Source organism: Euphorbia lathyris, chromosome 2 (genome assembly GCF_963576675.1).
Source record: "Euphorbia lathyris chromosome 2, ddEupLath1.1, whole genome shotgun sequence".
Taxonomy (NCBI): Eukaryota; Viridiplantae; Streptophyta; class Magnoliopsida; order Malpighiales; family Euphorbiaceae; genus Euphorbia; species Euphorbia lathyris.
This window is the reverse complement of record NC_088911.1, coordinates 106,573,098-106,645,186: the sequence shown is the minus strand read 5'-3', so window position 1 is coordinate 106,645,186 and position 72,089 is coordinate 106,573,098. Positions and strand designations below refer to the sequence as shown.

The window sequence follows — 72,089 nt, the reverse complement described above, 5'->3', positions numbered from 1 at the left end:
CCTTACCATTGGCCCCATCCTTATAAGCAAGGCTTTCCAGTGTCAAGGTTCCTTGGAGGCAGCTTATTTGGGAATTAGGCATAGAAATTCCCAGGCAAAGTTTTATCATTTGGCGTGCTTTTCAGATTATATTGGCTATCAAAGCATGACTTTTCAAATTGGTTCCGTAGCAGCTGGTGTGTTCTCTGTGATGCTGCAACTGAAGCTGTTCAGCACTTGTTTCTTTTTTAAGTTTATTGTTTCTAAAGATATCTGGAAGAGGATGTTGCAGAAATGCTTGATTGATAGAGAAGTTTTAAGTTGGTGTGGGATGTAAACTAGTTTTATTGGAAGGCTGCTGGTAAAGGGGTTTGCTTTTACAGATTCGGTTTATTGGATATGGAAAGTGAGGAATGTAAGATTTTGTAACGAGAGGCTGACCTTCAACAGGATTTTGCATATTGGCTTACTATATGAATTTCTGTTTAACAATGTGCAGAGTAGAGTAATATGTAGTAATTAGTTGAATTTGGTCCGAGAGTTTGACCTGTTTCTTTGGTGTGGTTGTTTAGCTTCTGGTGTCAATAAAATTTTCTTTCATTGGTAAAAAAACTTTTGCTATTGGAATTGTGTGCAATGCAAAGTGAATGTATGTACATTTATATGATATTGCCTTAGCTGTTTAACTGTGTGGATACCGTGATTTGTAGGTTAACACAGTTGTAGTTGGTCTTGGAGCTGGCTTACTTCCAATGTTTCTCCATGGATGCATGCAATTTTTGAATATTGAGGTAACTGTTGGCTTTAAAAGCATTTCTGCCATCCCCAAAGGGAAATTAGGGACAAGGTCTGTCATTCCTTGATCAGTTGAATGGGATTTGGTTTGATGAGTTATCCAATTCGTAGGTGGTGGAGTTAGATCCTGTGATGCTTGATCTTGCAAGGGACTATTTTGGTTTTACTGAAGATAAACGCCTGAAGGTAGTTATTGTTAATCTGCAGTCTTTACCATTTAATCTTATCAATTTTATTTCTGAGAGCTCTATCTTTTCTTATAAACAATTTGCACTTCTACGAAATGACAGTGTTGGAATCCAAAAGTTTAGGATTGGACAAATAGAATAACGCAAAATTTCAGAACGTGGTTATTTAGTTTTCCATTATAAATTCCATTTATGTTGAATCTGCTCTTGATCTTCATTAATCTGTCTTTATACGCTGATTGTAATTCTTAAAATTTTGTTATGCCGTATGTTTTTCTGATTGGTAATGTTCAAATTCTAGGTATCAATTGATAAGTATTGGATTCCCAGTTAATCCACTAACTTTGTTCTGGTGTGTAATCTTGATGGATTGCAGGAACATCCATGCCAAAATAGTATTCAGTTTAGATTAGTTAAATCAGCTTTCCCTATTCCTTATAGTTCTATATTTCCTATATTTAACTTTGATCGAGATATTTTTATCTTTGATAAGGATCATTTGAGTATCATCTAAATGGGCATAAAAAATATTGAAATGTTATATCATCAAAATGGACATCATCCGAATTTTGAAATCCTCGTCTTGTGTAATTTTTAAAATTTTTCATATGAAATCGCAGGTGCACATTGCTGATGGGATCAGGTTTATTAGAGAGGCAAAAAACATAGCACCTGGTGATAGAGTGCCTATTCTTAACGGTCATGAGGATGCTTCTGGCAGTTCAAATCCTTCAAACGAAAGTCTCATCATGTCTGATTCAGAACCCAGAGAGAGAGCTGGAATTGATGTACTTATTATTGACGTGGACTCCTCCGATTCTAGGTTCGTATATAAATGTTTTCCTTATGATGTGTCTAAATGCGGATACTAAGACCTAGATGTCATTGTCCTACTCTCTGTACAGCTCAGGAATGACCTGTCCAGCTGCGGATTTTGTGGACGAGTCGTTTCTTCTGACAGTAAAAGATTCTCTATCTGAGCAAGGTCTCTTCATTGTTAATTTGGTCTCCAGATCCTCAGATATTAAAGATATGGTTATTTCGAGGATGAAAGTGGTGAGAGCTAAGAATTTTTTATTTGTTTATGCAAATTCTTCCTGTTTTTATTTCAGCATTTTGCTATCTATTTTATTTTGGCTATATGATCCTTAAAAGGCCATGTCACTGAAAACATGCGATTTGTATAAATAATGCTCTGCGAATAGTATGATTACAAATGCATATTGTTACACTTGTTTTAGAAATTTGTAAGTTTCCAACTGAAATTGCTATGTTTATCTTTAGGTCTTTAGCCACCTCTTTAGTCTTCAGCTCGAGGAAGACGTGAATATGATTCTCTTTGGTCTACGGTCAGAAGTTTGCATAACGGAGGAGTCCTTCCCAGAAGCTACCCTCAGGCTGGAAAAACTGCTTAAATTAAAGCACCCAGAAGTGAGCAAAAACATTGTAGATACCACAAAGAAGATCAAATGTTTGAAATGAAAAGCCTGCAAGTTGAATTTCTATAAAGACAAGTGAAGGTTTTTACTTTTTGGGCAACAAGATCATGGGGAGAGAGGGGTTCGGGTAAATCATAGTCGCATTTTGTTTGATAATTCTGGACATTGATATAAGATTGATATGCTCTTGTTGCTTGAATTAAGGAATGAGTCAGATCTTCTGGAGCTTTAGTACTAAGTTTTACCTTGTCTTTTTTGTAGTTAGAAATACCACCATATCAAGATGTTATCCATTTGAACAAAAGTACTCTCTTAAATTGAATATTACCAATATTGGTTGGACAGATATAGGCTGAGATTCCAACAGCTTGTTTTGTTTTTCATTTATTATTATTATTTTTAAAATCACTAATCTTTTAGTTCTATTGATTCTTGTTGGAATATAGTAATGAAGAAGGTCGGATGCAGTTGTAGACACTGGCTGAAGATCTAAAAACGGTTTATACGTACGTTCCTTCATGTACTTGATCTAAAACTTCAACTTCATGTACTTGATCTAAAACTTTAACTGCCATTCGTGAACTTTCAAAAATTTCAAATAATCTTCTATTTTTTTGTCAAATTACCCTCTATCGGTTGAATCCTCACGTATTTCTCCGATATGAATGATTTAATATTTTAACTGGTCAATGAGAATGAGTGTCTCTTTTGTAGAAATTATTTGTTTATTTCTCTACATTTTCCTTGTTTAAGCTGTTTGGAAGTATCTGAATTGGTCTATGGCAAGGAAGTTTCGTTGGATGTTTAAACTGAAATTAGGAATCTCCGTAGGTCATCTTATTCATTAAATATCTTTGTTGGAGAAATTGTTTATTCTGTTCTGGTTTTGCATTTCTGAAAAACAAGTCTCAATTTTTCTCTCGACTGAAGAAGAATAATGGCTGTGAGTTTCTGTTTTACTTCTATTTTAATCCTTCCTTGGTTAATATAACTTATTTTTACCGAAAGAATTATGAGTCTTATCATTTCATACAAAGCTTTAGTTTGGGTTTATCTTATATAATACATGATTATTGGCGGGAATTTAGCTTAGTCTTGTGTCTTAATCTGTGTTCAGCGTCTGAATTTGGAAATTAAATACTAAATGATATTTTGGATATGGTAGATAATGGAAAGTTAGAAGATGAAAAAGGAATTTGGGAATTGAAGTTCCTTCAAATGGAACTTAATCAGTCAAGTTTTAATTACTTTTATCTACCTGTGGGATAATTTTCCTAAGACCATTGAGGTAATTGTTGCACACATGATAAAAGTCTTGGTTGAATTTTACTATTTCTAAAGGGCTTAATTTTAAATCTCAATTATTAATTTTATAATTTGTTTTGATTAAAAAGTTTTACAAAGAAGAAAAAAAAAACCTAACCAAGATCTTTTAAGGTAAAGATCTATAAAGTTATTATAAATTAGACCATCCAATCTAATTAGAGTATTTAACAACAAATGATTATACATAAATTCCCTCAGCTATATTTTTTAGTAGCGCAAATAGAAATGTTAAGTTGAGAGCAAATAACATCCCAATCGTGGGATAGGGGAGAGGCTGAAACTACCTTCTTAAGAGTGGTTTCGGGGATAAGAGTGCAAATAGCTTTTCAAAACATACTAATCGTGGGGCAGGAAGGGGCTAGAACCATCTTTCCGAGAGGGTAAATTATTAGAAACATCCGGTTTTTCATGTTAAATGGAGGACATTCCATACATATTTTGACACGTATAATATGGACCTACGCATATTATAAGAGGTCCTACTATTTTAATTATTACGTAGGGTCATAATACACGTGTCCAAATGTGAATTGAGAGTCTTTCGAGTGATATAGAAGACCCGATGCTTAATATAAAAACTCCTCTGAGAGGCGGTTTTCGCGGTTGAGGTATTCCAACATCTCCAAACCGCACCTATCTTCGTCGTCTTATCATTTTGTAACTAACAGTTGAGATGGTAACATGTCTCCAACTTTCCAATCCAATTTTTTTAATACGTAGTTACTTGAAAAAATATGTAAAATTGGTTAGGAGGGTTTTAGACAATGGCCCTGTTTGGGAATTAGCTGTTAGCTGATTACATTAGCTGATTTGATTAGCTGTTTGTTAGACCTGTTTGGTAAAAATTAGCTGATTGATAATAGCGGTTTGTACAAAAAGACAAATAAGGGCATTAATTTTGGCGCAGGATAAGAGAGAGTCTATTTATTGGGGTCAAAAAAGTCCATTAATTTTAATATCCCAAAACGCTAATTGAAAAAGCTCATAAAATGAGCTTTTTCAAAATTAGCGTTTTCATCCCAAAACGCTCTTCCAAACCTCTCTCCACCAAACACTCCAATCAGCGGTTTCAGTGGTCAAATCGCTAAAGTTGGTCAAAAACGCTCTTTTTATCCCAAAACGCTCTTTGCCAAACAGGGCCAATGTTGAGGCTTTGATACTATAAATATCAAATTTATTTATTTGTCCTACTATTATTATTATTATTATTATTATTATTATGTCAAATATTGTAAGTTTTGATGGCATTGTTTTGAACTAATTAAATAGCAGCAAGGGTCGGCTGCTGTGCCCAAGTTCGGCAACTGGGAAACCGGCGATAATGTCCCTTACACGGTCTGCTTTGAGAAGGCGAGGAAGGGCAGAAGTAGAACCAAAATCAACACTATCCAATCTCAACAAAACTCTGATACTGAAACAATTCAATCCTCTTCCTTCCAACAGGAGATTGATCTCACTACTCCTCTGCATAAGCATACCGATGATCTAACTCGCCAGAGAAACGCCGCCGATTTAATTAGGGCAAAGCAAGGGAGAAGGCTACCGGAGTCTCCAATTACAGTTGCTGCTGACTCCCCTCTCCACCGTGTGAGCTCCGGTGATAAAAATACAAGGGGAATGCGCCGCAATGGAACCTTCGATGTAAGTGTTGAACAGTCGCCTTTACATGTATCGAAAGTTGGAAGTAAAGGAATTGGAGTATCTCCTGTGTACTCGTTGGAAAGAAAAGGTTCGACCGGAGGTGTTCCGATGACTCCTGGAAGATCACGACTCAGATCAGCCAGTCGAGCCGCCGCCGGCGATGATTCTGTAATCTCTCAACTCATTTTGCATTTATTAAATTTTGTTATTTAGGAGTTGTAAATGGTGAATTGTTGTGATGGAGCAGGTGGATCAAAACGCCGCCGTTCCGAAATTCGGGGATTGGGATGAGAACAACCCGGGATCAGCAGATGGGTACACACTGATATTCAACAAAGTGAAAGAAGAGAGACATGGCGGCCCAACTAAAGCTTCTAATCTATCAAAGCAAAGTTCTCAATCCAATTCCCAAAAGCACTACAGAAATGAAAATTCCAAGGTTGGGTATATTACTTCCATAATAAAATATTACTATTTTCTGGGTACATTTCCATTTTACATACCAAAAACGCATTTTAATATTTTCATATCTACAAAAATCAAAAGTTTTATTATTCTGCCCCTTCTAGTGGGTTTTTCTCTGTGTTCTTGCATTTTCTTCTTGCTGCATTCTAACCTCCTGGTTCTGCACTTTGATTTCTCTGCCTCCTAATTCATAACTTTCTCCTGTGTTCAATCCCTCTAGCACCATTTGACTCCTCACTCCTTCCTAGCTATCATCACTTTCCCAAATCTTAATGGCCACCCCATCTAATTACCCCAGTTCAACGGATCATTGTATACCTTCTGAAACCTTCCCAACTCTAGAATTACACACCTCTTGTACCACTGCTCCCAACCTCGCTAAACATGTTCTTATTGGGAAGCTTTGCTCAGAAAAAAAACTCAGCTTTCATACTATCAAAACAGTTCTTACCCAAGTATGGAGGCACTACCCAAACCTGCAAATATCAAAAACGAACCACCCACTCCTTTTTTCCTTCCATTTTGAGGCTAGAGATCATATGCAAGAAGTTCTGGATGGGAGACCCTGGTGTATTCACAACCAGCTTCTAGTAATCAAAGAATGGCCCCCAGACCAAACTATTGATCAAATTGATTTCAATAAATCCCCCATTTGGATGCAAGTTCATGGGCTACCCCCCAACCAAATCAATCTCGAAAATGCCCAGAGCATTGGGAAACTTTTCAGTTCCGTAGAGGAATTCGATTTAGATGAAGGCTCTGCTAGTTCATGGTTGTGCTTCCTTCGCATGCGGGTTGTTATTGACCTTCTGAAACCTATTCCCCTGCCCTGCAAAAACAAAGAATTGGATCAGTTTTAAATATGAAAAGCTTGCGGATTTCTGCTACCAATGTGGAACCATTGGGCATTTGAATCGGTTTTGCAATCTTAAACCAATCACTCTAGACAGAGCTAACACCAGTCAGTCAAAGCAAAGGTATGGGCCATGGGTTGTAGCCTCCTCCATTAAGAAGTCAAAAATGCAAAGGGCTGCTTCCAGCAGTGTGGAGTGTCTGCAAGGCTTCACGGACCAACTCCGGCTCCGGCTAGATGAGATCGACGACGGCGGAAAGGGGAAGATCAGCTCTGATGGCGATACTCTCGAGAGCAGTGACACGTCAGCAGAGAGAAATCGCATGAATAACAAAGACTGTAGTAAATCACTATCAAATCCTGACAACAATCCCTTGGATTCTGAGGGAGTACAACCACCTCCAGTAGACATACTTCTCCACCAACCCATGATTTGGGAAAAAGCTATTGGGATTTTGCCCATTCCTTCTAGTACGGCTGTTGAAGAGTCTAGCAGAAAAGATGAAGATAGAGCTTTCACTAACCTAAGAGGTAATTCAATACATTCTCCTCTTTATATTGTCTATTCTAGGCCCATTAATAGCAAAACCTCTTTGCAAAGCCCAAACAAGAGTGTTAGCCCAGAATTTAACTCCCCTATAGCCAAATTAAATGAGTTAGCCCCACATAAATCCTTCTCCATCCAGGAAGTGAACCTTAATGAGTCTGATTGGGTAGTTGAACCATTTGAAGCCCAAAGTTTGGATGATTTAATTCTCTTGCACATAGACCTCCTTGGACCAAACAAAAAGAAACCGTATTCCTCATTACCTAGCCCAGTTGAGATGAGCACTACCCCAATTCCTTTTGAAAACTTAACGGCTATTTCTGAAGAGAGTGGGGACTCAAGTTATGCTGAGAATAGGAAATGGAAGAAACAAGCCAGGAAAAGTTGTACCATAAGGAGTTCGGTTATCATCAAAGAAATTCAACCTGAGGATGCATGTATCAATGAGTCGGAGAATAAAGGTAAGCGGAAGGAATCTATTTCATATGAGGCCAAGGAAAAGAAGAAGGCCAAGGTTGAACATCAATCAATTGCTTGTGTTAACGGTGGAGGGTGCCAGCCGAATATGGCCCCCCCCCCACTCAATGAAGCTGCTCTCTTGGAATTGTCAGGGTGTGGGGAACCCCCTGACTCTTTTCCACTTAAAAGGGATACTGAAGTCCCATTCCCCCGAGATTGTTTTTCTCTGTGAAACTAAGAACAAGGAGCAGCGGCTCCAAGCGTTTTTCCATAGGTTCAAACTAACTCCGCTCCTGATTATCAATCCTGATGGTCGTAGGGGCGGGCTGGCCTTAGCTTCCAATCCAAATGTGTCTGTGAAAATTATCAAGGCTACTAGTTTCTTCATTCATGCTTCAATTCCTGGAACAGTTATGAGGCCTTCTTGGGATTTTCTGGGTATTTATTTAAGCTCTGATCCTGCTTTGCGCCAATGCCAGTTGAGGGAGCTTCTTGCCTACTATCCTTGTGTCAACAGCTACAATGTCATTGGTGGTGATTTTAACCTTATTTCTACTGCTTCAGAGAAATGTGGAGGGGCCAACCTTCCATCCTCTGGATATGACATTCTTCTTTCATTTATGGATAGCCTCAATGTGATTGATCTGGGCTTCACTGGGTTTCCTTATACTTGGAGCAATCGGGGGAGGGGATTTATAACATCCAAGAACGCATTGACAGGTTCCTTGCTTCTTCTTCTTGGGTAACCGCCTTTGATAATGCTTGGGTTTCTCACTTGGATGAGCTTGGTTCTGATCACCGGCCTATTCTTCTGTCTACTCACTCTGAGGATCGCAAACCTAGAAGGCGGTTCTTTTTTGATCAGAGGTGGGTTGGAAATGCAGCAGTCTCTGAGCTCATTAACAATTGCTGGAACTTTCCTGTCATTGGCTCTCCTATGTTTCAAGCCTCCTCGAAGCTTAAAGCTTGTAGAAGTGAGCTATTCCATTGGGCCAGAGCTAATAATTCTAATTCAAAAAGACTATTGCCCTCTTAGTTGAGAAATTGGCAGCTCTAAACAACAATTCTCAATTCACTGGATCATTGGCCCTAAAAAAAGCTTTGGAGAAGGAGCTAGCTGTGGAAGTTAACAAAGAAGAAATGTACTGGTCTCAGAAAGCTCGACAGAACTGGCTCAAACTTGGAGATAAGAATACAAGTTTTTTTCATGCTGCTACTGCTCAAAGAAGGAAGCAGAACAAATTAGTGGGTCTTGAAGATGAGCATGGCAACTGGAAAACGGATCCCCCTAATATTAACATTATCTCCAATTATTTTACCAACATTTTCAGGTCTCAGGGCGGGAATAATTGGAGTCATCTTCTGGACGTCTGGCCTAACAAAGTTACATCAGTAATGAATGAGTCCCTAGTTCGGGAAGTCACTGCTTCTGAAATCAAAGAAGCCTTCTTCTCTATGCACCCTAATAAGGCCCCTGGAGGGGATGGTTTCACTGCACAATTCTTCCAGGAATATTGGTATTGCATTGGGGATCAAGTGACATTGGCTGCAACAAGTTTTTTCAGGACTGGGAAACTTCTCAAAAGCTTTAACCACACCATCATTACCCTAATCCCCAAAACTTCCATTACCCGTAATATGAAGCAACTCCGACCAATCAGTTTATGCTCTGTATTCTACAAAGCCATTGCCAAAATTCTCACTAAAAGGCTACAACCCATCCTTTCGCACCTCATCAGTGACAATCAAAGTGCTTTCATTCAAGGGAGACAAATTGCTGATAATATCACCATTGCCCATGAGGTGATGCATCATTTGAAAAATAAAAGGAATGGTGGTATGGAGGCGGCAATCAAGCTCGATATGAGCAAGGCCTATGATAGGCTTGAATGGGGATTTCTTCAGCATATTCTGGAAAAATTTGGGTTTTGCAATATTTGGATTAATTGGATTATGGAGTGTGTTTCTACAGTCTCTTATTCTTTCAACATTAATGGTGAAGTTCACGGTTATCTTAAACCGTCTAGAGGTCTATGACAAGGTGATCCCTTGTCTCCTTACCTCTTTATTCTTTGCACGGAGGGTCTCACAACCATGTTGAATAGGGCAGAATTTTTGGGCAGCTTCAAAGGTATTAAAATCAGTCGGCACTCACCCTCTATCTCGCATTTGTTATTCGCGGACGACGCTATACTCTTTTGCAGGGCTGTGCAAACTGATATTCAACAAATTAAAGCAACTCTTGATGCCTTTTGCAATGCTAGTGGCCAGCAAATTAATAAGGAGAAGTCCTCTCTCTTTTTTAGTAGAAACACTCCTCAACGCTTCAGGAATCAGCTGGCCACCTTTCTCCAAATCTCCAATGTTGGGGGTCAAGACAAGTACTTGGGGTTACCTTCTGCGCTTCCAAGATCTAAGTGCCAAGCCTTTGCGAATATCACATCAAAAACCTCTTGTAAGCTCGGTCATTGGAAAGGCAAGCTCCTCAGTGGGGCGGGGAAAGAGGTCATGATTAAAGCTGTGGCTTCTTCCATCCCAACATATGCCATGGCTGTTTTTCGATTCCCTGACCAAGTCTGTCATAAAATCAACCAGCTTACTGCTAGGTTTTGGTGGGGGGAAGCTGACAGCCAAAGGAAGATTCATTGGGTGTCTTGGAACAGCCTTACCTCAGTTAAAGAGTTGGGTGGTTTAGGCTTCAGGGATGCAAAAGCATTCAATTTGGCCTTACTAGCGAAGCAAGGTTGGAAGATCTTAACTAAGCCGCTCTCTCTTGTCCCGCATCCTCAAGGGTAAATACTTTCCTTTCACCGACTTCTTTAATGCTCAGCCTGGCCACAACCCTTCATGGGCCTGGCGAAGTATCCTTCAGGGCCGACATATTCTTCATCTGGGGGTTAGATGGCAAATGGGAAATGGAGAATCTATTTGGTGTCTTGAAGACCCTTGGCTTCCAATCAATCATCCATTTATTCCAAGGTTATTGCCAAACTTATTGCCATCTTCATTTCGGGTAGCTGATTTACTTTGTGCAAATCAAAGAACCTGGGATTTCAATAAGATAGACAATCTTTTCATTCCGGAGGATGCAACCTGCATCAAAGGTACTCCCCTTAGCATCACCGGGTCTAATGATAAAATGATTTGGCACTATTCGAAATCTGGCATTTATCTGGTAAAGTTTGGCTACCAAATTGCAAAAAAAATGGGTGATAATCTGCTGGCAGCGAGGCAATTTCTTCCTGCTCTTGGTCATTCTCTAATCTGGAAGCAAGTTTGGAGCCTTAACATTCAAAATAAGCTCAAGTTCTTCATCTGGCGCTTTCTCCGTGATGCTCTACCAGTCAGGAATAACATTGCTAGAAAATGCCCGATTGCCAGCGTCTCCTGCTGCTGGTGTTCGGATGTGGAATCAACAAACCACTTATTTTTACATTGCCATCTGGTTCGTGCTATTTGGCTTGCCTCTCCTCTTTCGGTTCGATCTCTATCATTTCCTACTTCCTCTCCTTTGGATGCTTGGACCTTCTTTGTGAATGTGGTAAGCCTTTCATGTACCAATGATGATCCATTAGTGTGGTTTTGTATCATCTTATGGCGTATTTGGAAAGCTAGAAATGATATGATCTTCAACCAATAGGCGTGGACCACGATGGAAATTGTCAATCAAGCTCTTTCCCAATTTGAGGAATGGAATGTGCTTGCATCTGATCCTCATGAAGGTTCTACTATAGATGGACGTGTTCCTTCTTGGTCCTTGCCACCTGAAGGTTGGATTAAGATTAATATTGATGGAGGCTTCATTGCTTCCTCTGCTATTGGCAGTGGTGGCCTGTTGGCGAGAAACTGTCTTGGGGAGGTTGTGGGCATTGCGGCCTTTTCCTACCCGTTTGCTTCCTCTCCCCTTGTCGTGGAAGCCTACGCAGTGCGAGATGCTATTCTATTTGCTTCGAGACATGGGTTGGATCTTATTGAAATTGAAAGTGATTGTCTGCAGCTGATCAACTGTCTCACTGGTGTGAATTGTCATATTCCTGCTTCATGCTCAGCGATTGTGCAAGACATCCTTCATCTCTGTCATGGTTTTTCTAAATGTGTTTTTTTGTTTGTTGTTAGAGATTGTAATTGGGCGGCTCATAGTTTAGCCTCAAAAGCCCTTAGTGATCCTCTTTTTGTTCTAGATTGGAACTTGCTCTATTGCTGGTTCATGGAGAACTTCTCCTTTAGGCTGTAACTTTTATTTGGTCATTTATATATTGCTATCGTTGGTGTTAAAAAAAATATCTACAAAATGAAATTCTTTTTTTCTTTCCCAGAAAAATATGGAGCCAGTGGCCTAAATTACACTTAGAAATATTAAAAGTATATTTTTGTGAAAAATTAAAAGAAAAAGAGGGTGCAAATTGTTATAGTTGCTGAAGTGTGTTTGACTTTGTGGCAGGGCGTTAGCTGCTTTTGTTGGGGGTGAAGCCCAGAAAGAAAAGAAAGTATACACCTTTTTTCTTGTATAATAATATTTTTCTGTTTTATTTGGGTGAATTAGAGATCAATTTAGTTTCAACGAATTTATTTTCTTGTATTGAATTAAAAGTACTTTGTTTCAAGATTTTTTTTTTTTTTTTGTATTAGTTCGTAAATTTATGATATAAAACTGAAGAGTTTCCTATTACGATTGGAGTGCATCAAGGTTCCGCACTAAGCCCATTTCTTTTTGCCATCGTTATGGATGAACTAACAAGTTCACTTTAAAATGGTATACCATGGTGCATGTTGTTTGCAGATGATATTGTGTTGGTTGATGAGACGAAAGAAGGAGTGGAGATGAAGTTGGAACTATGGAGGCAAACTCTAGAATCTAGAGGCTTTAAGTTGAGTCGAAGTAAGACAGAATATTTGGAGTGTAAGTTTAGCGGCCGTAGGAGTAGGGAGGCAGGGACAATCGCCCTAGATGAGAGAGTTGTTCAGGCCCCGGATTGCTTCCGGTATTTAGGATCTATTATCCAAACGGATGGAGAAGTAGATGGAGATGTTGCTCATAGGATTAAAGCTGGTTGGTCGAAGTGGAAGAGTGCTACGGGTTTCCTTTGTGATCCCGGCATGCCTAATAGATTGAAGGGAAAATTCTACCGGACGGCAATTAGACCAGCATTGTTATATGGTACAGAGTGTTGGGCAGTGAAACACTGCCACATCCATAAGATGTCGGTGGCGGAGATGCGTATGTTGAGATGGATGTGTGGTCACACGAGAAAGGACCGGGTGCGTAATGAAATAATTAGGACAAAAGTAGGGGTCACATCTATTGAGAATAAAATGAGAGAAAACCGACTAAGGTGGTTTGGCCATGTGAGACGTAGAGCGCTTGATGCGCCGGTTAGGAGAACCGAAGAGTGGCAAAGGGATGTAGTGGTGAGGGGTAGGGGAAGACCTAAGCAAACTTGGAGGAGGGTGGTCGAGAGTGATATGAGTTTATTGGGAATTGAGGAAAATATGGTAGTGGATAGGACGGAGTGGAGGGAGCGAATCTGTGTCGCTGACACGACTTGATTTTCACGGTTTTATATGATGGTTCATGTTAGCCGACCCGAATCATTTCGGGACTAAGGCTTTGTTGTTGTATAAAAATACCCCCTCAAATACGAATGAAATTGTTTTTATTTTTTATTTTTTTAATTAAATTAATATTCTAATGATTTTGCATATTTATAAGTACCCAATTTCTTATATAATTTAATTATAGTATCTAATAGTTTGATTATTTTAATAAATATATAAATTTTCTAAAAAATTATAATAACGTGAATAAAGTGTAGTCGTCTCTCCGCTAGGGTAAAATCGCCGTGAGAGTGTCGTGTCCCTCCAACCTGCTGTGAGGGGAGTCGCCGCTGCTGATCCTAATCGGCGCTGGTTGGTGAGTGAAGAAATTGTTGTGAGGAATTCTGTGTGGCCAGAATCAGTTTTGTTACTTTCAATTCTATACCTACGCTAATTAACAAAGAGGGAGTCGATTATTCTTTGAAGAAGTAGTTTGATATAAAACAACACAAAAGAGGGAGTAGTGGGAATTGTAAGAGGGAGTAAGCTGCAGCTGTATCTAATGGAAGAGACTATGGAGCATTTGAGGATTGGTGGAGAAGAGGAGTTGGAGGGGCTAGAACTAAATCTAACACAAGGGATTGGGGAGACAGAAGGAAGAGGATTGAGGTTCCTAGGAACCTTCATTGCAGACCGACCTGTTAACTTCCAAGCCATGAAATTGAAGTTAGCAGGACTGTGGAGGCCGGGCAGAAGTGTCACAATCCAAGAAGTTCTTCCTAATCTATACTCATTTGAGTTCTATCATGTGGTTGATAAAAACAGGATTATGGCGGGAGGACCGTGGACTTTCGACAATTATGTTCTAGTCATGAATGAATGGCCAGAAAGAGTCAAGCCAGAAGCTATTGAACTCCACATGATGGCAATCTGGGTGCAAGTACATAATCTGCCGTTTGGGGCAAATAATGAAGTGGCAGGGAAACAGATAGCAACCTGTATGGGGGAGTTTATGGAGTATGACTCTAAGAATGGAAGTGGTTCCCTGAACTCGTATATGCGAATTAGAGTGAAAATAGACGTACGTAAGCCACTGAAAAGATTCAAGAAGATTTGTAAAGCGGATGCAGAACCAACCTTTATCCAATTTAAATATGAACGAATTGGAACATTCTGTTACTTATGTGGAATCCTAGGACATGCTGAAAGATACTGTGAGAGACAGTTTGAGGAAAATAGCCAGGAGATCCAGAGGGAGTGGGGTCCATGGTTGAAAGCGCCAATCAGAAAAGGGGGAGATCAGAGCGGTGCTAGATGGCTCAAGGAACCAGGGGAGCAGAATGAGGATCCCAATGTAGTAGGGGGAAGAAAGTATTGGCTAACAGGGCAGATAAGCAGACAGACACAGGGGTTCTAATTCAATATAAGAGCCTCTGGAAGTGGCCAGGGAGGACAGAGAGGTGTTCAGAATAGTGGGCTGAAGGTTCAGAATGTGAGTAAAAATAGTGGTGGAGATGAATTGATGATGGAAAGTGCAGATGAAATAGCATTGAGACTACTGGAGGATAGAAAACGCAGGAGAAGGGATGACCAAGATAGAGGAAAAGGAATAAAGGGGGCAGACATACCTATGGGCTTTTTAAATGAGGAATCCCTTTCCACATTGGATGAGGATTGCTTAGAGGATAATGAAGCGGCGGAACCTGGATCACAGGTCCGTCGAGAAGAATGATTGGCGTTAGTTGGAACTGCCGAGGATTGGGGAACTCTCGTGCAGTTCGAGCATTGGGGGATATGGTGAGATCATGTCAACCCGATATTGTGTTCCTTATTGAGACTTTGGTCAATCAAAGTCGTATGGTAAAACTAAGCAAGAAACTAAAGTTTGAAGGTTGTTTTGTAGTGGAGAGTAGAGGGCACAATGGTGGGCTAGCAATGTTATGGAGGAAGGAGGTCAAATTAGGGATTACAAAATTCTTTGATAGGCATATTGAGGCAGTGATAAATGGAGAGGAAGGGGATTGGAGATGTGTAGGGTTCTATGGGTATGCAGACAGACAGCGCCAGACTGACTCATGGGAGATCCTTAGAGCAATTGCGCATGATTCAACTCTACCTTGGGTAGTGATGGGAGATTTTAACTGCATCAGGGACCAAAACGAGAAATAAGGAGGGGCCGAATACCCTGAAAGTTTAATAAGAAGATTTAATGCTGTTTTGGAGGAGTGTGGGCTGTATGAACTTAAACAAGGAGGGAGCCCGTTTACTTGGGAGAGAGGGCGTGGATCACCAGGATGGATCAGAGAGAAGCTCGACAGGGTTTTTGGGAGTGGGGACTGGATAAACCGGTACCCGAGATATGACTTGAAAAACACCATCACCGTATATTCAGATCATTATCCCCTTGTACTGACGCTAACAGCTCCAAGCCTAAAAAGCAGTAAAGGCAGATTCAGATTTGAACAATTGTGGTTACAGGGGGATGATTTTGAGAGCTTGGTGAAAAGAAAGTGGATAGAAAATGCCAATTGCAGTATGCAGGAGAGATTGGAGAGATGCGCTAAGGGCATGGAGGAGTTTGGAAAGGGGTGTAGAAGCAGATTCCTGAAGGAAATTGAGTTCCTAAAAAGACAATTAGTTCGTTTCAGAGACAAAAGGGATGTAGAATCGGTGAGAAAACTAAAGGAGATCGAAAGAAAACTTAGCTAGGCACTTGAAAAGGAAGAGACGTTCTGGAGACAGAGAGCGAAACAATTTTGGCTAAAGGGTGGAGACTTAAATACTAAGTTTTTTCATGCCTGTGTCAGAATCAGAAAGAAGCAGAACCAAATTTTGTCTCTAAAGGGGGAAGATGGAAGTATTCTGAAAGAGCAAGAGGAGATTCAGGAAGAAGACAAAAAATACTTTCAAAAAGCGTATGATCAGAATACGGAATGTGACCTGGATACGGTTAGTGTGCTTAATTCGATTGTTACTGACAGAGAAAATGTGCGATTAACAAAGCCATTTCAATTGAATGAATTTACCGAGGCAATATTCCAAATGCACCCTGAAAAGTCGCCGAGACCAGATGGCCTTAACCCAGGATTTTATCAGCACTTTTGGCCAGTGATTGTGTTATCTTGCATTTTCATATAGTTTTTAATATATTTTAATTATAGTAATCATGCATTTTAAGATAGTTTTTAATATTTTATAATTATTTTATGTTTAGTTTTATGTTTTAAGAGCTAATGCTTGTTCTATGTGTTTTTAGGTATTATTTGGGGCAAAAATGCAATTATGGAATCATTATTCAAGTAAATAAAGTTGAAGAATGAAGACTCATGACTCTTTAAATAAATCCTTATTGTCATAAATTCCTAAAATAACTATCCAAGGAATGTTATGAAAGTTAAAGAGTCTTTTGAATGCTCAAGAAGGAGTTACACTACTCAATGCTCCCTTTAATTACATGAAAGTTAAAAAGTTGCAAAGAAGAATTCAACTCTCCATATGTTTAAGAAGTTAGAGCAAAGAATTCAATCTTCCATTAATCTTCTCTTTAATAGCATTAAAGTTGGAGGTTACAATGAATGCATGAAGGCATGTGCAACTATAAATACCTACATTGGGAAGCATGAAACCAGACCTGGAACAAACATGGAACATGCCTCACCACATCTTTTTTAGACTTTTTGTAGTTTTCTTTTTGTTCATTTTCGTTCTACCTTTGTAACTGATTTTAGTTCTATTTCAAAGTTTATTCTCCTTCATCTTTTATTTTATTTTATTTAATTATGTTTTCTAGTTTGTTTTCTATTAAATTTCTTGTTTTCTTTCCATCTACCATGAGCTAAGTCCTCCATAGCTAGAGCTATGGCGGATCCTAATCGAAGTAGATGATTTACTTGCAATCCAATTTCAAGTTCATAATTTATTAAATAGAGAATTAAACTATGGAGCTTAATTTCCTAGTTAGATATCTGATCAATATTTAGCTAAATTACAATTAATGATTTTGGTTGACCGACACTAAGATAATTAATGGAACTACATAGTTTAGACCTGTGTCTATGCGGTGCGGTTTTTCAGGGTTTAGTTTCACGACTTAACTTTGGGGTTATTTCAGAGAATTTAATGCTTTCATTATACCTTTATTCTTGACTGGGCCAAAGCTAGGATAATTGTATGTGAAATAGGATTAATCTTGACTAGGCCAAAGCTTGGTTAATTACTTTAGGAAATAATCACCGTCTCTAGATTAAAACTTAAGAACTTGGATAGGATTGTTATGTGGATTACATACATTTGGTTAGGTGAAGCCTTGCTCTAGTGATTTACATCATATTTAAATCCATTTTGTTTCCTTCTTTGTTTACTTTATTTAGTTGTTTTAAATTCATTAGTTTAGTATCTCAAACAATTCAAGTTTTGATTGCTTAGATAATAGAAATTCACAAAAATCAATAGCTATAAACACAACCCTCGTGGGAATGATACTCTACTTACTATTTATTACTTGATAACGATAGGGTGCACTTGCCCTTAGTTTTTGCACGATACACATTTCGTCCATCAAGTTTTTGGCGCCGTTGCCGGGGATTGTTTATTTTATAATTTTGATTTAGCTGAAGTTCTATTAATTTAAGCGTTTTTTTTTATATTTTGTTCCTTTTTATATTTTTTTCTTTTATGTTTATTTTGTAATGTGATGGACCAAAATAGTTATCCATGGTGGTTGAATGCTCCAACATTCAACAACCACTTAGAGATGCAAGCTCAAGCCAATGAGGATAGATTTTTGATGTTTATGAAGGATAACTTTCCGGATGTGTCTCTTCGCGATGCGGCATGTATACATTGCGGGGGTTTACATTTTGAACTAGATTGTCAATATCAAAATTCAAATCTTTATACACATTCTTGCTATATGGATGATCAATATGAGCTGCCTAGAGAAGAAATTTCAAGCACGTTTTCCCCATATTGGGAGAATGGTTATGTGTGTCATCAAGATTTTCAAACCTTATCACCAAATTTTGAGCATGAGGAGGATCCACAATGGAAAGAAATAATCGATATTATTGAGCGGATAAATAATAAATTCTCTTCATTGGAGACTTTTACCAAAAATATCGATGCTTCTCAGAGAAATATAATGAAAACTTTAGAAGATCTGATTGCAATTACGTCAACTGATGAACCATATTCAGATTTTTCGAGTGAAGCATATAACTTGATTGAACCTCAACATGAAGAAGTCCTTGAGGAATGTTCAGATATATGTTTGGTGATAAGTTGTGAAGATAAATCAATAGGAGAAAAAGAGCTGGAAATTTCAAATCAAGTGGAAAGTTCCATCACCCGAATAGATGAGATCACCACACCTGAACTTGTGGTGCAGAAATCCATGATTGAAGAGTTTGAAACAATCCCGACTGAAGAATTTTACGTGTTATATGACTTACCAAAAGAGTCAAAAAGGGAGACATCTAAACTCTTTCATAACTTTTATAAATTTATGTCATGGATTTTGTTGATTTATTTTGAAGCTAAAAATCCAATTTGCATTCATAGAATATTTATTAAAGAATTTGGACTTCTTATAAGGCTTCATTCATTTACATAAAAGGGAGATTTGTAGTCGAGCTAAACGACTATAATCTTAGCGCTTTCGGGAGGCAATCCGAGTTTTTTTTCTCTTAGTTTATCTTTTATTTATTTATTTATTTTGCAGGTAAAAAAAAAGAAAAAAGAAAAACAGGAAAAACAAACAAATTGGCCCCACAGTTAAAGTGAGCGATCTCTACCACCTTTGGTTTAAGGGAGTTTTTCTTTAACCCTTTTACTTTTTCACTTTACCTTTTATCGCATTTTTGGGAGTAAATGCATGCTCTAAAGTGTGAGGAAGGGTAAAAAGGGTTTTATCTATCTTAGTTTAGGTTTTTATTATTTATTGTCTATTTTTGTGTTTATTGTTTTTTTTAGGATAATTTCATTTAGTTGCATGCTTCCTTACATGTTAAAATCATTGTCTTCGCTTTTTCAAGGATTTGAGATGGACTTAGGAAGAAAACTCGTAAACAATTGACCCTTAATAGGATGAAACTTCACCATGGCAGTCATAAATTTTGAAATTACATTTTTTTATAGAATTACGAAACTGAAGAACTTTAGATTAAAATGGGAGTTCCGGAGACTACACTTGTGGACTGAAAATAAGCATTGAACTTGTCATTTGGTTGAACTTTTTGGTACAAATATTAACCCGAACATATGTGAGATTTTGAGACTAATAATTTGAGCATTTTATTACACATTGCTCGGTTTATTTTTTGCTTGAGTGTGCTCATACTTGCTATTGTCTATAGAATTTACATCAAATGCTAGTCGAAACCTCGTGCATCCAGTTGGAACTTGGCGTGATCAAGGCAATTAAGTGTAGCCCTTTGTTAACGTTAGAACTTATTTTTCCTTGTTTAAACCCAAAACCCTTTTACATCGTGTTTAGTTAAGCCCCGTTGAAGCCTACGTATACCACTTTCTTTGTTTTACCACATTACAAACCCCTAACGTCTTAAATACCCTTTTCTCACCCGTGAGTTTACAATTATTGTGCACAAATAAGAATGTTTTAGGGAGCTCAAAATTTGTGGAAAATAGGAAGCCGAGAATTATTTTTGCTACTTTATGTGCTTTTGCAAAGAAAAAAAAAGAAGAAAAAATAAAAAAATAAAAAGCTCAAGAAAAGAAAAAAAAGAAAAAAAATTAAAAAAAAAAGAAAACAAATGGAGAAAGCATTGGTTGAGTCATTTAGTTCGAGAGATTCATGTACGATCAATCTTAGAAAATTCATTAATATGTAATAATAAGATAAGAACAAGGATAAACAAGTGAATACTCAACATTATGAGATTCGTTGTAATCTTGGAGATAGAAGTGGGTAAGAAGAAAAAAAAAGTGATTCTCATATGCTTGCTTATGGAACTCTTGTTTCTGGCCTTGTTCTGGAATTAATACCTAATGGAGAAAATGAAGGAAAAAAATTATTTTCTCATCAGTAGCACATGTTATGTTTATCGGCTAATCTTTGAAGAGCTTCGAGTCTTATTGTATCTATTTTGCACAACTAGTTGTTTATTCACTTTCCACATATTTTCCTTATCCAAACCTGTCCCTAAACCAACATTACAACCCGTAAAAGACCTTGGGATCTTGTTTCTGACTAGATAAGCATAATGGTAACGACTGGATGACAATGCAAATTCACCGTAGCCAAAGCTAGTATAGGGCTTGAGAGACAAAATTTACACCCAAACACTTGAGTGAAATGAGTGACCACTAGTGAGGTACCAAAATAGTTTGCCTTTTGATTTTGTGATATGATTGAAGATACGTCTGCTTGTGTTGGTTTGCGGAGAAACGATTAGAATCTTTTAGCGTCCAAACCTTTTGTTTTTCATCCAAACTTGTAAAATCGAGATCTATGAATGCCAAGTGAAGTAAATCCTGTTATTGTGTGAATTATTTATAGTCAGTATTCTAGAGTTTGTTTTGAGTCTGAGGCTTGCTTGAGGACAAGCAAGGTTCAAAGTGTGAGGAAGTTGTTATCTTGCATTTTCATATAGTTTTTAATATATTTTAATTATAGTAATCATGCATTTTAAGATAGTTTTTAATATTTTATAATTATTTTATGTTTAGTTTTATGTTTTAAGAGCTAATGCTTGTTCTATGTGTTTTTAGGTATTATTTGGGGCAAAAATGCAATTATGGAATCATTATTCAAATAAATAAAGTTGCACAGTTAGAACTCCTTCTAGTTGGTGACCTCGTAGCAGTTGAAGAATGAAGACTCATGACTCTTTAAATAAATCCTTATTGTCATAAATTCCTAAAATAACTATCCAAGGAATGTTATGAAAGTTAAAGAGTCTTTTGAATGCTCAAGAAGGAGTTACACTACTCAATGCTCCCTTTAATTACATGAAAGTTAAAAAGTTGCAAAGAAGAATTCAACTCTCCATATGTTTAAGAAGTTAGAGCAAAGAATTCAATCCTCCATTAATCTTCTCTTTAATAGCATTAAAGTTGGAGGTTACAATGAATGCATGAAGGCATGTACAACTATAAATACCTACATTGGGAAGTATGAAACCAGACCTGGAACAAACATGGAACAAGCCTCACCACATCTTTTTTAGATTTTTTGTAGTTTTCTTTTTGTTCATTTTCGTTCTACCTTTGTAACTGATTCTAGTTCTATTTCAAAGTTTATTCTCCTTCATCTTTTCTTTTCTTTTATTTAATTATGTTTTCTAGTTTGTTTTCTATTAAATTTCTTGTTTTCTTTCCATCTACCATGAGCTAAGTCCTCCATAGCTAGAGCTATGGCGGATCCTAATCGAAGTAGATGATTTACTTGCAATCCAATTTCAAGTTCATAATTTATTAAATAGAGAATTAAACTATGGAGCTTAATTTCCTAGTTAGATATCTGATCAATATTTAGCTAAATTACAATTAATGATTTTGGTTGACCGACACTAAGATAATTAATGGAACTACATAGTTTAGACCTGTGTCTATGCGGTGCGGTTTTTCAGGGTTTAGTTTCACGACTTAACTTTGGGGTTATTTCAGAGAACTTAATGCTTTCATTATACCTTTATTCTTGACTGGGCCAAAGCTAGGATAATTGTATGTGAAATAGGATTAATCTTGACTAGACCAAATGGTTAATTACTTTAGGAAATAATCACCGTCTCTAGATTAAAACTTAAGAACTTGGATAGGATTGTTATGTGGATTACATACATTTGGTTAGGTGAAGCCTTGCTCTAGTGATTTACATCATATTTAAATCCATTTTGTTTCCTTCTTTGTTTACTTTATTTAGTTGTTTTAAATTCATTAGTTTAGTATCTCAAACAATTCAAGTTTTGATTGCTTAGATAATAGAAATTCACAAAAATCAATAGCTATAAACACAATCCTCGTGGGAACGATACTCTACTTACTATTTATTACTTGATAACGATAGGGTGCACTTGCCCTTAGTTTTTGCACGATACACATTTCGTCCATCAGATTGGCAGTGAAATTTTCGAAGCTTGTAGGGGTTGGCTTGAACGTAAGGAATTCCCCGCCAACTTGAACGATACTATCATAGTTCTGATCCCGAAAGTTGATTCCCCAACTACGATGGCTGACTTTAGGCCTATAGCACTTTGCAATGTTCTGTATAAGCTAATCTCAAAAGTCCTTGCTAATAGGTTGAAAGTGGCTCTTCCTAACCTAATTAGTGAGACTCAATCAGCTTTTGTCCCTGGAAGGTCTATAATTGACAGTGTGCAAGTAGCCTTCGAAGCTATTCACCACATGAAAAGAAAGAATAGGGGGGAGCAGGGTGATGTGGCGCTAAAGATTGACATTAGTAAAGCGTATGATAGAGTGAATTGGAGATTCCTGCAAGCAGTCATGAATGGTTTGGGTTTTAATGAAGTGTGGATCCAATGGATTATGCTGTGTGTGACAACGGTCAACTATTCAATCTCAATCAACAAAGAATTGGTTGGTCCGGTGAATCCTAGAAGAGGAATTCGGCAAGGGGATCCATTGTCGCCTTACTTGTTCATAATGTGTGCAGAAGTGCTGTCCCAATTAATATATAAGGTGGAAAGAGACGATTTGATAAGAGGTTGCAAGGTGTGTAGAGGAGCTCCAGTAGTTTCTCACCTCTTTTTTTGCAGATGATAGCTTCCTATTCTTTGGGGCAACATTGGGGGAAGCAGAGAGCGTGCAGAGAATCCTGAAAGCATACGAAGAGGTCTCGGGACAAGCTGTGAACGTCAATAAATCAGGTATATTCTTTAGCACCAATGTAAAGAGAGAAGCCAGGGAGGGGATTTGTAATGTACTGGGGGTGTGGTCCCCACTAAATACAGGCAAGTACCTAGGCCTACCCTCACTGATTGGAAGATCAAAGAGGAGTTTGTTTTCTTTTCTCATAGATAGGCTAAGAAAGAGGGTCAATGGTTGGAGCTTTAAATTCCTATCGAGTGCTGGAAAAGATGTGCTGATCAAAACGGTAGATCAAACGTTACCTACATTCTGTATGAGCACGTTTCTTCTTCCCAAATCTATTTGTGAGGAACTACAACGAATAATGAATTCCTTCTGGTGGGGTAAAAAGGAGGATGGGACAGATAGAATGCATTGGTTTGGATGGGAGAAATTGTGTAAGCCTAGAGAGAAAGGGGGCCTGGGATTTAGGAACCTACATATGTTCAATATAGCCCTCTTAGGAAAAAAAGGGTGGAAACTCCTTTCTAGTCCAAATACTTTAGCCAGTAGAATGTTCAAAGCAAAATATTTCCTAACTGGCACTTTTCTAAATTCAAAGCTAGGCAGAAATCCTAGTTTTATTTGGAGAGGTATTTGGAAGCCGATTGAAGTATTAAAACCGGGGCTGAAGTGGGAGGTGGGAAATGGGGAGACAATTAGAGTGTGGAAAGACCCATGGGTGGAGAGGGATGGATCGTTCTATATGGAAGATAGAGGTACGGAAGGAGGGGGGGAGTTGAGGGTTGCAGGTTTGCTTGTTGAAGGCTCAAGGATATGGGATAGACCAAAATTAACTGAACTATTCACAGATGGGGAGATTGAAGCGATTGACAGGATAATCCTGCCAATTAGAGAGAGACCTGATAGATTGGCATGGCAATTTATAAAAAACGGCTCCTATTCTGTCAAATCTGGCTACAAGGCTATGGAGAATGGAAAATGGGAAGGGGAACCTGGGGTGAACTGGAGTAGAATGTGGGGTTTGCCGATTCCGCCAAAGGTAAGAATGTTTGTCTGGAAAATGTGCTCTAAATGTTTACCTTTGAGATCCTCATTAAGGGCAAGGCATATGCTAATACCGAGTCATTGTTTGATCTGTGAAATTGACATTGAGCATAGTTGGCATTTGTTTTGCGCTTGCCCATACGCGATTCGTTGCTGGCAGGAAATGGGCTTATCACCGCCTAAAGGGACCTATGATGATGTTGTGGAATGGTTGGAAGAAAAATGCAGCAGAGAAAGTGCAGAGTTCTTAACTAAAGTAATCTGCGTTTTGTTTACTATCTGGAAACATAGGAATGCGGTACTGTGGGGTAATGAACTGATACAGGCAAACATGAGAATCTCATTGACAAGAAAACTAATGGAAGATTGGAGGGAAATGAAGGAATCGAAAGGTGGAGGAGTAACCGAACAGAGGAGAGTAAGTGAGGAAGAAGCAGGGCGAGGGAGAAGGGAAGGGACGGTTGAAGCTAGAAGGGAGTGGAGGGAAGGTAGGTGGACGGGAACGGAAGGGGGTAATCAACATAGAGGGTTAGGGGATGCGGAAAGAAGAGGAGAAGGAATGAGAAGGGATACGCACTTGGGCCAATTAAATGGAGAAAGAGGCGGGATGATTGTGCAGCAGGAAATCATAGTTCCAAGGATCCCACAACACCAGGAGGAAGGCGAAGTGCTCCAATTTCACCAGCAGCAGCAGGAAGTGGGAAGTGAGGAGGGGCGGCAGCAGGTCGATCCGCAGGGAAGGAGAAGCCAAAGATCGATTGTTGTAGATGGAAATCACTAGAAGCGGCCGGATAGGGGAAGATTAAAGTGTAACCTAGATGGAGCTATTTTCAATAGCTCGGGGTGCTGTGGCTGGGGACTAATCGTGAGAGATGAAGATGGGTCCTTTATGGTAGGGGCAAGCGGGATATTAAGAGGGATGCATCAGGTCCGAGTTGTAGAAGCCATGGCGTTAAGAGAGGGTTTGGCTTGGGCAACTAAAATGGAGATGGACAATGTTCAATTTGAGATGGATGCGCAAGTAGTAGTGAAGGGGGTAAGTGTTGAAACACCTTTCCACAAGATTTTGATTTGACAAAATCATCCATGATTAAGAGGCAATTAAATTTAGATGCTTTGATTTAATTTTACTAATATGTTTGTTAAATATTGAGTGCAAAAATATATAAAGTAAAGACAGGACAAAAGTCAGCACAAGCGAAGCTGAGTAGAACGGAACTCAGCATGACAGAATGGAAGCTGAGTGGAGTAAAATTCAGAAGCAACACGAAGCTGACTAAAGTTGAAGATTTCTTCAAGAGCGGTTAAACAAAACGGAGCTGACCTCGAAGGAACTCAACATGAACGTTGAATACTCGAAGAGAACAAACGAAGCTGAGTGACAGTCAGGACAGCATAAAGGATCCGTTCACTAAAGGACAAAGTCTGCCAATCCTCTGCACCAATAATTGGAACCTCGAAGACACCTAAAAGACTAATTCCAAGAGTCATGGGACGTTGGATTATTGGAAACAGACAACTGGTACAAACCACAACACAGATACTCCCTAAGGGACTATCAATCACTAGACCTCCCCTATTCTTTGGGTCAAATTATACATTCTGGAAGAATAGGATGAAAAACTTTATTCAAACCACAAACATGAGTGCATGGCTTGCAATTGTTCAAGGTCCACATGTGCCATACAAAACTGTTAACGATGAGAAAATTGTTAAAAGTGAGGCTGAGTGGACAGAGGATGACCTCAGAAAATTACAAAATAATGCTTCGGCTATAAACATGCTTCACTGTGCGTTAGATGCTGCAGAATACAATAAGATTTCAGGTTGCGAGTCAGCACAGGAGATTTGGAAGAAGCTTGAAGTAACCTATGAAGGCACAAGCAAAGTTAAGGAGTCTAAAGTCAATCAACATACGAGACTCTACGAGCTGTTTGAAATGAAGGAGAATGAAGACATCTCAGAAATGAACGCAAGGTTCACAAACATTATAAATGAGCTAAAAAGGCTTGGAAAGAACTTCACTGAAGAAGAACAGGTGAAGAAAATTCTGAGAAGTCTGCCCAAGAGCTGGCAAGCAAAGAAAACAGCTGTAGAAGAAGCCCAAGACTTGACTACCTACAAATATGATGAGTTGATCGGATCCCTGCTGACCCATGAAATCTCTATGAAAAACTTTGAAGCCAAAGAGAAAGAAAAATCAGAAGACAAGAAACAAAAGTCACTTGTCATGAAAGCTGACTCAACTGAAGCGGAGTCAACTGATGATGAGGAATTGGCCATGTTCACCAGAAAGATGAAAAAGCTGTTCAGGAGAAATGATAGAAACAGCAAAAGGTCATTTAGAAGAAATGATAAGTATAAAGCTGAGTCAAGTGACAAGTACAAGAAGGACAGCTCGAAGTCTGTCACATGTTTTGAGTGTCATCAAACTGGGAACATCAAGTCAAGCTGTCCCAATCTCAAGAAAGAGAAGAAGGGAAGCAAAAAGGCTATGGTAGCCACATGGAGTGACAGTGACGAATCAACATCATCTGAAGCTGAGCAAAATGAAACAGCCAACATATGCTTTATGGCGGATGATGTAGCTGACCGATCCCAATCTGAGCAAGCTGACCTTTCTGATGAAACCGACCAGGAGGATCACAGCAATGAGGTAACATCCTTACTCTTACTTAGAAACGAAATGGTAAATGACCTGAGTGACCTATATACACTAACCAAAAAGTGTAACAAAAATATTAAGGCACTCAGCAGGCGCTGTGATGAGATTGAAGAGGTCAAGCTGAGTGACCTCCGATATCTTCTCCAGGACAACTCTGACTTGCATACCAACATGAAAATCTTACATAAGTTTGTCACGGAGGTTCAATCTGAGTCAAAGAAACTTAGAAAGGATATCACAATGTTACAGAGTCAAGGGAAGGGCTCAAATAGAAATAAACCCCATGCTGAGTACGCAAATACTAGTCAGCATAAGCAATTCACTCAATGTGAGTGTTGTGGAAAAAGGGGACACACAAAGGATGTGTGTTGGCATAACAGGCGGACTGTCCAATGTGACTTCTGCGGAAGAAAAGGGCATACCACAACAGTATATTGGCATGCCCAACACAATAATGCTGACCATACTCAGTTCAACCCACAAAGGGTACCTTTTTGTGATTTCTGTGGTAAGCCAGGCCACACAATAAAAGTATGCCGTCACAAGTTAAAATATGACTTTGCACCTGTTTACACTAACAAGAAAGGACCCAAAAGGAATTGGGTACCTAAAAATGAATAGTTTAAAATGCAGGTCAGCTTGACATGCGTGGAGAAGTCAAAACTATGGTATATAGACAGCGCATGCTCAAGGCATATGACAGGTGATGAAACTCAGTTCATCACACTAGAGCTTAAACGAGGTGGAAGTGTAAGATTTGGAGACAACAAGAAGGGTAAGATAGTCGGCTCAGGTACTATCGGAGGTAACCCAACTATTGAGTCTGTCTCCTTAGTTAAAGGTCTCAAATACAATCTGCTGAGTGTAGCCCAGCTTTGCAAGAGCGTCAGAAGGGTTGTATTTGATGATACTAAGTGTCAAATACTCGAGGGAAATACAAATGAGTTAATTTTAACTGCCCCTCGTGTAGAAAATGTATACATGTTAAACTTAGAAAAACGGTTTTCTAAAAACATATGCTTAGTGTCTAAAGAGGACAACTCCTGGCTTTGGCATAGAAGACTTGGGCATGTCAGCATGGACCTTCTTGCCAAATTAGCTAGAAAGCAATTAGTTGAGGGATTACCCAAATTAAAGTTTGAAAAAGATCAACTGTGTAAAGCTTGTCAGCAAGGCAAACAAACTAAAAAGTCATTTCATAGCAAAAATATTGTCTCAACCAAAAGACCATTGGAATTACTACACTTGGATCTTTTCGGACCTATCCAGCCACTCAGCTTGGGAGGTAAGAAATTTTCCTTGGTTATTGTAGATGATTTCTCTCGGTACACTTGGATCATCTTGCTGAGTAGCAAGGATGAAACCTTTGAGATGTTTACCACATTGATCAAAAAGCTTGAAAATGACAAAGACCTAAGAGTAGCTCACATTAGAAGCGACAATGGTGGAGAATTCAAAAACCAATAGTTTGATGAATTCTGTGAAACCAGTGGTATTGACCACAACTTCTCTGCTCCTAGAACACCTCAACAAAATGGGGTCGTTGAAAGGAAAAATAGAACCATTGTCGAAATAGCTAGGACAATGCTGAGTGAAAATAGGCTTCCAAAGTACTTCTAGGGAGAAGCTATTCACACGGCATGTTACATACTGAATAGGGCTCTAGTTAGACCTATACTTAAGAAAACCCCATATGAACTTTGGAAAGGTCGAAAGCCCAACATTGGATACTTTCGTGCCTTTGGGTGTAAATGCTTTATACTCAATACAAAAGACAACCTTGCTAAATTTGATGCTAAAGCTGACGAGGCGATCTTTTTAGGGTACTCAACAAACAGTAAAGCATATAGAGTATTTAACAAAAGAACTCAGGTTGTAGAAGAGTCTGTACATGTTGAGTTCGATGAAACTGACCGTACAGGTAAGTCAGCTCAGCCTGAAGAAGATGAACCAGGCTCAGCTTTCGCTGATCAACCAGAAGCCTCTGTGTCAACTATACAGGAGCTAACCCAAGGTAAGCAAGAAATTGAAATATCATTTGCTGACCAATCTATTCCTGTAGAGATTGTAGAAACACCTCTTCCAAAGAACTCAACATTGCCCAAGGAAATAAAGATCCCAAGAGGACATACAGAACAAGCCATTCTTGATGCCGCCAACAACAAATTAATGACCAGAGATCAGCTTAGAAAATACCTCAGCAATGTTGCATTCGTCTCAATACATGAGCCAAAGAACTTTGCTGATGCTGAGCAAGATGAATATTGGATCAATGCTATGCAAGAAGAGCTTGACCAATTTACCAGAAATGAGGTATGGGATTTAGTACCTAAACCTAGAAATCAAAAGCCCATAGGAACCAAGTGGGTCTTTAGAAATAAGCTAGATGAGCATGGAAATGTGATTAGAAACAAAGCTCGACTTGTAGCCCAAGGCTATAGTCAGCAAGAGGGTATAGACTATGGAGAAACATTTGCTCCTGTTGCTAGATTAGAAGCTATACATATATTGTGTGCCTATGCCAGTTACATGAATTTTAAACTATATCAAATGGATGTGAAAAGTGCATTTCTTAATGGCTTTATAAACGAAGAGGTATATGTTAATCAACCTCCTGGGTGTGAAGATCCAAAATTTCCAAACCACGTTTATAAACTCAAAAAGGCCCTGTACGGCCTAAAGCAAGCTCCAAGAGCTTGGTATGAGAGGTTGACCAACTTCCTGCTGACCAGGAACTATGTCAGGGGAAAAGCTGACACAACCTTGTTTATTAAGAAAAAGGGTAAACATACCCTACTTGCACAGATATATGTAGATGATATAATTTTTGGTGCTACTGACGAATCTTTGTGCAAATAATTTAGCCAACAGATGCAAACTGAGTTCGAAATGTCCATGATGGGTGAACTCAACTTCTTCCTTGGACTTCAAATCAAGCAAGGTAAGAATGACATCTTTATAAGTCAGTCTAAGTACACCAAGGAAATGTTAAAGAAATTCAGCATGGTAGATTGCAAATCAATATCAACCCCCATGGGTACTGATACTGTCCTATGCAAGGATGAGAAGAGTAAGTCAGTTGATAGTAAACTCTATCGAGGTATGATAGGTTCTTTATTCTATCTCACTGCTAGTAGACCGGATATTCAATACTCAGTATGCTATTGTGCTAGATATCAAGTTGACCCTAGGGAATCTCATCTAACTGCTGTAAAAAGAATTTTTAGATACTTGCAAAGCTCAGTTGATGTAGGTCTATGGTATCCAACCTCAAATGACTTCACACTCATTGGATATATTGATGCTGACTATGGACGGGATAAGCTAGAACGGAAGAGTACTTCAGGAGGATGCCATTTTCTCGGAAGTTGTCTAGTATCTTGGTTCAGCAAGAAGCAATCATCCGTAGCCCTATCTACAACTGAAGCTGAGTACGTGGCTGCTGGAAGCTGTGTAGCACAAGTCCTATGGATAAAGCAACAGCTTGAGGATTATGGAGTCAAAACAAAGACAATAGAGATCAAATGTGACAACAAAAGTGCCATTGATCTATCAAAGAACCCAATCCAACACAGCAGGATGAAGCATGTTAGCATAAGGCATCACTTCATCAGAGATCATGCACTAAAAGATGAGATCAAGCTGACCTATGTGCCAATAAATGATCAGCTGGCAGATATCTTCACAAAGCCCTTGGCACGAGAACAATTCAACACACTAAGGGCAGCAATTGGTATGTCAAATCCACTCTAACTAAATCTGTATTGAATAATTGCCATATGAGTGGAACTTTGAATGATTGTGCAAATGCCATGTTGAGTCAAATATCTACTCCTTACTAAGTTTGAAAATGAAAAAGCCACCCTATGCTGAATTGACATATATATTGAGTGATGATACTGAGTAGGCATAAAAGCTGAGTAAACATCCTATGCTGAGTAGATAAACATATTGAGTAATCACTCTATGCTGAGTAAATACACATGCTGAGTGAGCAACGTATGTTGAGTTAATTAGAGATAGAGAAATTATCTTCACAAAAGTTAGGTACTCAATATCGTGTATGCTTCGAATTCTAGCAAAACCTAGTAAAAACCCACTCGCGAAAGGTGAACCTACACGTGTAACCTCTGGCACATTGGGAAGACGCACATTAATGGCAAATCCCATGCGCCGAAGATGTCATAATTGACAGAATTTTTGTCGGTTGAACGTCCCTAGGTAAAAACGGCTAGTTAATGATTAAGGGCCGTCGTAAATTTATATAAAAAGTGGAAGAATCCCCACTCTTCATTCCTTACGCCTGTAATCTCCTGAAATCAAACTTCTTTCTCTCTAAGAACTTCAAAACCTTGAAAAATGGCTTCCGGCAAAATCAAAACCCCTAAAACTCAAACCACAGACAAACCCACTGACCACGCGGGTCCTTCGACGGAAATAGAAAGGAAAATGATCAAGGTACACTCAAAGGTCAACAATCTGGAGGTTTTAAAATGCCGATGGTTTTCTCCAAGTTTTGTCTCATCTGAGAAACCATTCTGTGAATGGATCGAGAAGAACAAGTGGAAAGGTCTCTTCTCTCTTTCAGGAACAACCTATCCCAGGTTAGTACGGGAATTCTACTCGAATCTATGTGTTGATGCAGATGACTCTGACTATTTGGAGACCACTGTTAAAGGTCAGAAAATCGTCGTAACCCCTGCCTATCTAGCCACATTGCTAGATTTACCAGATGAAGGAATTCAATTTAGAACGACAAAGGAGAAAATACCAAAAGCCACAACTGAGAAGCTAAAGGGGTTCTGTAAACCCAAAGATCATAAGGGTGAAATACCCAGCACCTGTATGGGTAAAGAACAAAAGATGGTCCATTTCATGCTGACCAACTTTATCTTCCCCAAACTCAGCTCAGCTTCATTCGCGTCAAACTTCGAACAGTGCTTCATCTGGCACATGTTGACCTACACTCCGTTCAATCTTCCCGTCTTTCTAGTTGGAGCGTTTCAACGAAGTGGTAAGAAACTCCGCTTGGGCTCTCTCATTACAAAAATTATACAGGACAAGCAAATAGAGACGGTGAATGAAATAAGTACGTTAGGAAGTGAAATCACTGCAGTTCTACTGGATGGACTGTTATACAATCAACCCTTGAAGGGATATGAAGGAGCTGGAGATGCTGAAGAAGATGAAGAAGCTGAGCAACCAGAAACTGAGCTTGAAGCTGAGCCTGCAAAAGATGTTGAGGCTCATGCTGAGTCACCTGAGACAGCTCAGCCTGAGAGAAGGAAGAAGAGAAAGGCTGTAGAAACCTGCTCTAAAGACATTCATGCTGTCCCAAAGAAAGTAAGGCTTTCATCAAAAGAAAAAGCTAAAGCTGACAAGGCTAAGGAGCAAGCTGAGAAAAGAAAGAGGCAAGAAGAGCCTGAGGATGAGGACGAAGAAACTCCAGAATCCCCTTTAAAGAAAAGGAAAAAGGGTAACTCCTTAAAGATAGTGGAAGCTGTCCCACTAGCCTCTACTCAACCGGAAGGTCATGGAACTGACCAAGAAAAGGAAGATGTGGAAGAAACTGAACAACATGTTGAGCACCAAGAAACTAATACTGAGCAGGAAGAATATCCCAATATTAAGAAATCTCAGGATGATGCTGAGCAGAGAGAGAAAGAAAGTAATGTTGTTGAGGGTCCAGTTGAGCAACTTATAGAAGAGGAGACAATTGCTACTGAGTCCAGTGAAGGTATTCAAACTGACCATTCACCGCCAAGAGCTGAGACACGGTGAAGACTCAAAAAGAAAGCGCAAAAGCAAATCGATCTCATGGACGACTTTCCCATTGATGAGCTTGAAACTGACCTCTCTACAATCCAGTTCCAGTACTTCTCCAATGAAACTGAGTCACCACCAGAAAATCCAGTGGAAAAGCAAGCCTCTGTTACTCAGGATGAGGAACAAGCCAAGAACCCTGCAGATCCAATTCAAACTACTCAAGTTGAGCCAACTCATGCCTCAACTCCACCTCCAACACAACATGTTGATGACTCAGCTCATCCAATCAATCAAAGTCCAGGTACCAATCAAGGTACTCAATCTAGCAGAGAACCAACTCCTCCACCTCCATCAAACTCTGTACCAGCCTCTGAGTCTAATACTGCTAAATTTGCATACTTAAATGCTACTGAGTCTGGCCGATGGGTCATTGCTTCTGCTCAGTCCTTGCTTCAAGATTTCCATACTACTCAAGCTGATGGTCACCAATCTACTCAAGCTGAGTCCTCCCACCTGTCAGGTATTACTCAGCTTCTGAATGAACTTCGAGGACTAAAGGATCTGGTCAGCGTTATCACTGCGGTTCAAACTCAGCAACCGAATCAAGGGCAAATAGCAAAACTGACTGAACTCGTGCACCCACATGAATTCGCTTGAAGGCAAAATTCACCAACTGTCAGAAGTCAATCCAGGGTATGTCACTTCCACTGAGCTTCAAAACTATTTTGTTAAGCTAACAGCGGAACTGACCACCTCTAGCGCAACTGCCAATACTGAGTCTGCTACGTCTGCTGAATTGCAAGACTGCTTTACCAAGCTGAATGCTGAGCTGACCAAATTAAGTCCACCCACCAATGCTGAGTTTGCCACCTCTGCTGAACTTCAACAATGTTTCACCCAGCTTCATACTGAGCTGATCAGTACACGTGACTTAGTATCCTCCTCTTCTCAGTGTACTATTGACCAATTAAGTGAAGCAGTCAGACTACTCAACATCGACAGAGCCTAGATGGATGTTGATCCCATCTCCAACACTGAACTCATGAGCTTCTCACAAGCTATCATGAAGGTAATGCGCATCAACAATGGCCAGCGCATGTTTTATGATTCTGCTCTGCTGAAACTGTTCCATCAAGCTTTTGGACAGATCACAGGCTCACTCACCTGCTTGAGCAAATCTCATGAATGCCTCCTCAGCATGATCAGCAGCTCTCTTCGGGTTCCTCGGCATATCCAGGACGATAGTGTGCCAGTAATTGATGGCTTGAGAGAAAGCACCAAAAGGCTCCAGCGCTACTCTCATTATCTCTCCTCCGCAGCACGGAATGAAACTTTCCTCTACAAACCCGATGATGGCAAAACGGGGGAGACGAGTCAAGGAGGAACTCAGCCTCAGCCTGCAGGTTATGCTTCTGGAAGCAAAGAGAAAGAGAAAGGAAAAGGAATTGCTCACGCTGATCACTCAGCTCAGAAAAAGAAGAAGTAGAACTTGCTTAGTCATGTCTAAAAACTTATCCCATTATCATGTCCTTAAATGTTGTTTAGGTCAATGTGTTTTTTTTTTTTTCAGTCAATATGCCTTCTTGTTGTTTAGATCAATATAACAAGTATTAGTTTCCTTCCTGACCTGACTAATAAAATTGGAACAAATAAATCAAGAAGTTAAAAACACTCAGTATGCATTAACACCAAAACACATTAAAAATAAACTGAGAGACAACATACTTCTAAAACTGACTTAAATCAAAACAAGCTCAAAACTAAAACTGAGTCAGTATACACAAATGTCTTAAGTCTAAATCAAATTAGATCTTGGAATGTTAAGAATAAAGTTAAGACAAAATGTGTGCAACCCTTACGGGGGAGTCATCTCAAGAATATCAATCATGGGGCAACTTATAACTGAGTTCCGTAATTATATATTTTGCCAACATCAAAATGGGGGAGTTTGTTGAAACACCTTTCCACAAGATTTTGATTTGACAAAATCATCCATGATTAAGAGGCAATTAAATTTAGATGCTTTGATTTAATTTTACTAATATGTTTGTTAAATATTGAGTGCAAAAATATATAAAGTAAAGACAAGACAAAAGTCAGCACAAGCGAAGCTGAGTAGAACGGAACTCAGCATGACATAATGGAAGCTGAGTGGAGTAAAATTCAGAAGCAAAACGAAGCTGACTAAAGTTGAAGATTTCTTCAAGAGCGGTTAAACAAAACGGAGCTGACCTCGAAGGAACTCAGCATGAACGTTGAATACTCGAAGAGAACAAACGAAGCTGAGTGACAGTCAGGATAGCATAAAGGATCCGTTCACTAAAGGACAAAGTCTGCCAATCCTCTGCACCAATAATTGGAACCTCGAAGACACCTAAAAGACTAATTCCAAGAGTCATGGGACGTTGGATTATTGGAAACAGACAACTGGTACAAAAAGACAAACCAGACGCTAGAAGACAAACCTGACGCCTGAAGAAAACAGAGAAAGGGAATGGCGGTGCATTCTGAAGACTAACCAGAAATTGTTCCCCAAAAGAGCCGTTTTGGTGTTAACGGCTAAGACATTTCAAAACGATCAAATCTACAGATTTCTTTCTATAAAAGGACAATCGATGAACTTGGATCATCACCGAAACATTGAAAGAAAAATACAAGAGAGAAAGTCTAGAAAGCACTCAAATACAAAAAGATCTTACACCAACTTTTCTATTCTATGTGTAAATGCTAGATTGATTTGTAATCATCTAAAGTGTTCTTTAGTTCAAAAAGAATAAGTCTGTGATCAATAAGAATATTGAGAGTGTTAAGCTGAGTGCTTGGCTGTAAGCATTTCAGTGGTAGAGAAATCTAGGTGCTGGGTTGTAGCACTTAGTAGGAGTTGAGTAGACGAATAGAGGAAGGTACTCTTGCATATTCAACTTCCTTGTAATCGGTTTGTGCTCTACCTTTAAAGAGCTCAGTATTGGATTCAAAAATCCCGGAGGACTCTGGGGACTGGACGTAGGCAGAGAGGCCGAACCAGGATAAGTGATACTGAGTAATCTCTAAACTCTCTCTTATAATTGCATGTGTTGTTTACTTTATTTACTCAGCATATAAATTGCCTAAGCTGATCTTGAGTAAGTAAGTGGTGCTGAGTTAGAAGCTGACCTCCAAGAGTGTCAATTCTCAACTCACAAGAAAACAACTTTAGTCAACATCTGATTAAAGCTGTCTTCAAACATATCTCACCAAGCTGACCATAAGCTGAGTTAATAAACTCTCAAAATAACTTCCAGTCAGCTTAATTAAAATGAGAAAAAGTTATATTAGTTCCTAACCCCCCCTTGGAACTAATTACCAGGGACCAACAGTAAGTTCAGAGGAGTCGGATCTATCAAATTTTGGAGACATAATAGAAGATTGCAAGGAGTTGATGAAAAATAAGACGTATACTGTGTCTTTTGTTCCGAGACTAGCGAATAGAGCGGCACACCAAGTAGCAAGGCAGGCTCTTTCCAATGCTAGTATTTATTCGTTTTTTGATTTGCCAAATTGGCTAATAAGTGTAATTGAAGAGGATATTATCGCCTCAGTATATAATTTCAGTATTTTCCCTCAAAAAAAAAAAAAATATAATAACGTGAATTTGGAGTTAAATTCACATTGTATTAATTAGACAATGTTTCTAAATTTATGTTGTATGGTATGAGAATTAACACATTTCAAATTTGAAAAGAAAAGGGAGCAGCAATTTTAATTATCTTGAATTAATGAGAACCAAAGCAAAATATTATTGGGCCAGCGAAACTTAAAAAACAAAGAAAGCTCAGAATCAACCCATTCTCATCTGAAATCAGATGATATTGATGGACCCCACCAACCAGTTAGGCGATAAATATCTTCACTGCTTTCCACAGGTTTTTGCACCAGCCGGGAATCGAACCCGGGTCTGTAGCGTGGCAGGGTACTATTCTACCACTAGACCACTGGTGCTGTTTGAAATATCTGACAGTTTAGTATTTTATAACCAATATTCATTCTTTTCTCTATTCTAAACTTTATATTTCCCTAATTTTTTTTAGGGTAAATTTCAAATAAAACCTACGTAGCTTCACTAATTTTCAGATAAAGGACTGTGGTATACATTTATCAAAATGAGAATTGAGGTTTTCAACTTTAGTAAAATAAGGACTTTTTCGATTGATACTATTAAAATCACCATTGACGATTTAAAATACTATTAAAATCACCATTGACGATTTAAAAAATGAAATATTTTAAGAACTGCTAATATTCTAAACAACTTTAATTCTTCAACTTTTTTATTTTAAGATTATTTAGATGATGTTTGGTAAAGAGAGAAAGTTAATGTTTAGAGAGAGAAAGTTCTAAAAAAGATGATTTTCGAAAATCGAAAATGTAGTTCCATAAAAAATATGACATTGAACAACTTTAATTCTTGAAAATTTTCATTTTCAGGAGGTTAAAGATGGTTTTAATAGCATTAATCCAAGTGCGAAACCTCAATCCTTGTTTTGACAAAAAGTAAATTACAATCATTTATCTGAAAATTAGTGAAACCACATGGGTTTTATTTGGAATTTACCCTTTTTCTTATTACTCCCTTATTCACTAGGTTGTTCTCGTGATCCATGTTGTCTTAGTTCGTAATATGAAAGTATTTGTTTCTAATTAATAACCAAACTTTAATTATACGCGTCTAATTAATAACCAAACTTTAATTATGGCAAACGACAGTATTACTCAACAAGATATGTTAAACCCTCTGTTTCTACATCCTTCATATGGTGCGAGCTCCATAACTGTTGATAAGCTACAAAGTAGCTATGATTACAGAACATGGCGAAGGAGCGTGGAAATCAATCTGTCATCAAAATGCAAGCTGGGTTTTGTCACTGGTGTTGTGAAGAGATCAACCAATGGTGACACTAAAGCCGAGATGTGGGATATCCACAACAACCTGGTAATTGGCTGGATAACTCATAATTTTTTTCCTAGTATTAAAAGGTCTGTTATATTTATAACTACATCTAAGGATATTTGGACTAATCTTGAAAAAGGTTTTCACTTACCAATGGATCTAGGAAATACAGACTTAGTAAGGAGCTATTTGATGAAAAACAGAACAACAAATCCATAGATGAATATTATACTGCTATGAGATCGTTATGGGAGGAACTAGATGCCTTGAATTTGTTGTCAATGATAACAGAACCCACTGATGAGATTAAAGCCCTTCTAAAAGCCATAAATACACAGCAGGAAGAGGCAAAACTATTTCAATTTCTAAATGGCCTAAATAAGACTTATAATGCTCAGAGAAGTCAGCTTCTTTTGCAAAGTCCTCTTCCTTCTGTTGAAACTGCCTCAGCAGCGTTGCAACAAGAAGAAGCTCAACGTGAAATTTTAAACCCTCAAAGCTTTGATACTGAAATGTCTGTAGTTTCAGTAAAACTCAAGTAGACAAAGTGCAGATCTGTTCAACATGTGGAGGTAAAAACCACAGCATTGATAGATGTTGGACCATTTTAGGATATCTTAATGGCATTCCATTCCTAAAACAAAGTTGAAGACTATGAATCGGTCTTCCACTCATTTTCAAGGATCAAACTCCAAACGGAATCAAGGTGCTTCTAGTTCAAAGTTCAACCATGGTGCTAAGCTGGCTGCCACTGGTTAAGCTTGTAGAAAACACATGGGACTCCTATTCACACCACAACAGTTGGAACAATTGGCAAAGTTGTTGTCTCAAATTCAGTATAAACATCAAAAGGAATCTGAGACAGATGAAGAAATTGAGCAGCATTTCTCAGGAATGATGTCATGTCAATCTGTTGTGTCATCATCAACTAAATGGATATTGGATTCTGGGGCATATGATCATATGACACCATCTCTGCAGATCCTAAAACATCCAGTCCTGTTGCCAAATGCTCCTCCAATTCATCTTCCTAATGGGCATACTGCAGCCATATCTCATATAGGTTCTATGGAGCAACCTAGTGGATTGGAGGTGAAAGGAGTGTTATGTGTTCCCTATTTCAAGCACAATCTATTTTCTGTGTCAAAGCTAGTCCGAGACAACAAATGTGAGGTTTTATTTCATCCTACTCACTGCACTATTGTTGAATCTAGCACAAAAAGATCGATTGGAGTTGGAAAGGCCAGAAATGGTCTATATTACTTGGTTGATCATGTTAATGATGCTGATGCCTTGAAATATTTGAATGATGTTAATATTGATAGTGGTTCAATGTGTCTTGCTGTTGACTCTAAAATTTCTTAAAATGCTCTTGAAATATGGCACCATAGACTAGGACATGTCTCCACAGGAAAACTACAACACATAGCTTGTGTCAAGCCTTTTGTTACCTCTCCAACTAAAATTTGTGTGACATGTCCTTTGTCTAAGTTCACTAAGCTGCCATTTCAGTTAAGCAACTCTCATGCTGGGAATTCCTTTGATCTTATTCATATTGACATATGGGGGGGCTACAAAGTCTAAACCATGGGTAGATATAGGTTCTTTCTTACCATTGTGGATGATCATACTAGAAACACTTGGGTGTATTTGCTAAAACAGAAATCTGAGTCTCTTTCTGTTTTAATTGCTTTTACAAACTATGTGAAAACACATTTTGACAAGCCTATAAAAAACTTGAGGTCAGATGATGCCTTGGAATTCGATGACATTCATTGTCATATTTTCTTATCTCTAAATGGAATAGTGCATCAAACATTTTGTGTGAGGAGACAAGAACAAAATGCTCATGTAGAAAGGAACCATAGGCACATACTTGAAATAACCAGGGCCCTGCATTTTCAAGCAGAATTACCTTTGTCTTATTAGGGAGACTGTATTCTCACTGCAGTCCATTTGATTAATAGGCTGCCTTCACTAGTTTTGAATAACAAAACACCATATGAAATGTTGCATAAAAAGGTCTCTTCATACAGTCATTTAAAAGTGTTTGGATGTTTGGCTTTTGCAATCAATCGTGAATTTCCTTCTGATAAAATGTCACCTAAGGGAATACCTTATGTGTTATTAGGCTACCCACCTACATAAAAGGGCTACAGACTGCTCAATTTAACTACAAACACAGTTTTCATTTCTAGAGATGCCCTGTTTCATGAGAAAGTCTTTCCCTTTCATTCTGAATCTAAAAACTCCTGTATGCATCATATTCCTGTTCTGAACTCTACCAAACCACAACCTGCTATCTCAGATGACATGTATTTGTCACTTTTAAACACCATAGATGAACCTGAATCTACATCCACTGCAGACATTGCTCAAGGAAGTGCTCAATCCCTTGTTACTCAACCCAGTTCACCTACCAATTCTCAGCCCAGTTCACCTGTATACACATCTCACCCTCCTATTGTGAGAAGATATTCAAGATCAAACAATGCCCCATCATGGCTAAAAGATTACATCACTCCATATGTAACCAATCTTGCTAGTACAGAAATTAATTAGACTTTCCCATGCTTCCTTGCTACCCTAACCTTTCAATCTGACCTTGTTTATTTCAAAGATGCTGTCAAATGTTCGCATTGGGTGAATGCAATAAACACTAAACTGAATGCTTTAGAGGAAAATCGGACTTGGGATGTGGTTACTTTACCTCAAGGAAAAATGGCCATAGGATGTAAATGGTTGTTCAAACCAAAGTTCAACCCTGATGGGACCATTGAAAGACATAAAGCAAGATTGGTTATTATGGGATGCAGACAAAAACAGGGAGAGGATTACACAGAGACATTTGCACCTGTTGCAAAAATGACTACAGTTAGAGCTCTATTAGCTGTTACTGCAATTGAAGATTGGTATTGTTTTCAAATGGATGTCACCAATGCATTCTTGCATGGGGATCTAAATGAGATGGTATACATGAAAATGCCACAAATGTATACTCATTATGGTTGCAGAATTTCTGAACATTCTGTGATTATAAATCACAAAGCACCTAATCCATTTGTTTGCAGGCTCAAGAAGTCTCTATATGGACTTAAACAAGCTCCAAGACAGTGGTTTCACAGACTGTCTACCACTCTTATTACTCTGGGCTACCTTCAATCTAAATCAGACTATAGTCTCTTTGTTTTACAAACTTCATCAACCATTACTATGATACTTGTATATGTTGATGACTTGGTAATTTCAGGAAATTGTCTTAAGTCCATTGAGCATCTTAAATCCATGCTGTCTCATTCTTTTCACATGAAGAATTGGGATCTTTGAGGTACTTTCTAGGTTTAGAGATTGACAGATCAACTGCAGGGTTCTTTGTATCTCAAAAGAAATATGCTCAAGATATTCTTACAGAGTTTGGTATGTTGCATTCTAAGTCCTTGCAACTTCCACATGCTGGTGCTCTTAAACTAACAGCCGATAAAGGAGACCTTTTGCTAGAACCAACTGTGTATCAGAGATTGATAGGAAACTCATTTATCTCACTATCATTGGGCCATACATTGCTTTCCCAGTGCAATTGCTCACTCAATTTCTTCATCAGCCAACCTCCACTCATCTTCAGGCTGCCAAACTTATACTGAGATACCTAATTGGCACAGTTTCTCAAGGAATTATACTTGCTTCCTCTTCTGCAGCTAAATTGACTACTTTCTGTGACAGTGATTGGGTAAGCTATCCTATTACCAAGAGGTTAACTACGGGGTTTTGTATCTTCCTTAGTTAATCTCCTGTCTCTTGGAAGGCCAAGAAGCAATCTGTGGTGGCCAGGTCTTCTACAAAGGCAGAATATCGTGCTATGGCATTGACTACGTGTGAAGTTACATGGCTATCTTCTCTGCTGAAGGATTTTGGTGACAAAAATTTACCTCCAACTATTCTTCATTATGACAACCAAGCAACTCTGTCCATAGCCGCTAATCCTGTGCTGCATGAACGCACAAAACACATAGAGATTGATTGTCACCATCTGCGTGATCAAGTGAAATCGGGTAACATTGTTCCTTCTCATATTTCATCCTGTGATCAAATTGCTGATATTCTGACAAAGGCTATTCCAGTGAAGGCTCATAAAAAACGTATTGCGAAGCTTGGAGCTCTCCCTTATCTACCTCACAAGCTTGAGGGGGAGTGTTGAAGGACCTTACTGAAATTTGTTGTTGAATTGTTTTTTCGACCAATTTAGTTATTTTCATTACTTGTAGTACTGTTTAGCTTTTTTTGTTATTACCGTTGGTTTATGTCCTTGTATTGGACACATGTAGGGTGTCAAGGTTTTCTGTTTTGCTCTTTTGTCCTGTTGCTTTTTTGCTCTTGGCGTTATAGCCTTTGTTTTCCCTTTTTTTTGGGTTTATGATGAAATAAACAATTATTGGGAACAATCACTTCTGTCATTCTTTTGGTATTGTGATTCATGGGATTTACTCATTAAATAATGAACAAACTGATTCTCTCTCCGAGCATGTTATTCCTAAAGTTGTCAGGGATGTCATTGAGTTTGTCAAACAAGATTCAAATTCTATCACCAACAACCCATTTATTGCTAAGCCATCATTCAAGGAATAAAGAAAGAAAATTCATAAAACCTCCAAAGACCCCACTAAGGCAGCGGAAGTTATGTCGTCTCTTTAGGAGATGCACAGTCCAACTGGTACCGATGTGAGGCTCGAAGGAGCTCTGAAAAAATATTTGGCCTTGGTCAATGTCTCCCCTCTTTGTTGAAGTAGTTTAATCTAGTTTGTTTTTCTTTGTTGGAAACCAAGGTTTGTGTCATCCCGACCGATATGATTGTGAACAAATATCGCTCATGGACTTGTGTTAGATCAGAAGCGAGAGGTACAGTCGGTGGCACTTGGCCCTTATGGAAAGCAAATTTGATTCATTTGGTGGTCAAGTCGATTTCCCATCAGTTTATCCACTGGAAAATAATTCAGAATGGTCAAATTCAATTCCAAGTGTCATTTATAGGAAGAGCTTGTTGTTCTTAGGACTAGTATATCTTATTTGTGGTTCTTGCTTGGGGATTTTAATGATATTGTCCTTCTTTTTGATAAAAAAGGCAGGTTAACAACTATATCAATTACTTCATGATCCATAAAAATGAGATGGATGCATATGGTGTGTTTGATCTTGGGTTCTCCGGGCATCATTTCTCCTGGTGTCAGAATGGCACTTTCATGCGTTTGGATAAAGTTTACTGTAATGCCTCGACCCGACTCCTCTTAGTCAATGCTTAAATCTTGAATCTCTCGTTTAGCCATTTGGATCATTGTCCGATTTTACTAAGATTATTGGGGGCTCCCAATAATAAATTCTCTAGATTGTTTAGATATTTACTAGCTTGGGAGACGTATCACGAGTTCTCTAATTTTGTTTCAATCCATTGGCGTCCCAAGTCTGATCCCGTTGTTTCTGCTAATTCCTTTAAGCAAGAGGTTGTGTTGTGGAATAAAAATTTTTTGGGCACATTATCTCTAAAAATGTATGATGAGAATAATGCTCGTTTCCTTCAATGGGCTTCAGAAGTGTATTAAGCTGCGGTATGATGAGAATAATGCTCGTTTCCTTCAATCTCTTCAGAACGAGTTGGAGACTGTGCTTTGCTAGGAGGAACTCCGTTGATTCCAAAGGTCTAGAAAAGTTTGGATTCATGATGTGAATATAATTCTAAAATTTTCACCTCTTTACTATCATTCGAAGGCAACGAAACCATATTGACGCTATCAAAGATTTTGCAGGGTGCTTAGGTGTAAAAAGAGCTGGAGTGTGTGCTTTGCTTGGAGGAACTCCTCTGATTCCAAAAGTCTAGAAAAGTTTGGATTCGTGATGGGAATATGAATTCTAAAATTTTTTCCAACAATTTTTTCTCTTGAACAATATTTTCTAAAATATAATATTTTTCGACAATCAAATGGAACCTACAACTAATTTTTTTCTTGCCCGTTATTGTAACTTGGGGATAAATGTTTTTGTTGGTACTTATCCACTAGTATGGGATATTATTTTGTGATAATTAAATTATTATTTTTATAATAATTTCTTTCATAATTATTATTACATAATTGTAAATATACATTTTATTTATTAAATACTATATTTAAATATTTGTAATATAGTATAAAGGTAAAAGAATTAGACCAGTTCAAATTTGGAAGGAAAAGAAAAAGGGAGGGGAGCAGCAATTTTTTTTTAATAATTGGTCTGAACTAAATATTATTGAACCATTATAAAAAAAAAAATTAAAAAAGAAAGCTCAGAATCAACCCATTCTCATCTGAAATCAGATGATATTGATGGACCCCACCAATCAGTTAGGCGATAAATATCTTCACAGCTTTCCATTGGATGCACCAGCCGGGAATCGAACCCGGGTCTGTACCGTGGCAGGGTACTATTCTACCACTAGACCACTGGTGCTACTTGTGCTGTGTTTCTTATTTATTTACTATGTCACAATTTTCATTTGTTCTCCCTTATTCACTAGGTTCTTCTCGTCATCTATGCTATCTTAATCCTTAATATAGGAACCTGTAGAGAATTTCTAATTAATAATCCAAACTTAATTATAACATTTGTATCAGTACAGTATAAAATTTTCAATTAATTATAAATAATAATTAATAACATTTATATTTGTATTTGGTGGAGGCCAATTCACCTCCACCATAGCAGTAGATGAGAACTAACTAAGTTTTTATCCCTTGGTTACATTAGTGGTGGTAATTATCGAGTTTGTATTGTGTTTATGTCATATTAATTTTTGGATTAGTGTCAATCGAATCCTAATTCAACTCAAAATCTTTCATGTCATAATCGTATGAACTGAATCATATTAGTATCGACTTCGTATCGTGTTTTTAGGTGTTACTATGTACATCTGTTAATACTTAAAGTGACTTTTAAAAGTACATGAGGATATGATAATATTTTTAAATATTTAATCTTATTTTTGAATTAATATGTAACAATAACCATCTAAAAATCAACTAATATCATGTTGGAAATCATGTAATGTGTTTACAAGTCACATTTTTACTATTTTTATCAAGGATGACTTGTAACAGTCAGTATAGAAGATTCAAGTCGTGTTTGCAAGTAATAATTATAATTTTATTACCTTTAATAATAAAGATACATATAAGAACATGGAAAAATATAATAATAACTAGTTTTTGGTCCGTGCGATGCACGGATTATCTTAACATATAAATATTAACAAAAATATAATCTAATAATTACAATTAATGATATAAAGGTGCTATATAAATTAAATATTATTATTTTATTTTCATATTTACTTTAAATAATATTTTTATAGATAAATATAATAATATAATTAAAATTAATGGTGCCTTCTATACTTACTTTGTTTTTTCTACCATTGGATGAGCTTACTTTGTCAAGATTCATCACCATCCAATAGGGTTGTGCATCGGTTTAAAACCGAACCGAACCGAATACCGAAATATCTAAAAATCTTGTACCGAACTGAACCGACGTAAGAACATAAACCGAACCGAACCGAACCGATTTTTTTCGGTTCGGTTCGGTTTTTCCCGAATTAACCGAACTAATATAAAACTTTACAAATAATCTAAAAAGCACAAAGTTTTAATTCATATACTAAGTAAGAGCATAAATCAATGGTTATATTAAATGTTTTTTTTAAGGTAAATAGGTGTTAGATTAGAATTTAATGGTTATATTAAATGTTTTTTTTTTTTTTTTTGTAGAATCATAAATTAAAAAATTAGCATGTTGTGTTATCATTAGATAGGTGTTGTGTATAAATTTAGGAAGGATTAGAATTTTTTTTCCAACCATACATGTATAAAACGACATAGTAGCAACTAATCGGTGCGGTTCGGTTATTTTGGTTTTTATTAGAAACCGAACCGAACCGCACCGAAAACCGATATTCACCAAAATAACACACCGAATCCGAACCGTTTAATAATAAAACCGAACCGAAAAGCCGAACAGTGTCGGTTCGGTTCGGTTTTGCGGTTTCAAACCGCATAATGCACACCTACCATCCAATGGTGGAAAAAACAAAGTAAGGCTTACTTTGTAAAAAACAAAGTAAGCATAGCCTATTATAATTTATCAGTAAAAGATGAGGAAGTGACACTCCAGCTCCATCGTTACTGTTTTATATTATATATAGATTTTAAATATTCATGTTATTCTTGAATTAGTATATTATAATTTTAAATATTCATGTCAATTTCGAGTTAACATGTCAACTTTAAACCAACTAAAAAATTTGCCGTCATTTTTTATTATTATAATTTTAAATATTAGTGTCAATTTCGAGTTAGCATATCAACTTTAACCCAATCCAAAAATTTGAATGTCCAAAAATAACATATTACCTAATAAACTAAATCCAAACATTAATCAATATCACCACTCTAAGTTACACCGGTATATGAGAGTTTTTGTGTTCCAGCTCCGGTTCATGTAGTTTCTCCGTAAAACTCCATTCGAATTGAACTAAAAATATCCCAATTTTAGAAATACTTTGAAAAAACACACAAAATGGAATATAATTTAGATTCGTGAGTTAGTGTTCTGAATATATAATTCATTGAATCCAAAAATTGGAAACTTATTATATAAATTTTGAAATTATTAAAATCCTAAAATGTTTTTTCCCTTTAATACCGTTTTGTTCTTTCATTATATCCAATCCACATCTAATGAAGCTTTGATTTCATATTTGATTGTAGACTAATTACGTTTTTTCAGGAAAAAGCACTAATTATTTGTTTTGAATTTAATAATATCGATCTAACTTCTATTAAATTTAAAATGTTCCTTTTCTTCTTCTCAAATGTGTTAATTTTGTTCTTGAGTGTATTTTTTCCTTCACTTCAAGTTATGTTTTAGCCCATAATAAGTACAGAAACAAGTGTATTTATTCCCAATTCATATACAAATTTATACAAACAACTCTGCAACCCTCCAAGCTTGCATCTTAATTCTCATCGCTCCTGGCATTAAAGAGCATATCTCATCCAAGAAACAGGGAAGAATGCTGACGAAATCCGAACATGTCAGATTGCGAACTCCAGCTTCAGCTTCAAACATCAATACGGAGAGTAACCAACACTTGTGGATAAAACACATTTTGCCTCAACAGCCAATGTTTTGACAATGCCTCGACAAGGGTCACCAAATACAGTGTTTGAAACTGCAATACTGCATTTGTTTCGTCCCTGGCACGCCTGAAAAACAGGATCAAATATTTCAAGGCAGCATAATCTTCAATCAATCTATGGAGCCCCAAATTACTTGAGAAAGCTAGAGATGCAAAACATTGAATGCTTTTCTTTTATTATTGGAATCCGACTAATCAGTTCAACACTCACAATCATGCATGAAAATTCCAGTTCCTGGTAGCCATAATAACTATTTTGGAAAATATAATATTTCTGTCTGTTTCAGAGATAATCATCTCTGAACCCATCTCTCGGCACCCATAAGCAGGATTGTTTGAAAATGGAGGTAGCAAGAGTTTTGTTAGTATTCATACCTTAGAAACCACAGCCAATGAAACAGGGGCATGGCAATTGCCTCTAGAAAACTTCTGGCAGCTACCTTGAGGATTTCCATAGCTAGCAAACTCTACAGAAGAGATTATATATCCATCTTGACACTGTAATTGCATCTCTGGCATTGTATCTTTAATAGAAATATTTCTATCTAAAGAATCTGGATGGAACCACTTTTGAGGAGGCGGATAGTGGGTTTCTGACACTTGAGCACAGAGAATGCGGGCTGAACGCAACTTCACTGATATCTCAAATGGATTCCCTCCAGTCTCCTCAAACAGGACAAGTAAATTATTCGATGCCTGCAGCCATGACCGTGGAACATGGTACCTGGGAATTAACCAATAGCGATTAGTCAAATGAAACCTCCCATTCTCATAGTAGTTGCACATTATGATTAAAAAAAAATCCAATAATACAAGTAAAACGGGCAACAATGAATCAAAGTAACATATGCACATTTGCTTATGCTAACAGAAGTATACCATGTCTGAGTTGGCTTCCCACAATTTGTTCTGCACTTTCCAGAACCATAGGCTCCTCGATAATCACAATTTTCTTGGCATCCATCTTCCGGAGCGACCAAAGTCCAGTATCTTCCTATGTGATGGCCGTTTACCCAAGCCTGGCCCTTTCCCATGCTTCCCAGATCGAGAGCAACCGGGTCATTCCCAGATGGCGTATCAAAATGTGTCTGCATAAATTGGGAAAAACAGGGTTTATCCATAAATTAAGCACCATACACCAGATTAAGTGAGTTCCAAAAAGAGAGTTGAAGTAATTCTTCGACTTCAATGAAAAGCTTAAGCCAAAACTAATTGAGAAAGGATGTCAGTTGCAAACTACTGACACAAACTGCTGAAGCTTCTCTGATATTTATGTGGGTTTTTAAATGTAAATTTTTTATAAAAAAAAAAAGAAAAAAGAAAGAAAAAAAACTCAGTTAATAATGCATTGCTATGTTAAAATTTTGTTAGTATTTGACGGTTTCCTGGAAGTGTTGACATAATGGTGACTGAAGTTGGAGAGGGTATAAATTACAGATGAGGTCATAAATCAGGGGAAAATTGTAGTTTCTGCATACTCGTTCCATATGCAAAATTGAAGCAGAGAAAACCATGTGAATCCAAATATTCTATAAAATGGGCTTTTTTCACAGTTCCATTCTAGGAGAAATGAGATCCACCTTGTACCAGGTAAATGTAGATGGAATATCATCAAGTTTCAAATCAGTCCATTCTGCCGTCTCACTGTTTTCCATGGAGAATAATTTTTGGAACTCGCCCTGAAGCCCGACCTGAAATAATATAAAAACAACTGTTAGTTTTTTCACCAGTTTATAATTGTAACTAAGGGTCAGAGAGAGAAAATAAGAAGTCCTTTATTTCAAATGTTTGATCAAAATTCCAATACCAAATTAAGAAAAGAGATAAAACTGAAAAAATGAAGATGAGGGAACCAGTTTAATTTGATATGAACATACCTGATATGTCCATAATAAGTTTGATAGGTCTATATCCCCATCCTTAAATCCAGTAAGCTTATTTTGGCCCCTAAACCCTGCTCCATCCTTTTCTAAAAAGGCACCATAGTTCTGCATAAGGAGACGCATAAGGAATTAGTAATTACTATTCCTTTCAGATGCGAGACAGTAGAGCATAAAATAAGATAAATAGCAAGCTGAATGAACCACAAATAAAATAGAACTGGATGCCAATGATTAATTACAACTAACAAGATCTACTATGGTAGCTTAGCACTCATTTACTCATCAACCAAAGGAAGAATAGTAAACCATTTACCTGTAAACCCACTGTCTGGGACAATAACATTAAATCATTATATCCTTTCTGAAACTGAACTGGCTGCACCACCTTGACCCAATGACCAACCACACTGCCTTCACTTCCCAAAGAAATAAATCATAGAAATCAAATTAAATAAAAAGGCAGTCAAATGTTTAGATATGAAAAAAAAGCATTAGAAAGAAATACACAACATTTAGCAGGCAAAACTGTTTTCAGTTTTAGCGAGAAAAAGAAGGACTAGAATGGCAGCACAGCAGTCATAAATGCTGCAGAAGCAGAAAATTACTGCATGCCTGTGAATCTATAAAAAAAGGGCGGCCTGGTGCACTAAGCGTCCCCGCTAATTCTGTGTCTAAAGAGAACTAAATCTACAGATAGGTGACGGAAGCACTATTCTTAAAGTCAAATAACATATCATAGAAGAGTAAGAGATAAGCATTCTCCTGTGAAAGCCACAAACACAGAATGGTCAGATACATGGCAAATATTCTTCCTAGTTCTACAACCAAAGACTAAAAGAATAATACTCCTATTTTCAATCATGAAAAAATGTGAATCTTAATGTTGCAATTATTTGCAATTCAGTCATTGGGAGTGTTGTATTTTCACAATCTGGTCTAGTGATCTTTATTAAGCTTACAAAAGTTGCTGATACCAAAATCATCTGCCAAGCGAGCATGTAATTCTTCTCATTCTATGATAGGAGATAACTCTTTCCATCCCTTAAATCTCTCTCTCATTCTTAGTGATAAGAAAATTCAATTCTCTACCACTTTAAGAGTTACAAGTTATTCAACTATTTTTCGCTAGCTGCAGCGTCTCTTTTATTATTCAGTACATTACTAGTTAAAAACTGCATCAACCAAGAACATGGTTATAGAAGGTTTTGCAATCTTCATGTACTTAAAATGCATTCATAAATCCTAAAATAATCTTTCTAAGTAGCATATATCATGTGCAAATGCAATTGGATAAACTAGGATGGATTACTATGATACATCATATCACATTACATTGGAAAGCAATCTCAATGTCAAGTAGCCAAATTTCACAACCATCACCCATCATCCCAACAACGAACAAGAGAAGAGACATTACCTGTAAGTTGGCCATTAATGAATACACGTACCACATCACGCATGCTATCTATTGTAATTGCAGGTTGAACCTCATTTTCCTCCCAAAATGCAATGTCCTCATCGGTTACGTGTATTCTACATCCCAAAGGTCAATCCAAAGAGTCATAAATGCATATACAGAAACAGAAGCGAATAAAAAATTCCTGTTATTGTTACAATTAATGTAACCCTGGATTTCCTGCTTAGGGCCAACGGTTAAGGTAGTCAAGCCCATTATTTTATCGAAGCCTAACCTAAACAAAATTATATGTTCCTATGTAGTTCATATAATTTAGGTAAACTGAGGCCAAGCATATAAATTGCCATGCCTGGCTAAAAAATGCTTGGACAGGTTCAGGCTAAGGTTGAAATAAATAGAATAATATTCCAATGACAATAACATTTGTTTTAGGTTCGGTGATAGTTGAACCCACAAACACAAAGGAGTCCATAAAATAGCAAGACCAAAGCTAATAGAGTCAAATTGGTTTTAGCACACATTTACTAGATAATGGATAGTGCATCCCATGTTCGATTTGCTACTATAACAGACATGATATATAAGTGGGCAAGGCCTCACTTTGGAGCCGAACTATTCCCTTACCTTAGGACTAAAACTGAATGTTTAAGCATATGACTGTCCGAAACCAGCCTCATACAAATTTTTTTACAATTCATATATCGGTGACATGTCCAAGCCTACACAACTGATATTTGGGCTAGTGGATAGGAGCCAGGCCTATGAAAGCAAAAATTAGCAGGCAGGCGGGAATCATCAGGTTCACTACCGACCCTTGGAAGCCTACATAATGGACTTGATTTTATTGTCAATTGCAGCTATATATGAGACTAGAAGTGGACAGTATTGTACCTGGTGAAATACCAAAGATAGTCAGAATTGTCCTTTGTTACATTCAAATGCTCCAATATGCCTTTAACTGTAAAATGGTTCTCACTCCAAATACCAATTGGCTCTTTCATAGTCATCCAAGATGTTGGTACACTAGAACCTCCATTCTGAGCCACAGCCTGCTTAAGCTTAGAAATATCTACAAGGTCAAGCAAAGCAGGCTCCATGGATTTAATAGAAGTTTGTACCCTGACCTGCATGGAGGAAGAAGGAGAAGAATGCATCTCAAACTAAGCCACAAAGAAAAAGAAAAATGAGCTCAAAAACTCATCATGGCCTGAAAACTAAGCAGTTATAGCTTGTCCATGCAATATTTATTTTAATATGTTGAGAAGAGATCATCTTTAATGAATCAATACAAACCACTTACCCAAAGACACTGTCAATGAATAAGGACTTTTTCTCATTTTCCTAACAACAACAACAACAACAAAAACAAAGCCTTAGTCCCGAAATGATTCGGGGTCGGCTAACATGAACCATCATATAAAACCGTGAAATCAAGTCGTGTCAGCGACACAAATTCGCCTCCTCCACTCCGTCCTATCCACTACCATATTTTCCTCAATTCCCAGTAAACTCATATCACTCTCGATCACCCTCCTCCAAGTTTGCTTAGGTCTTCCCCTACCCCTCACCACTACATCCCTTTGCCACTCTTCGGTTCTCCTAACCGGCGCATCAAGCGCTCTACGTCTCACATGGCCAAACCACCTTAGTCGGTTTTCTCTCATTTTATTCTCAATAGATGTGATGACTTTTTCTCATTTTGCTAACTATAAAAAAATTGTGAATATTACCAATGTCATATGTTAATATGAAGTGGACCTTTAACTATCAACTCGAGCTTTTATTCAATCGGTTCCATAACATGGTATCAGAGCCAGTTTGACCGAGTGGTCGACAGCCCCATTTGTTGATTTAATTGCAGAACATGGTAATATGGGCCTATGGTGTACATGCTTCAAGCCCAGTGCGCATTCGCGTGTGGGGGTGTGTAAGATATTAATATGAAATGGACCTTTAGCTATCAGCTCGAGCTTTTAGTTCAGTCGGTTCCATGGCAACCAATAACGAAATTGCACTTTATTTCCATCAATCATTCAGTACAAAACACAAACTCACCCTATTTATTACTTGTTGGGCAGTATTAGATTTTGCCCCATTTTGCAACTCATACAAGGAAAACCATGGCACAGAATATAAGAAAGAAAAGAAGGGAACAGTTAACTTGATTTGAAATGACCATCATGGTATATAGTGATGCAAAAAATTCCCCTGGAACAAAAAATTAAACCAACTGGATTTGATTCAGCTAATTCTATCATGACTAGAGGAACCCATTACCAGATATTATCACAATTAGCTATCTACAATTTGTTGTCGGAAAATTATCGCCTAATATAAATAAAAGCACCAAGCCGTATATGAGATTTAGTAACTTTATTAGAATAGAGACCATTTCTAAGGCAATAGTAACTGAATTACCTAGAAGTCAACAAATCAGTAAGTCAATAATATAATACTACAAGAAAGGAATTCTAGCTTATAGGGACATTAATCTGAAAATCAATAATCCACTAGCCATTGGTCTAGTGGTACTACCTTACCTTCCACTAGGGAAGGTAAAGGTCATGGGTTCAATCCCCATGTTGCAAAAGCAAATTCCCCCCTATCTAATGTTTTTTTCTTTAAATTCTAAAAATCAATTATCCGAGAACAGTTGTATATCAAGAACTAAGACATACTGACCCCCTTCATTTAAAACAAACAATTGTTTAGGATATTGCAGAGTTCGTTTAGCAGCTTCTAAGCCTAAGCAAAATAAGAACGATTACAACATCCCATACCTTACACATGTCCTGGCAAATTCTATGTCATGATATATTTTATGCATTGGTCTTCAGGTACAGGTCTATACGCAGAAACAATGAACAATCATCCTAGACAGGAAATCTGAGAAGTGATGTCCCTTACTTGTTTGAAGACAGATGATAAACTGTTTAATGAAAGCCAAAAATGATAATTTGTAGCAGGCGTCATAATGAAAATTCAGGCTACACATTACAAGCAGATCAAGCAAAATATATACTCATTGCATAAATACGAGGACATACATATACAAGGAACATTTTCAAAAATGCCTAAAGAACTGAAACCACACCTTGGCAGTGTTGAACACAGCATTCCTGCAGTCTGGTAGAATAGTTACTGACCACGGTGGTAAAGTATATGATTGCTCAAGGAATTTCACAGTAGCTGCTCTATGTTCATCAATATTTGCTAGGAAAGCAGAGCACCTGCTTTGACTTCCATGCTGAGTTAAGTTCAGGCTTTTAGTAGGAGCATCGGCACGGTACACATGTGCCTGACAGTAGTGATAAAAAGATAGAGAAAAAAAAAAACAATTAGTTCCAACAGAATGTGGTGAGAGCAGTGGACAAAGTCAAAAAATAAAAATATGATAAATAGTTCATCCACCCAAACCAGTAACGATTTGGTAATTTTTGTGCAAGAATATTACTATCTTAAAACCTACAAGCTTCAACAAGTTGATGCAAGTTTTACAGTTCTGTAAGATGTTTGACAAGACGATTTTATGTTCTACATAAAAAATGCTATTAGTTCTATGTCTAAAAGAATTCTATTGATTATTTCTGTCACATTTCTGCAATGTCAATAAACAACCACTTTTTCCACTTATAATATGACTGTGCTGTCGTATCGAAACTGCAATTCTAAAATGATTTCCCAAGAGATTATATTCTAACAACTTTTTATTATAGAATGAAATGGAATATCCTAGGATTAGCCTAAACCTCACTGTTTTTGAAAAATTTAGATTCAAAGGCATATAACTACGGCAGATAGAATTAAAAAAGTGTCAGAAATGATGCAAGTCTCATTGACTTTAATTCCAGCTTTCACATAGCAGTCTAGCATTTGATGTGAGGCAGATATCTTGTCAATACTTCTTGTTGTCTTCAATGCTTTATAACAATGCAGATAAGCAATGTAGGTTAACTACAACAATGCAAACAACTTCATCCACAAAACACAGGTACAATGCAGAGTACTATGTTTTGTCTTTAGACAAGAAAAGAACAAACAATGTACAGGAAAATTTATTTGTCTCACACACAGCTAAACTCCTCTAAGTAGCCTATCTTGCCAATCAAAAAGTACAGTAATAAAAAGAATAGTACCAAATACTATAGTAATAGGAGAAGAAAAAAGAAATTCAAAGAAAAATCCCAGGTTCTTTTTTTCTTTAAAACAGGAAAAAGAAGTGTGTCAATACATAACAACAACAACGGACAAGATACCAGTTCAGTTTGAATGAAAAATGCCTTCACATAAAGGTAGTTAAACTACACCAACCAAGAAAGCTTTCCAATTCTTTTTATTCACGGGCAGTGAACTAATCCCCATTAAAAAGAACACAGCTTGTAAAATTAAATAGCCCAGGAAGCAAAGGTATCAAAGTCTCTTTTAAGACATGAAGTCCAAGAAAACTTTTACCCAGCTGATATTCGTATTGGAAAGGCACAGTTATTACAGCACAAACCTCTTGCTTGGATCCCAATTTTATGTACTGAGGTGAATCAACAGCAACTAAAGCTGGTTCACAAAGCTTTATAGCAGCATGCAGATCTTTTAAATGCCCCCATTTGGGCTCACTCAAAAGGCCTAGACAATAAGAGAGAAAGAAGTAAGGATCCTTTAGTTCAAGCTTCAATCCAATATTTAACTAAAACACATAGCCAAGCAACTTATGCCTCAGTTGAAAATTACACTTGAGTGAAGAAATTTTCTTTGCACACCAATTTTGACATACCATATTCATCAAGCGGAGCATCATAGTCATAACTAGTTATATAGAATGGACCTCCAGCAGTCCGACCAAAATTTGTTCCACCAAAATACTGCAGTGTGCAATCATGATGCATATGTTAGGCATGAGCAGTTCTAAATGAATCGGATGTAAAGTATGGTTTACATTTTCTTTACAAGATACATAAACTATAAAACTAATTGCTACTCGTACAGTTCTAAAATTCACTTTCACATTGACATGATAAAAAAAAAAGACATTACAGATGCCTTCTAACTGATGCTACGGTTGTACAGAGCCACTCCCAATTAAAGAACTCGTTTTGACTTTAATCACCAAATCTGTGGTCAGCACCATAGCCTGTCTATCACTTGTTAAAGAAAATGACTGCAGAAAATCTACATGACTACAAATGAGACATTTCACTTCTAGCGAAGGAAATAAATGGAAATTACTGCATATACAAGTCAAATAAATGCAGAACTCATATTTTCTCATTCATACCACAAAGGGACTACATTTGGCCACCAATAGAAGTGTCTCATGGTAACATTGATGCCAAAGGAATTAAGCACATAACTTAGAAGTCAAAACACTAAAATACCACAAAGATAATATGTGCTGAAAACATTTTGGAAAAAGTATTACTAAACCATGCATATTTTAATCAATCAAAATTGACATTCCTCTCATATATGTACCATGTAATAATTCTGGAAGCTTCCTCCACGTTGGAAAAAGCGTGCAACAGCGAAGGCAAGGTCTTCGACAGGCCTATGAGGCAAACTTCCACCCCAAGTCGTAAACCTTCAAAAGAGCAACTAAAAGATGAATCCTGCTTGCAACCTTGCAGCAATAAAGTTCAAGCAAGAAAGAAGCACAAGAACAGAAATGAATACTCTCTAAGATGCAAAATAAAATAAAAATATACATCTGTTAATATCAAGCTTCAATAGAAAACAGATCCATTAGATTTGTATCGAACTCTGTGAAATTCAATTTCAAGTTTCCAAGGGTGTCTTATCCAGGTATATTCTAAGTTGCTTTAAAAACTTCAACAATTGCAAGTTTTTTCTCTCTCTGTGTCTATACATGTATATATTCCAAGATGGAGACCTACAATATAGGAAATATAAATAGAATGTGTCGACTTAAATATGTAAAAACATCTGGTGTTGCCATACCATCCATCCCAATCCTCTGTCCAGAATATTGGTTTCTTCAGGGAATTTGGCTTGAAACCATCACAATAGTATGCATTACATGTATCTATCTGCAAAAGAGTTACAAAATATAAGATCAATGTAATTTAACAATTCAAAAACTTGGGTATCACAATTGATATCACCAATACCAAAACAGATGAATGCTTGGGGCAAGACAAATCTCATAATAAATTATTGTCGTTTTGCATTACTGTCATTAGCTTCGCTGACAAAAAAATTAATAAGAAACTTTAAAAAGCATCTAGAGTATGAAAATCTTACAATGTCAACAGGAGCATCAGTTTGCCTGCACATTATCCATGGAATCCCAGCACCAAGCCCAAGAGCCATCCTGGAAGCCCAGTTAAGATATTCCTTTCCTCCAGGCCCAAATGAGTGCTCAATATTCCCATACTCGTTTTCAATCTGTCAAAAATTTCTTAGTAGTTAAAGATTAACATCTAGCAACAAAGAGAAAAGTTCATAATAGAACTGGATGGGGAGCATGAACACTATAACTATTGGAAAGCACCAGAATGTGGGATGCATTTGGAATTTGTTCAATGGTAATGGTGAACAATAATTGTCCAAAAGCTCCTTTCACATGATTCCTCCAGACAAGAGAAGGAGAACAACATCCACTAAAAGAAATAAGATTTCAAAATTTTGACTACTTCCACGTCTTCGTATGAGATTCATCATCCCAAAATGATGCGAGATATGTGAGAATAAAATCAAATAGGAAGCAATATTTTATGTCCTGTCTATTCAAACCAAAATCAACAAATGGATATTATACGAAGAAGTCAACACCACCTAACACCTGCAACATTTCTTCTGTACAATAGCAAAATTGTCTAACCTGCATCATGATAATGGGACCACCTTGCCAAGAAAGTAGCATTTCATCTCGCATAAGATCCACAATCTTTTTAACAAACCTCTGCATCTCCTCCTGTGAACATTCATTATCTTGAGGAAGTTACGATAACCTCCGGGAAGTCTAAATTTAACAACCTAGAAGCTCCTGTATCAAACTCAAAAAATTCAAATTCTTGTTTTGGCAGGTTCAAGATATTCACGTGCCAGAATAAGGAGATTATTATTGATATTAACACCTAGGAAAAAGTTTTTCCGCAAATACCCAACCCAAGGAAATAGTAACCAGAAAAGAAAAGAAAAAGATAAAGATAAAAGAGAGATGGATTTCTAGGGAATAGGAAAATACCAAAAAGATTATCAAACCTCTTACCTGCCAATGCCGCCACAACCCCCTCTCTCCCCCACCCAAAAAGAAAAGAAAAAAGGAGACTTCTTGACCAGCAAACTGGATGCCTCACAGGATCTTTATGATGGAAAGGGAAAGATGGAAGTTGGAGCCAAGGGAGTAAACTCAATGATATTCCTAATTCTGCATTACCCTAGAGATCTTTGGCCATATAAAAAAAAAAAAAAAAAGGGCGGCCCGATCGCATTACGCGTCCCCGCTGAGCGAGGGTCCGGGGAGGGGTCCCACCACAAGGGTGTATTGGGGACAAGCCTTCCCTTGTCAATTTAATTGGCAAGAGGCCGCTCCTAAGACTCGAACCCGTGACCTCTTTGGCCATATACCTAAACAAAATACATATCACAGTAAAAAAGTAATTTACAGTGCAGATGCTATTAGAAGCACTATACCTTAAAAGGAGCATTGTCTGTTCGAAATACTATGCCAGGAATATCGCGCAACCACACCGGGAAGCCCCTATAACATTGTCACCAAAAACAGATCAAATTTTGAAAGAAGTAGCATATTGCTGTTTGCACTTCAATTGAATTTTCATGTTAAGAACATTATGCACGTACCAATTTTTAGAACTACAATATCTATCCTCAGTCTAATATTTCCAAAGGCTACTGAGGAGTTACTTCTCTAGAGCAATTATTATCAATGTAAAGAAAAAAAGTTCATTCATCCACTATTCCATTGCAAATGTTTAGCAGGTTCAACAAAAATCTTCATATAATTCAAGTTTATATTTACAAAATAAAAATTTAAAAATCTTGTATCATGATGCTTATTATTCTTATCAAAGTCTTAATTCACATAAGAAAAGGTTTAGTTGCTTGAATAACGGATCCTATAACTACGTAACTAAAGCACCAACTCATGTCCAAGTCTAAAGAGATATTGTTCTTCACAGTGTATGGAAATAAAGCGCAGTACAGAAGAAACAAGCTCTAAATCTTTTGCCTCATTCCACCAAATGAATCTGTCTTTCATGTTAAGACTTAAGACAAAAATTGACTATGTTAGCAGTCTGTAATTACATATTCACTTTAAGTTCTTTTATTCAACCTTAGCTGGAGATTCAGTTCAGCAAAAGCAGTTTCCTGGATTAGCTCTTCACATCTATATGATCATTGTGTACTTCTATTGACAACCACAGTAAATTCAATACAGAGAGGAGAATAAGTCTAACATGAGTGTGCTATCAAACTCATATGTTGTAACTATATGCTAACTATTTGGAACTGGAAGCACATCAATAGAACTTGTGGACTTAAATGTTGATCTTTGATAAGCTTCAACATGTTATCTGATATATAGAAATGTCCTTTACCATCATAATCGTCCTATGCTGTAAATTAAGCATGTAATACGTACTTGGACAAGGCACATACTGCTCTGGGCAGTCAATTTACATAGAAACATAAAATACTAAATTCCTTTTCTTTTCAAAGATTATGTGAACTAAAATATTTTAATTTTCCATCTCAAATCTTTTGTAGAACACCATAGCATCACGTAGTACTGTGAATACTTCATAATATAATCCAACAACCGTCAATAATTTGATGTGAACAATAAAATGAACATTTTTGCTACAGTTCACTAAAATTGCGGTCTGTTTCTTCTATATTTGGAAGAATTTTTTCAAACAAGCAAGGACAAATATTAAACACAACTATGAATTTTAACTACAAGGATAAAAAGTATGCACAATGCACTTTCTTATATGCAGAGAACCAAGAAAATTCCAGGAAAAGTATTGATCCGTTAAAGAAAAAATGAATGTGTGGGTGTACCATGATTTTACTCCAAAATAAAATAAATAATCATCATTGTCTCAACTAGATTAAATTAAAAAAAAGTACTAAAGGAAAATGAAGGTGAGACCCAAAATTCCATTCGGCACAAACATAAGGACCTATGCGAAGATGAAAATAGAGTCCGCTTGCTCCCACTAGCTTCACAAACTTAACAAGATCATATTGTCCTTCAAAGAAATACTGGAAGCACAAAGAAAAATAAAAATGATATAGTGAATAAAATAATAACAAGTAATAAATTAGGGACCTGTTGCCAATCTACTATCACTGACTATATAAGATAAGAATTTTCATGCACCTGTCCTCTAGCTGGCTCATGACGATCCCAGAAGACATAAGTCTGAATCACATCTATCCCACCTTCCTTGCTTTTTGCAATCAGATCAGGCCACATCTGACATTACATGAAAAGTGTAACAGGTATCAATCCAAAAACCGAGTGTTAGGTCTAATTGCAGACTCTTGTGCATTCTGCACCTAAAATCATGAAGTTTGGAAGCACCAAGCAAATTCCAGGAACAAATAATTGATTCATTAACGAAAAAATGAATCAACATCTTCCTTGAGCTACGTAGGTCTAATTGCAGATATAGCTCGAACAACAATAACAATATCTCATCAGTAGCAAAATTCTCAGATTGTATATTTTGTTGTCCTATTACTTTTGTGATCTCTCCATAGAGTAATTGCCTGTTCAGTCCAATTTTGTTCAGAAGTGTATCTATCAGTTAAGACAGCAGAAAGTAAAAATGCTACATAATTGAATGCCCTAAAATCATTTCACTTGGCCTGGTAAATAATTAGTATTCTAGTACAAACCAAACTTGAAAATTCAAAATTCAGCCAAATTATAGTCATATTAGAATTGAGATGCTTTCATCTCTGTCCAACTCCAAAAATATAAAAATCCATATCTAAGTGTTCAGAAAAAAAAAAATTCATCAACAAGCAATTAATTCTCCACATGTCCTCGTCGTCCGTCCTTACTGATGCTACTTTTTTTTTCGATCATCATCAGCAAACCAATAAAAAAACTAAATTGACAACGAAAGTAGAACTATAAGCTGGTAAGTTTGATCAATAAGCGAAATTAGAGGATTGAAATTCGTACCTCAGGAGTAGCACGAGGATAGTGGATGCCACCGGAAATGAGCATACGACGGTGGCCGTCGATGATCAAAGAGCGGTGGTCATAACTGACGTTGAAAGGCTGAAAGAAGTTGGCGGAGACGAGTAAGAAATGAATTATCGAATTCAATAACAGACATCGAGACAGTACAAATTCTCCGATCATTCTTGCAAGCATTTTCGTTTACTTGGAGAGAAAAAACAGAGAGAGTGGAGGATAAGTATAGCGGAAAATGGGAAGTTTTGTCATCAAAGAAAAAGCTTAGAGTGAGCGAGACGGGGGAACCAACCAACTACTGCTGATTAAATTTAAAGTATAGTATTTCGGATAATGACAAGTTGCTTATGAGTATGGATAAGCTTATTAAAAAAAACGACCCAAATTTAATTTTCGAAATACATTTTGATTTTTTATTTGAATCCGATCGAAGGGTTGGAGATTGTTCAGTCAAGCAAATGTTTTTCTTTTTTTAAGAGAAATTCATTAACAAGCAAAAAAAATTGTTAATTACATCTAATAAAAAAAAACTTAGCCAAATAAAAAAAACTACAGGACTATTGGTATGAATCACCCTGTCACTGAGTAAAAATGACAGAGCAAGAGTTATGACTAAAAAGAATAAAATCAGTGGTGAATACATAATTGGTCATTTTGAGGCTAACTTTACATATGTGTGCGTAAAAAAATTTGTTAAATCGCTCGTTTTTTTTCTGTATATATACATATCATCTCAGTGTGGTTCATAACCAATTTTTACGTACTATCATAAAATTTCTCAACATTAAGCTAAATTTGGTCTATAAAAGTAAAATAGAGTCGTTTTGAACAAACTTAGAAAAATTTATCGTTTATCGTATATTAATCAAGTTGAATGTTGTAATTAAATACAAACTCAATTAGTTAATTAACTATCCGAACCTTAACTGTTTATACTACAACCAAAAAAATTATGTTTAAATCAATTATAATTATATAATATGACAATTTCTAGTTTATCAAATCTCTAATGAAATGATCAATTAATTTAAAATATAGGTAAACAAATAATGATTTAACTAATTTAAATTCTAAGTAAAAAATCAAAATACAAAATAATTTAATAAATACTACTCAAACCTAAATAGACAAACAAGTTACAAAGAAAAAGGAAGAGAAAGTAGGGAAAAAAAAAAAAACTAACCTAAGGTGTCCTTTGTAATTTTACCACCTTTACCACCAACCTAAAGAAATCACAAAAAAATCACAGAAAGAGAAAAAGAAAAGAAAAAACATGAAATTTAAATTGTCTTCTTTTCTTATAAAACAAAGTAGTGGCGAGTTAAATAGGAAAAGACAGAGCAATTTATTAATGTTGGGCTTCTATTTGGGGGTGTTATTTCAGCACCCTTAACAAATCTTTCTTGGATATAAAGACCGGAACCACCCTGGGGTGGTTCCGCAGTTGGAGGGGCCTTGACCCCTTATCATCGTCCCTTAATAGAACTGGGTAATTAAGTCACCAAACATTGTAGCATCAATCAAATAAGAATGAATAGCATCAACTACTAGTTTATCATCAGATTCAAAAGTAACATGTTGATAACCTATTGAATCAGCCTACAAAATGACTTCTAACAATACCTACACCTCACAATTTTGGATAGGGAGAGGTTCCCTCAATCTTGGCGATTGGAGCTGCCAAAAAATGCCCTTGGAACCGCAAAAAAAAAAAAACAGTGCTAATACCACTTTGAGCAAATTGGGGAAAGAAGACAATATCCACATTGCATTTAAGCCATCTAGCAGGCGGAACATGCCACGGAGCACACGAAACAACAACAACCGCAGAAGGCAAGGGACGTTTAATCTAGTTAGCTTGAGCCTAATCACATAGATTTTCTATTGCTTCTGCAACCGTCCGAGTAGGAAAAACAACTATATTATTCTATAATTTTTCAGTTTGCTGCCGCCGAATGTTCTAGAGGAGCATGCGTCACTGTTTTAGATGCCACCATAAGCACTTCGAGCATAAATCTCAAGAAATTGTTCGCATTTGCCATCTTACTTTGAATTAAATCCAACTGCCCCCCCCCCCCCCCAAAAAAACATTTTTAGCAAAATCATATTCAATAAACAAATGCCAATTATCCTCAATGTCAGTATTACGGAAAATGCATTGAGTCAGATTTTAATATTAGGGTCTTTTAAATTTGAAAGTTAGTAATATTTTACTGTATCTTTTTTAACATGCCATGCCCTTATACATGTAATATATAGGTTCTTATTTGTTAAATTAAGTTTAATATGAGTCACGTTTCAGTTTGATTTAAGAAATAATTATCCAATATTCGTGATTATGTTGAAGCTCAATATATAAACATGAAGTCGATATTTTGTGAACTTAAATGGTTGTCACACTTTCTTAAAGAATTTTATATCACTAACTCTTCTCATCCCACTTTATTGCGATAACCTTGCTGCTATTTCAATTGACCCTAACTATGTGTATCATGAGAGAACGAAACATTTAGACATTGATTGCTATATTATTCAAGAGAATATTGATTCTAGATTCCACATTACATCGTATATTCTACTCATAATGAACTCGAGGATTGCTTCACAAAATTCCTTATGCACACTCAATTGTACCTTGTTATCTAAGTCGGGATTGTTTCATGCGAAGTTTCCAATTTGAGGGAGGGTGTAGAATAGTATTTGTAAATATATTGTACAAAGAAGCTAATTTATGGTGATGTGGTAAAAGTTCTTAGTTATAAAGTTCTAAATATCATATTTTTCTTCTCTATAACTACATAAACAGCGTCATATCATTCTTTTGTGAACCAATAATATACAACTCTAAGATATTTTCTCTCTTTAAGTTCGTAAGTTTACTCATGGTATGATAGTTTTGTATTCAACGTTGAGTCATCCATTAATATTTGCTTCTCTATATGGTATTTGGACATGAGAGGTGTGTGCTGTATATCTCATGTTGCTTGATTAGATAGCTATATAAAAATGTCAATTCCTGCAATATTGCGATATAGTGGCACCTCATATGCTTGATCCACAGAGAAAAAGGGAGTATAAGTCATTAATATTTTAGCATATGGGTGCCTATGCAATCATTTCGTATTACTTCGTTAATAAATTTGAGTTGTATTGTTTTTCTTCACAGGCTAGCTCAAGTTCATAGTTGAGCCACAATTTTAATCACTTTATTCTACGAGCCACTCCACATGTTTCCTCCTTAAATATGTGAAACAATCATTCTCTTTTAAATTAACTTTTACAATGAGTTAAATCTTGGTTTACGATGTATAATTTGTTCTTTAACTTCTTAATTATTATTATTTTATCTATAATTGATAAAATAAATTCACGATTTCATAAACATTATAGTAATATTATTATATCATATTAGAATTGATTGTTATAAAAACTGAAATTTTTTAGGAGCGTATGATGCTTTGAGGAACCCATACATTTTATGACACTTTTTGTAAAAGATGTATTTTGCAACATATGCCGCAAAATGTACGGGGGATCCTCAAAAGAATTGAGTTTCCCGTAACATTTTTGCAATAAAAATTGATGTTTGGGTTAAGACATATGTTTCTTTTTAATTCATATATGTGAGAGTTTTATTAATGGAAAAAGTTAAACAAAAAAAATTTGTGATGTTGTTCTTTGACGCTTTGAGGACTATGAATTTCCTTGTGATAAAAATGGTATTTGCGATTTTCAATGTTAAGAAAAAAAATATATTAACAGTATTAAAGTTAGAGAATTTTTTTTAAATATCACGAATTAAAGTTGATAACATGATGGGACATTTATACCAATCAATTTTCTCAATTATAATTCGTTAGAAAAAATAAAAAAATTCCACAAGAGAACAAAAAATTCAAAATAGATAAAATTCATTATTTGCTCTCAATCAATAAAAAAATTGAGTGAAAATTACGACGTGTACTAATGCGGTTACCTTTTTTGCTCATGCCATGTCTTCTTTGTTCTTGATGTGAGTTACCTTCTAAAATAGCTAAATGAAATACTATATAAAAAAAAAAAGTAAAACTGCATGATTTTTGTTAACATCTCCCTTTATTTATGGATTAAAAAAAAAACATCTCCCTTTATTAATTTAGGGATAATTTCAAATTTAACCTATATAGTTTCGTTGATTTGCAAAAGATAATCGAGGTTCTCATCCATTTGTAAAATCAAGGACTTTTACGTAAACATTGCCAAATTGGCTGTTGATAACCTAAAAATAGAAATTTTCAAGATTTAAATTTGTATAGTACCATATTTACAATGAAACTATGTTCTCAATTGTTTAGAATCGTCATTTTTGGAGTATTCTCTCTCTAAATATTAATTTTCTCTCTCCTAACCAAACAATGGCTAAATGACGTCAAAACCAAAAAATTGAAGAATTAAAGTTGTTTAGAATATCATTAATTCTTGAAATTTTCTAATTTGAGATTATTAACTGTCAAACAGTATGAGTAGTTTTATATGGATCATCTCCCGATTAAAAGTTTACCACGTATGTTAAGACTTGAACTTAATATCTTATCAACTTGAAGTATTGACCACTCAAAATAATCTTAATTGGTGCTTCCTTGATTTTAATACATGGTGTTTAAGATTTTTCACCCAGACTAATAAAATATTTAAATGATTAATTTGCTTTTAATATTTCTGTTTTAAAGTTAAAACTCTAATTTTCATGTAATGTTTTTTCTTAAAAAAATAGAATTGTTTGCATAATACTAAATTTATCTCATACCATACACAAGGGCAAAAAGAAACAAATTTGTCAAAAATATATTGATAATACAAAACCCCGTATAAAAAAAAAAAAGAATAAATTGATAAAATCTTATAATGACATATATTAAAAATCGAAGAGAACAATAAACAAGAAATCCATTTACCAAATATATACCTAAGAATTTCCTATTTTACTTTAAATTTTAAATTCAGTATATCTAAGGTTGTCAATCAGGGTGAGGATTCCCTGTTCCTATCGAGGATCCACCCTAACAAGATAAAGAATTTCTGAAAAGTTTTTTATGAGATAAGGATAATGAATTTTCTATCCTCAAAGTTGAGATAAGGAGAGGATGAGAAATACCCTTAAAGCCTTGCGGAAATCTTATCCCCAATAGGGTGGGATAAAAAAAAATTTAACCCTAAATTGAGATGAAGATGGAGATGGAAATACCCACCCTCCACGCGCTATGTAAATATGGTCCCTGATTCAATAGAGATCTCCAAAATTATTAATAAAATTATATATATATATATATATATTAAATGTTGATATTAATTTGTATACTTATAAATCTAATTATAACATGAATTGAAAATTATATATATTTATTATCTTTACTTAAAATATTTAATTTTTATAATAATAATTTGATATTATATTTTTTTATAAAGTTAATTTATAATTAATATTTAAAATAAAAATAATTTTTTTTTGTGGGTGGAGAAGAAAACAGTTTTTCCTGATTTTTATATGGGGATAGAAATAAAAAATTTCGTAAAATTTGAGGATAGAGATGAGAAATCCATTCTTCATTTCACCCCGTCTCATCTACAACCCTAACTAGATATTTAGATATTGATTATCATATTTTTCGAGAAAATCTTGATTCCCGATTCCTCATTTTATTGTATGTTCTACTCATAATGGACTTAGAGATTGCTTCACAAAATCACTTATGAATGCTCAATTGTTACCTTATTGGCCAAATTGGTTCGTGTCGAGTTTTCAATTTGAAGGGGGAGTTTAGAAAAGTATTTGTAAGTATATTATACGAAGAAACTAATAGTTATGTGGTGGAAGTTGTTAGTTAGAAAGTTCTAAATAGTATTTTTTTTCTCTATAACTATATAAACAATGTCATATCATTCGGTTGTGAGAAGATAATATATAATTCTAAAATATTTTCTCTGTAAGTTCTTAAGTTTGCTCATGATATGATAGTTTCATATTCAACGTTGAATCACCCACTAATTTTGTTTCACGCTACATATGGTTTTGGACATGAGAGTATTGTGTTAGATATCTAACATTATTTGATAAGAGAGCTATATAAAAATGTTAATTCCTCCATTACTGCGACATAACGACGCATCATATATGTTTGATCCATAGAGAAAAAGGGATTATTAAGTAATATAGAGGCTAAATATTTTAATATACGAGTTCTTGTGCGATCATATCTTGCTTCACTTTATTAATAAATTCGCGCTCTATCTTGTCTTTCTCCATGAGACTAGCTCAAGTTCCCAATCGAGCCCTGATATGACCACTTTATTATTCATGAACCACTTCACATGTCCACTCTTTATATATATGAGACAATTATTCTCTTAAATTATCTTTTGGGATGAGTTAAATTTTTATTTTTGATATATATTTTTTTAACTACTTAACTTTTGTTTATCTCTAATTGATAAAAAAATAATGATTTCGTAAATATTATAATAATTTTATTACATCATATTAAATTTGGTCGTTATAAAACTTGAAGTTTTTTTTAGGGACATGAGTCCTTTGAAAATCTCATATATTTTGTGACACATTTTGTAGAAGATGTATTTTGCAACACATGTCGTAAAAATGTACGAGGATCCTCATAGGATCGAGCTCCCTATAACATTTTCCGATAAGACACAAGCTTCTTTTTAATTCATTATTATATCAAGTTTTATTAATGGGAAAAGTTTTTTCTTTAACTTGTTGCTTTGTGATACTTTGAAGACTAATTTTTTTTATGATAAAAATGATACTTATGGTTGAAAAAAGCAAAAAAAATTGAGTAACAGTATTAAAGTTGGAGAAATTATTTTAATATCACTTGTTAAGTTTGCACTCAATGGACAAAATTTTGGAGTGCAAATTGCGACTTGAAGTGATGAGTGTTACCTTATTTGCTCCTAGTATCTCTATTTTGCTCTTGATGTGTGTTACCTTCAAAAATAGCTAAATGAGATACTAGTAGAGAAAATTGATTGGATAAAAAAAAAAGACTCCGAGCCCATTTGGTTTACTTATTGTTTGTTGTTATAGTTTGCGGTTGGAAAAATGCTATTTTTCTAAAAAGTAGAGATTCTCTACTTTTTGAAAGAGTCAATTTTCATGTATAAAAGACAAACAATAGTTCTCTAACCAAACACTTAAAACTCTAATTTTTAATATAAAAAGGCAATCAGAAGGTTAAAATGGAGTAAACAAACACCTCCTCTATATAAAAGTATTGTTTGGTTCATGAAATGAAATAGAATGGTTATATAGGAATAAGAAAGAACATAATAGATATTCTTTAAGAATAAATAACTATATTCATATGTTTGGTTGATTGAATGACATAAGATGGAATAAGTAACTTTTTTTTTGTTTTAAAGACAATGATAACTTGTGGAAAAATCCTTGATCGGAGCACTTTCCTGTGAGGCGCCGTTGGGATCGGCCGGGGACACTCCGATGCCAAAGTCAGTAATATTTCTGAGAATAAACTGTAAGCACAAAAGTAGAGAATCAGTAAGTGTACCTTTGATCCTAGGAAGCTGGGGTATTTATATAGGTTTCTGTAACCTTCAACATTAATGGGGAAGCAGGTGAAGAGTTGTGTCATTACTCATCTTTAATTGCTATCAATTCTCCATTAATCCCAACATTTAGCATTGAAACCCTCAGAGTTGAGGTATTCGAACAGTCAAGTCTTTATTCTCCTTTAATGGCTATTAATTGCCATTTAATTGTATTTATTCCCATTCATGGATGGTAATAAATGCGCTTTTTGGTATTCTTAGATCTGTCAAGGCGTATGTACGCTCTCCTTGAGAGCTATGGCGGGTCTCCACTACTCGCTCTCATCGGGTGTATCTCGCCATGGTCAACGTGGTGTGGCATAATGCTAGAGACTCCTTCCTTTTCCTTATTATTTGCATATTCGCCCCTGCATTAATCATGCATTAATTATCATTAAATATCTCTTTTAGAATGAATAATGGTTTGCCATTATTTATATTAATTTTCCCTTATTCCTTATTCAAAGAATAATTTGGGTTGTTATCAGAAGCCCCCCCCCCCCTAAAGGTATAAAAAGCTCTTTAGGGCTGTCTAAATGGTGTTTTATTTTTCCATCTTGGAGGAAAGTGGACCCGCCCTAGATGGGATCATATATGGATATGATGCACTTTTAGGGGTTTTTTCTTCTTCGTGAATAGGTGGTCAGCTGTATCCATTGTTAGCCTCTAGGGGCTTTTTGAGAGTTATATTTCTTTTAGAAATGGAATAACCCGCCCTTTATGGGACCATTTGTTCCTACCGCATAGGATTACGATTCGCCTTAGGGACTTTTTTTCTTCAGTTCTGCCATATTGAGGAGAATGACCCGACCTTAGGGATCAGTAAGAATGATCAGCCATTTAGGGACTTTTGTGCATTTTGTGGAGGGTTTTGGCACTCTAGGCACTTGCCTTTTTAGCCTTTACTCATTTTCCAAAGTGTTTTTACTTTGCATTTGTGAAGGCGAGACTTCGTTATTTCTATGATGAAGACGTGAATTCATTACTTTGATGAAGACGAGGCTTCATTGTTTGGAGATGAAGACGAGGCTTCATTACTTGGATGAAGACGAGGCTTTATTATTTGGATGAAGACGAGGCTTCATGAATTGAAAGAAGACGAGGCTTCATTAATTTGATGAAGACGAGGCTTCATTGTTTGGAGATGAAGACGAGGCTTCATTACTTGGAGATGAAGACGAGGCTTCATTATTTTGATGATGAAGACGAGGCTTCATTATTTGGAGATGAAGACGAGGCTTCATTAGTTGGATGAACCCTTTGCTTTCCAGAACTATTTTTACTAATGCATTATATCTTTTAGCAAGTAATTTTCTAGAATCTGGTTTAGGATTTCTCTGATTGTTTAGGGTAGGTGGCCAACCGTACCCCAATGTGTGAACCTTTGTGAAGGTTATAAGCTTTTATTCCTGGTGAGGAAGTTAAGCTGCCTTAGGCGATCGATTTGCTTTCTATCTTTGAGGTGAATCGATCCGCCGCCAGGTCTTGAGACTCTTCTTTGGGAAGAGTATTTGAGAGTGTAAAGTTCTCACGTCTAAGAAATGTTTTAACTCTGTCTCTGACGGTAATCAATTGTTTCCTATCTTTGAGGTAGATCGATCCGCCGCTGAGATTATTGTCCGATTGTTTGTAAAACTTAAGTACAATTGTTTTAATCCTTATGGTCGCCATTTACTTTTACATTTGCGTAAGTAAATATATAAGTTTGTAGGATTTAATATGGAGTAGGTGGCCAGCCATACTCCGTTGTGCGAACCTTTGTGAAGGTTTGAAGCTGTTCTATTCCTTCTAGAGGAAGTAAAGCTGCCTAGGGGATCAACTTGCTACCTATCTTTGAGGTGAAGCGATCCGCCCGTAGGACTTGTGAACCCTTCTTTGGGAAGGGAGTGAGAGAGTGTAAAGTCCTTGCGTCCAAGGAATGTTTTAACTCTTTCTTGAATGGTGATCATCTAAAGATGGATCCGCCCATGAGAGTGTTCTCCTATCTTTGAGGAGAAAGTTGAGGGTGTAATGCTCTCATGTTTGAGACGATTTTAACCCGCTTTTGATGGTGGTCAATCCTTTTCCTGTCTTTGAGGAGAGAGTTGAGCTTATTTGAAAGCTCCTGAGGGTCTGTGCTTCTTATCTTTATGGAAAGGGGATCCGACCGTGATGGGATCAATTGTCCTATCTTTGAGGTAATTGATCCACCTGTGGAACTTTTCATTCGCCAGCCACTGGGCGTATATCAGCACTAAAAGCTAGGCAAATGAATATAAGAAGTATGGCGAGAAAGAATAAATTATAAAATATAGGATACTATAACAGTTTAATGCACATATAAGAATATGTAAAAATACTGATTTTTAGGCCCATGGTTCCGTCTTTTCTGAGCAACTAGAACCGTATCCTCAATGATGTTTAACTTATGAATAATCACATCTGGGCTTACTCTTGTGGGGATCTCATTCTCCTATGTAAATACGCTTTCAGACTCAATGAGAACTTTTTTAACATCCTCTTTAATCTCAAGTTTTAATCCTTTGGCGATCCGCACCCGCTTTCCATCAGCAATAAGGAGCGTTTCTGTGTCGCCCAAAGCTGTAGTGACAAGTTAATATTTCTCACCTTCGTCCTCTTTGGATTGTGGGCGGATTGATAGTGACGCCGAGTATAAGTCTCTTTAGCCACCTTTTGGTTCCCGCTAATCATTACTCCTCCTTTGCTGGTGGGAATGTACATTGTCAGACGACGGATGGAAATTAGGGCTGCAACCTCTGGCCCTTGGTCTGGATAGTGTGACCCGTCACTCCAATGATGTCAACAATGGTTGTTTCTATTTGGATCGGATCAACCTTTAGTTTGGCGAATGCACCTTTGGTGATGACATTACGAGAACTGCCCGTGTCTTTACTCGCTTTATTTTATCTCCCATCCTTGAATTGCCATTGTTACTACCAATGCATCTGCATGTGGAGAGATTACTGGACCTGTTTCTGCAAAAGGAGCAATGGAGGGATGTTTTATCCAGAGCAGATATTTTTGCTTTTTCCACGGGTGGCTGATACACTGGTCCATCTGCTATGACATTAATGACACTTTTGAATTTATTTTTGGGATCTGTCTTCTGCTTGTCATCTTGTTATTTGTTATTCTGGACAAAGCTATCTAGTTTGCCAGCTCCCAGCAAGCTTCAGTGTGGTGGCCAACCTGTAGTACGCTTTGGCGTTTCTTCCAACGGTTACATGCTCCCCTCCTTTGGGTTCGGGATATGTAATGTCCCGCTTATATTGAATCTTTTCTTTTATATTGTGGCAAGTTGGAAGCTTTAAACATTCTGTCCGCTTCGTACCCCAGGATCCGTGCTGTGAATGGCGAATTCATGTTAACTTGATGGCGTACCTTTCTGCATTGTTCTCTTGTCTATATAGAGCGGTATGCCCTCATCTTTCAATCTCATCATCCGTGTGTTCAATGTTGAATCGTGATGGTAAATCTGGCTCTTGATCTTGATATCGATCATGTTGAGGTTATGCTTGGAGCTATGGTTTAACGCGGATGGATGTTGTCACAACCGTGGGAGCCATTTTATCTAGCTTCGAATATCTTGTCTCCGCATCCTTCAACATTTTGCTAAAATAATAGATGGAGAACTGCTGACCTTCTTCTTCTTGAATAACCATGGTGCATATAGCTTTATCCATGACAGATTGATACAAATGCAGGTCTCCCCTTCAGATTGGTCTGCTCATCAAGGGTGGTTCTGCTAGGAATTGTTTTATACCTTGATATGCTTGTTGACAATCTTTCTAGTATGATGATCCGCCCGTTCAACCTCTGGATCTTTCTCACCCATTGTGGGGTTTTCATTTAGGCGCTCTTTTCACATTTTTCCTCGCATGGCTTTTATTTAGGCGCTCTTTTCACCTTTTTCCTCGCAAGGCTTTTATTTTATCTGGATTTGCTCTAACTCCTTTTTGGCCAATGACATAGTCAAGGAATTTTTCTGAAGTGACTCTGCATATACACTTCTTTGGATTGAGCTTTATTTTTCATATCAGTGTTTGCACTGGTTGTAGTATTAGCAACTCCCTTGTACCTGTGGGTTAGCACTGAAAGAACTCCAGAAGTGGGGCATACTCTTTCCATTATTAAAAGATTGTGGTAAGTCATAAAAGCTATATTCACTTACATTGGGGATCAATGGCTTGATCCATGGAACATACTTCATAGCAAAAGAATGTTTGCATTTGCCTTGTTGGCAAATATCATGTATGATGCAATTCTCTTTATGGAATTTTTAATTCATCTTGGAATCAACTTAATAATTCCTTCGCGTTGGTCCCTGACTCTAGAATGAACTTAGTCAAAGGATAAA

At 36.8% G+C, this 72,089-nt stretch overlaps 3 protein-coding genes and 4 non-coding genes across 12 annotated transcripts in view; 2 read left to right on the top strand and 5 right to left on the bottom strand.

Moving 5' to 3' along the window:
* The window catches only part of LOC136219330 (uncharacterized), an 8,056-nt gene extending 5,232 nt beyond the window's left edge, over positions 1-2,824 (top strand). Inside the window, exons 12-16 of the mRNA XM_066006705.1 lie at positions 690-770; positions 886-960; positions 1,583-1,785; positions 1,868-2,018; positions 2,247-2,824. Coding sequence (XP_065862777.1) covers positions 690-770; positions 886-960; positions 1,583-1,785; positions 1,868-2,018; positions 2,247-2,444 — 708 coding nt within the window. The 3' untranslated portion in view covers positions 2,445-2,824. The remainder of the gene's footprint in view (positions 1-689; positions 771-885; positions 961-1,582; positions 1,786-1,867; positions 2,019-2,246) is intronic.
* Positions 2,825-3,250: 426 nt separating this feature from the next.
* Positions 3,251-16,968, top strand: LOC136219329 (RPM1-interacting protein 4-like). Of its 4 annotated transcripts, XM_066006704.1 has the most exons (5): positions 3,251-3,344; positions 4,997-5,536; positions 5,616-5,807; positions 12,134-12,179; positions 16,484-16,968. In XM_066006704.1, the coding sequence occupies exons 1-4, from the start codon at positions 3,339-3,341 to the stop codon at positions 12,158-12,160; spliced, it is 765 nt and encodes a 254-aa protein (XP_065862776.1). In that variant the 5' UTR covers positions 3,251-3,338; the 3' UTR covers positions 12,161-12,179; positions 16,484-16,968. The 4 variants fall into 4 exon arrangements, with proteins under 4 accessions (XP_065862776.1, XP_065862773.1, XP_065862775.1 ...); XM_066006701.1 differs by lacking the exon at positions 12,134-12,179; XM_066006703.1 differs by lacking the exon at positions 16,484-16,968 and having other exon boundaries at positions 12,134-13,276.
* A 19,330-nt stretch (positions 16,969-36,298) lies between these two features.
* Positions 36,299-36,386, bottom strand: LOC136221379 (small nucleolar RNA snoR114). The gene has a single exon (XR_010685144.1). It is a non-coding gene; the product is annotated as a small nucleolar RNA snoR114 (small nucleolar RNA).
* Positions 36,387-36,398: 12 nt separating this feature from the next.
* TRNAG-GCC (transfer RNA glycine (anticodon GCC)) lies at positions 36,399-36,469 on the bottom strand. Its single transcript has one exon. It is a non-coding gene; the product is annotated as a tRNA-Gly (tRNA).
* A 7,255-nt stretch (positions 36,470-43,724) lies between these two features.
* On the bottom strand, positions 43,725-43,812 carry LOC136221378 (small nucleolar RNA snoR114). Its single transcript, XR_010685143.1, has one exon. It is a non-coding gene; the product is annotated as a small nucleolar RNA snoR114 (small nucleolar RNA).
* A 9-nt stretch (positions 43,813-43,821) lies between these two features.
* Positions 43,822-43,892, bottom strand: TRNAG-GCC (transfer RNA glycine (anticodon GCC)). The gene has a single exon. It is a non-coding gene; the product is annotated as a tRNA-Gly (tRNA).
* A 2,381-nt stretch (positions 43,893-46,273) lies between these two features.
* On the bottom strand, positions 46,274-60,418 carry LOC136219328 (beta-galactosidase 9). 3 transcript variants are annotated; one of them, XM_066006698.1, is made up of 19 exons: positions 60,113-60,418; positions 59,300-59,395; positions 59,069-59,181; positions 57,586-57,652; positions 56,771-56,863; positions 56,191-56,334; positions 55,888-55,976; positions 55,405-55,510; positions 54,707-54,794; positions 54,437-54,558; positions 53,033-53,236; positions 50,830-51,062; positions 49,939-50,054; positions 48,835-48,932; positions 48,516-48,626; positions 48,219-48,329; positions 47,518-47,726; positions 47,014-47,362; positions 46,274-46,705 (listed from the first exon to the last, which is right to left on the bottom strand). In XM_066006698.1, exons 1-19 carry the CDS (start codon positions 60,305-60,307, stop codon positions 46,568-46,570), a joined length of 2,682 nt encoding a protein of 893 aa, XP_065862770.1. In that variant the 5' UTR covers positions 60,308-60,418; the 3' UTR covers positions 46,274-46,567. The 3 variants fall into 3 exon arrangements, with proteins under 3 accessions (XP_065862770.1, XP_065862772.1, XP_065862771.1); XM_066006700.1 differs by lacking the exon at positions 60,113-60,418 and having other exon boundaries at positions 56,771-56,935; positions 59,100-59,181; positions 59,300-59,342; XM_066006699.1 differs by lacking the exon at positions 60,113-60,418 and having other exon boundaries at positions 59,100-59,181; positions 59,300-59,341.
* Between the last annotated feature and the right edge of the window lie 11,671 nt (positions 60,419-72,089).

Bases quoted from the DNA above. Each gene is read 5' to 3' on its own strand.
- LOC136219328 (XM_066006698.1), bottom strand. From the start codon at position 60,307: ATGCTTGCAAGAATGATCGGAGAATTTGTACTGTCTCGATGTCTGTTA. The intron at 55,977-56,190 runs GTAAGATTTTCA...ACTCTTTTGCAG, and splicing joins CTGATGCTCCTGTTGACATT to ATAGATACATGTAATGCATA. The intron at 47,363-47,517 runs GTATACTTCTGT...GTTAATTCCCAG, and splicing joins GGGAAGCCAACTCAGACATG to GTACCATGTTCCACGGTCAT.
- LOC136219329 (XM_066006701.1), top strand. The intron at 5,537-5,615 runs GTAATCTCTCAA...GTGATGGAGCAG, and splicing joins CCGCCGCCGGCGATGATTCT to GTGGATCAAAACGCCGCCGT. The intron at 5,808-16,483 runs GTTGGGTATATT...ATGTGTTTTTAG, and splicing joins ACAGAAATGAAAATTCCAAG to GTATTATTTGGGGCAAAAAT.